The sequence below is a fragment of the Manis pentadactyla genome, chromosome 16, assembly GCF_030020395.1.
Source record: "Manis pentadactyla isolate mManPen7 chromosome 16, mManPen7.hap1, whole genome shotgun sequence".
NCBI classification, from domain to species: Eukaryota; Metazoa; Chordata; class Mammalia; order Pholidota; family Manidae; genus Manis; species Manis pentadactyla.
The window spans coordinates 42511679-42572626 of record NC_080034.1 but is presented as its reverse complement, the minus strand read 5'-3'; the positions used below and the strand labels follow the sequence as shown (position 1 = coordinate 42572626).

The 60948-nt window shown below is 45.5% G+C and overlaps 2 protein-coding genes across 10 annotated transcripts; both read left to right on the top strand.

Annotated features, from left to right (window-relative positions):
- The first annotated feature begins 236 nt into the window (after positions 1-236).
- GTF2H4 (general transcription factor IIH subunit 4) lies at positions 237-5824 on the top strand. 5 transcript variants are annotated; one of them, XR_005022739.2, is made up of 14 exons: positions 237-455; positions 1026-1168; positions 1426-1530; positions 1867-1998; positions 2265-2361; positions 2452-2540; positions 2758-2869; positions 3019-3087; positions 3294-3377; positions 3628-3760; positions 3964-4094; positions 4780-4827; positions 4973-5054; positions 5529-5614. XR_005022739.2 is itself a non-coding variant. In XM_057493687.1 (14 exons), the coding sequence occupies exons 2-14, from the start codon at positions 1029-1031 to the stop codon at positions 5699-5701; spliced, it is 1392 nt and encodes a 463-aa protein (XP_057349670.1). In that variant the 5' UTR covers positions 239-426; positions 1026-1028; the 3' UTR covers positions 5702-5824. The 5 variants fall into 5 exon arrangements, 3 of the variants coding, with proteins under 3 accessions (XP_036731368.1, XP_057349670.1, XP_036731367.1); XR_005022738.2 differs by having other exon boundaries at positions 4780-4894; positions 4976-5054; positions 5529-5586; XM_057493687.1 differs by having other exon boundaries at positions 239-426; positions 4976-5054; positions 5529-5824.
- A 125-nt stretch (positions 5825-5949) lies between these two features.
- VARS2 (valyl-tRNA synthetase 2, mitochondrial) lies at positions 5950-17290 on the top strand. 5 transcript variants are annotated; one of them, XM_036875466.2, is made up of 30 exons: positions 5950-6047; positions 6467-6694; positions 6823-6904; positions 7007-7107; positions 7389-7510; positions 7608-7674; positions 7771-7868; positions 8479-8560; positions 8700-8819; positions 9257-9368; positions 10037-10125; positions 10616-10706; positions 10942-11069; positions 11190-11293; positions 11523-11604; positions 11893-11969; positions 12045-12120; positions 12373-12478; positions 12707-12777; positions 12884-13009; positions 13231-13335; positions 13496-13564; positions 13684-13762; positions 13866-13993; positions 14121-14273; positions 15065-15271; positions 16123-16234; positions 16390-16565; positions 16719-16847; positions 16953-17290. In XM_036875466.2, the coding sequence occupies exons 2-30, from the start codon at positions 6494-6496 to the stop codon at positions 17046-17048; spliced, it is 3189 nt and encodes a 1062-aa protein (XP_036731361.2). In that variant the 5' UTR covers positions 5950-6047; positions 6467-6493; the 3' UTR covers positions 17049-17290. The 5 variants fall into 5 exon arrangements, with proteins under 5 accessions (XP_036731361.2, XP_057349666.1, XP_057349667.1 ...); XM_057493683.1 differs by lacking the exon at positions 5950-6047 and adding an exon at positions 6054-6334; XM_057493686.1 differs by lacking the exon at positions 5950-6047 and having other exon boundaries at positions 6473-6694; positions 6991-7107.
- Positions 17291-60948: the final 43658 nt, after the last annotated feature.

Below are 60948 nucleotides of genomic sequence, written 5' to 3'. Positions count from 1 at the left end.
GGCTCAATGTGCCGTTGCTGCGCGGGTGGAGAGTGGCGCGGAACCAAGTGGCCTGGCCTCTTGTGTCCCGGGGTTTCTGCATTCGAGGTCAGCCACGCCCTCGCGTATTTAACCTCCTCCCCCCCCGCTCCGCGGTGCCTTTTGGGAGTTGAAGTCAGACGTGCGTCAGCCTTCTCCGGGGCGGGCAAGGAGAAGACTACGATTCCCATATGCCCCGCGGCGGATGAGTGCATCTCCTATTCTTATCCTCCCTGTTTCTCCACGCTTTCCATCCGGATTCATGTCTGTGAAATCTTTGGTCGCTGTCCCTATCTGTTTCTTTTTCATCATCCTTACCTCTATTCCCGGGAGCCAATGCGAGACATTAGCTCCGATTAAGCGACGGCTTGAGACTCAGGGTGCACGAGGCGAGATCAACACAGAGTGGTAAAGGGGCCAGAAAGAAAGTGGCAAAGGTAGAGAGAGTTGAGTGAGAGGCGTGGAGTGGGAGGAATGTAGGGGAGAAGTCAGGAGACCGGACGGTGTGGATCAGGGTGACTGGAGGGAAGTGGTCTTGAGGGGGAAGAGGAAAGAGGTAGAATTAGATTTGGGAGACACAGAGGCAAAGATAGTTTATTGCCATGCCCAGCAGGAGAAGTAGAGCCAAGAAATAGATGGGAAAGAGAGCTATCGGCTGATCTGATCAGGAGAGGTGGGAGGGAGAGAGGTTTGGGCTGAAATAAGTTTCTTTGTCACTGCTTAAGTAAAGATGAGGCAAGTCACTGAAGTACAAAATGGGACAACGTACAATTCTGTCATTTGGTAATTGAGAGAAGACTGGAGCTGAGGTCAGAAGTCCGGTGAGAAGGCAGGAAAGAATGGGTGGTTGGTCAGGTTTGGAAGAAACAGAAAGAGAGGTGAGTGACATGAAAAAGGAAACCACAGAAAAAAATGGGTTGCAGAAGCCAGTGGATCTGGAATGAAAAGGTGAGGGGTGGCACTGTTATGGATTTTGGGGGGGCGTTTCTAACACTTACGTCTTTTAGGTGATGGAGAGCACCACCTCAAAGGGTGGACTGAACCGAGTCCACCTACAATGCAGGAATCTGCAGGAATTTCTAGGGGGCCTGAGCCCTGGAGTATTGGACCGATTATATGGACACCCTGCCACCTGTCTGGCTGTCTTCAGGTGAGGACCCCCTTCCGGGGAAGGACCATGGTGAGGAAATGTAATGCAGCCTGCAGACTGGGATAAGTTATGGGTAGAAACTTAGCCCTGGGGGCTTGGAGATTAAAGTGTGTCAGGCCAAAACAGATGGAGTTTGTTGGGGAGAAAGACTGTTCAGGGTGTACAGGGTGGAATGAGATGTTTGAGAGGTTGTTGAGGGCAGAGTTGCAGATCTAAGGCAGTTTTTGACATTAATATTTACCTCTCCCCGCTTACAGGGAGCTCCCATCTTTGGCTAAGAACTGGGTGATGCGGATGCTCTTTCTGGAGCAGCCTTTGCCACAAGCTGCTGTAGCCCTGTGGGTAAAGAAGGAATTCAGCAAGTGAGTCTCTGCTGCATTTTCCAGATACAAATTTCTCAACAGCTAGATTTCTCAAACCCTTCCAGGAAATATTAATGGGTACACCACAAAACTGGTAATTAAGTAAGTCTGGGAAACTGTGCATATTGTATTTCCCCGTGTGGAGAGTTGTGATGTCTATAACAAGTCTCTGGTAGGCATTGCAGTAAGGGAATGCGCCTTAAGAAGACACCGATTTCACTCTGTGAAACAGCTGTTTCAAGGATCACCAGTTCAGAAAAGGCAAAAATGGAGGGTGGTATGGGCCTCCTCCTTTTGTTTCTCCAGATATCCCCTTCACCTCTGCTTCTATTTCAGAACTCAGGAGGAGAGTACAGGGCTGCTGAGTGGCCTTCGTATCTGGCACAGCCAGCTGCTCCCTGGTGGTCTCCAGGGCCTCATCCTTAACCCCATCTTCCGCCAGAACCTCCGCATTGCCCTTTTGGGTGGGTATGTCACTTCCATTTCTTCCTAAATTAGGCCGGGGGAGCTAGTAATTCAACTATTAGTTGGGGGGGAGTAATTAAACTATTAGTAATTCAACCTTGCAGGATGCGCCTTTAGGAGCTCCATTAGGAATAAGTTGAATCAGATGTAGCTGCATGGTGTAGGGGTATCTCCCACTCATGGCCCATGGGAATAAGGGTGGAAAGAGGGAAGAAGGGTGGGCAGGGGACACAGGCAGGGTTCCTTACTCTTGGCCCATCCTGGCACAGGGGCAAGGCCTGGTCTGATGACACAAGTCAGCTGGGACCAGACAAGCATGCCCGGGATGTTCCCTCACTTGACAAGTACGCCGAGGAGCGATGGGAGGTGAGGACTTGGGACTCTGTGAGTCTCTGCTCCTGCTCCTCTTTCTCCTGGTCCTTAGAGGAATGTTTCTCTGTCTCTTCCTTTCCTCAGGTGGTCCTGCACTTCATGGTGGGCTCTCCTAGTGCAGCCGTCAGCCAGGACTTGGCTCAGCTCCTTAGCCAGGCTGGGCTCATGAAGAGGTGAGGAAGGCAGAGAGGTACAGCAGCTTCCTGCTTTGCCATCTCCATGGGTCCCTGTTAAGCTGAGTGTCCAGGACAAGTCAGGATTAGGAAGTGTTGACTGAAGAGGAGAGCTGAGAGGAGAATGGCCAGAGAGAAACCAAGAAGATGTGAGAGGAGAAGCGGGGATGGTTGCCTTTTCTGCGTACCTCTACCATTGTCCTCTCTACCCTCTAAGTACTGAACCTGGAGAGCCACCCTGCATTACCTCTGCTGGCTTCCAGTTCCTGTTGCTGGACACCCCTGCCCAGCTCTGGTACTTCATGTTGCAGTATCTGCAGACAGCCCAGGTGAGGAGCCTGGGACTGCTTGCCGGCAAGCTGTGCCCTTCTCAGGGCCCACTGAGAGGCTACCCCTGCAGACTCTGTTCCCTGATGTTCTCTCCTCTCACTTTCTCCCTCCCATTCCTCCCCCTTTGTTTCTGCCCATTCCTCCCTAGAGTCGGGGCATGGACCTTGTGGAGATTCTCTCCTTCCTCTTCCAGCTCAGCTTCTCTACTCTGGGCAAGGTAAGCAGGGGTTGGACCTGGGGCCTTGGGTGGGAAAGCTGAAGGGTAGAGAGATGGGAAGGAGAAACAGGTTATGGGGCAGTAGAGGGAAAGGTAAGAATGAGCAAAGCACAAGCAGTGGTGGGAGAAGGGGGAATGAGTGTGTGGGGTTGGGAAGGGGGAGTGGGACGTGTTTTGGATCCCAGCTGGCCACCTTTCTTCCCCAGGATTACTCTGTAGAAGGTATGAGTGATTCTCTGTTGAACTTCCTGCAACATCTGCGTGAGTTTGGGCTTGTTTTCCAGAGGAAGGTATGAGCACCCGGATCCCTGGCTTCCAGGGAAGAGACAGGGTGGTCTGTTGCCTTGGCCTTTGAAAAGAATGAGGTCTTGGGAGGCAGTAGCAGGAAGCAGTTGCTAGGACTGAATGCTTGGGTCCCTCTGGAGAGAGAGGTCGAGAGTTGAGCTCTGGGCACTGTGAGGCATCCGGTGTCTCAGGTGGGAAGATGTTGGCATTGACACCTGAGAGAGAGCCCTCTGCCTTTCCTTTTGTCTTTTCCAGAGGAAATCTCGGCGTTACTACCCCACGCGCCTAGCCATTAATCTCTCGTCAGGCGTTTCTGGGGCTGGGGGCACTGTGCATCAGCCAGGCTTCATTGTCGTGGAAACCAATTACCGACTGTATGCCTACACAGGTGAGTCCAGACAGAGCCTGGGGAAAGCAGGTCGGGGATGGGAGGGGGGCAGGGGAGGAAACAGGAGGGAATGCCAGTGTATGTTCACACTTACCTGGCAGTTTAGAGGGCTCTCTGACATTTCTCATCACACATGAAGGAAGGTCTTGAGGGAGTCTGAGTATGGGGGTAACCTCCTCAACTTGTCCTTGTCCCTGAGTTAGAATCGGAGCTGCAGATCGCCCTCATTGCTCTCTTCTCCGAGATGCTCTATCGCTTCCCTAACATGGTGGTGGCACAGGTGACCCGGGAGAGCGTGCAGCAGGCCATCGCCAGTGGCATCACAGCCCAGCAGGTATCCCCACTTGGGAGAGGTGGGAGCTGGAAGACAGGCTGCACGTGGGCTGTGGGATACAGAGAGTGGTCACCTTACAGAAGTCTAGCTCCAGGTCTGTTACAACAGGTGGTAGTGAGTTTTCTGTGAGCACAGACCAGGCACATGAAAGTCAAGGCTCCAGGTGGGAATAGGCAGGCACTTGAGGGGAGGAAACATGGAGGGAGGAGGGATAGCTTTGTTTTTGTGTCCTGATGCCACCACTTCTGAGCTGCAAAAACAGCCTAATTGTTTCACTCCTCTGAGCCTTAGTTTCCTTGTCGTAAAAATGGAAATAATGACAGTTTTGCCTCACAGGGTCGTTGGGAGGATTCAATGAGAGAGGTAAAGCATTTAGGTTAGAGCCTGAAGGGCAGTTAACAGCTCAAAAAATAATAGCTGTTGTTGTTTTAAAGAAAGAAAAACAAAACAAGACTGCAAAGGGCAGTTTGTAGAAAGGATATGTTCCAGAGAAGGAATAGCAGACATGACCAGTGGGAACAGTAATGTGGGACAACAGCTGAACAGGGATGGGTTGAGTTGACAGGCATGAGGCTATGAATTTTTAAATAGTAAGCTGATGTTCCAGTGACATTAGGTGACAGCTCAGGTAACTTTCCTGACTTCTTACTGGAGTGCTTGAGCACATTCTTGTCTGTTTTCCTAGATCATCCATTTCCTAAGGACAAGAGCCCACCCAGTGATGCTCAAACAGGTACCAAACTGCTGGAGGCTGACAGCTCCTGGCACCTGGTGATGAAGTGATGGAAAAGAGAAAAGGGGTACCCAAATCTAGGAAATGAGTGGAGGGCTGGGGCTGTCTCAGGCAGTATTCCTGAATCTTACAGTCCCTTGCCTAGTAGATGCCTGTGCTGCCGCCTGCCATTACCGACCAGATTCGGCTGTGGGAGCTGGAAAGGGACAGACTCCGGTTCACTGAGGGTGAGTGGCTTCTGGTGGTTGCTTCTTGGTTTTTGGGCAGAGGAAGGACAATTTAGTCTTGATGAACTAAAAAGGCTTATTCATGAGTTTTGTTTTTTTGCTTACTGCATGGGCTGGCAGAGGAAAGCTGTAAAGACTATTTTGGGGTGAATCAGTAATAGTAAATAAACTGTCTCAACTCAGTGAAATTCAGATTTAGCTAGAAGAGGGAAATTGGGAGGGTAATTCACAGTAATTTATCTGGTTTTGGTGAGCATTAATGGGTTTTCTTACTGTGTTATATTACCTTCCTAAATATGGCTGGATCACACTAGTGTTATGATGAGCCCTGGAACAGACACAAACGTAGAGGGTTCGTTTTTAAACTGTGGTGGGTGACAAGCCCAGACCACTGCCCTGCAGCTGCCACCGAGGGACCCTGTCTCACGTTCTCGCCTTTCTCTCCCCTCCTTGCTCTTGCCTGTGGATCCCCAGGCGTCCTGTATAACCAGTTCCTGTCGCAAGTGGACTTTGAGCTGCTGCTGGCCCACGCGCGGGAGCTGGGCGTGCTGGTGTTCGAGAACTCGGCCAAGCGGCTCATGGTGGTGACCCCGGCCGGGCACAGCGACGTCAAGCGCTTCTGGAAGCGGCAGAAGCACAGCTCCTGAGAGTGCGAGACCGGGACCGGTCCCGGGGAGGCGGGCGCGGCCTCAGAACTCACGGGTGCTTTATTTACACGTCTGGACTCTACTTGTTAATAAAGCTGTGGAAATGAGCCCCGCGGCCCCCGGCACGCCCCTCCGCGGTGACACATTCCTTTGGCGTCGGTGGCTATTGGATCTGGAGGGGCGGGAAGGCCGAGCTAGCTGCCGCGCATGCGCACAGGCGGTCCCCCGCCTACTTGAACTGCGCAGATCGCGGGTCTAGTTCCGGGGTCGAGTTCGCGGGTGGCTCCATCCTGTGCTGCCGCCCTTCCCGCTGCGGGGCGCCCTGGGATCGCGGCGGGCTGTCCCGGCGGCGCCGCAAGGTAGGACGGGAGGAAGGCGTGCTGAGTGGGGCTGGGACGGCCGAGATCACAGTGACCCAAGCGGTACTCCTTGACGGCTGTGGCGCCCTGATGTCCATCATCTCCTGGAATTCCAGAGTTCTTTACGTTCCCGTGTGTCAGAGAGCACCCCACGTTGCAGATGCGTATGTAGAGGGCCAGAGACTCCAACCCTGGCCCAGATGATCCCTGGTGTCCTCAACTCCAAGATTTTGTCACTATCGACACCACGCACTCTAGCCCTACGGAGAAAGGGGTATGTGGGAGGGGATAACAGAAAAACAGACCAGTGCTAGTAGAAGGTAGGGAATGAGGAATAGGGTGTGACATCAGAGGGTGTGACCTTTCCCTATCCTCATATTCCCCTAATGTGCTCTATCTGGAACAGATCTTGGCCTCTTTCCAAGCACTCCTGATGCCTCATTTGCCTCTGGCCTCTTTTCGACCACCACTTTGCGGGCTGAGGCCCTCACGGGGCTTCCCCAGGTCCCATACCCTTTCTACCCAGTCAGAGCCTCATGGATCCTCCATTTCCCGGAGGAACAGTGAAGCCAAACAGAAGCGCCTGCGAGAGAAGCAGGCGGCGCTGGAGGCTGGAATAGCCCGGAAGAGCAAGGTTAGGGGCTAGACAGCTTGTCCTTGGTTCTTTGAGAAGACGTGGGAGGCGGCTGGAGAAGAGACTGGCTCGATTTCAGATGCCTGGGGTTTACTGGGAATTGCATCTCCTGTTCCTTGCACTTCCAGCCATTTGCAGAATCAATTAAGGCCTGGACTCCTAAGGAGATAGTGTTGTATGAAATCCCCACAGAATACGGTGAAAAGAAAGGTAACTAGGACACTTGAAGGCCTTTTCTCCCATTTTTGTTGTCCATTTGGTCTGCTGAAATGCAGCATAGGAACAAAGTTCAGGAGTTCTCTGCTTCCACAGATGTCTCCCAGCCCCTGCCTCCTGCTTATAGCCCCTGGTATGTTGAGGCTGCCTGGTACCCTTGGTGGGTGCAAGAGGGCTTCTTCAAACCCGAATATCAGGTTAGTACCAGGCAGGGAGGGGTACTAAATGGTCCCATAGGGTCCTTGAGGTTAGTGGGCACAACTGGGCCTCAGAGTCTGGAGCTCATATTGTAGAACCTGCCAAAACACCAGGGAGAGCTTGTCTTCTGTCCGGCATCTCCAAAGTGTTCTCTTGTCAGGTTCTCCCTTCCTTGGTATTTGCCAGATTTCTTCCTAAAGTTCTTTCTGCCTTGGAGACACCAGAGGGTGCTACTCCTCTGAGTAACATCTAATCCTCTCTTGCCCTTGGACTCTCCTAGACCAGGCTGCCCCAGGCCACAGGGGAGGCCTTCTCCATGTGCATCCCACCTCCCAATGTCACTGGCTCCCTGCACATTGGGCATGCACTGACGGTGGCCATACAGGATGCCCTTGTGCGCTGGTAAGAGGGGCTTGAGTTCTAGGCTGGGGAGTAGGAACTGTGGGAAGAAATGAGGATAAACATGTAAGCTCAGGAATTCAGGGTATTTCTTTCATAGGCACCGGATGCGTGGGGATCAGGTGCTGTGGGTCCCTGGCTCTGATCATGCAGGAATTGCTACACAAGTATGTCTTTTGCCACTTTTTCCTTTTCTTGGGTGAAAGAAAGTTCTCCCAAAGTGATCCGATTCTCTGTTCATTTCCCTTCTAATTTTTCCATAGGCTGTGGTGGAGAAACAACTGTGGAAGGATCGAAGAGTGAGGAGACACGAACTGAGCCGAGAAGCCTTCCTCAGGGAGGTGTGGAAGTGGAAGGAAGAGTGAGTGTGCCAGGCAGGGGGTTGGGGGCAGGTTGGGACTTGGGGTGTGTGGCCAAGAGGGCAGGTTCCCAGCCACTGTCTCCTACCTGTGGTCGAGCCTCTTTCCATCCAGTCTGACTTCGCTCAGACATGTAAACTCTCTTGGACTCCTTTAGCATTTGGTGGGGTCTCCAAGCTGTGTGTGTGTGTGTACTTTAAAAGACATATATTTGTGTGTATATGTGCATATATATGTATATTTCCCCCTTCTTTTTATACCATCTTTCCTTGTCTAGATTTCATCATCTCTTCTCCTTACCCATTCCCACCTCCCGCCTGCCCTCACTGAAATTGCCCTCATTCTTTCAGGTCTGTTACCACGTATCATCTATAAAACTTCTTTGGGTTTCCTCCAAATTAGCTCCAAACCCCTCCTTGGTTACTAAAGAACTCTTTGCTTCTTTTAATGTCATGGAAGGCCCAATACTGGGTTTTATGTCTACCTTCATTAGTTTCTAGAGTCTAGATCAAAGCTGTACTCTATTGCCCAGCATTGCAGGGAACATCACTGCACCTTGTACATAGTTGGTGCTCAGAACCTGTTGGCTGACAAAAATCTCTCTGGGCACAGGAAAGGTGGAGAGATCTGTGAGCAGCTCCGGGCTCTGGGGGCCTCGTTGGACTGGGACCGAGAGTGTTTCACTATGGATGCAGTGAGTGTCCCATGCCTTGGTCCCTGTGGTGTGAGGGAGGTGGGTTGTGTGTTGGGAGGTAGGAGGGCGGGAGTGCACAGTCCCTGAGTGGGATGATGGGCTGAGGAGCCATTGGATGTGGACACTCAGGTCATTCTAGGGCTTCTCAGTGGCTGTGACTGAAGCTTTCGTGCGACTATACAAGGCTGGGTTATTGTACCGAAACCGGCAGCTTGTCAACTGGTCATGCACTTTAAGATCAGCCATCTCAGATATTGAGGTGAGGCAGAGAAAGAGAAGCAGGTCTATGAGAGCTCCAGGGCAGGTGAAAACTTGGACTCTGGAGCCAGACTGGCTGCCTGGATTCACATCTGAGTCCTGCCACCTACCATCTGTGTGACTCCTGGCCAGCCATTAGCCTCCGTCAGCCTCAGTTTCTTCAATCTGTAAATTGGGGTGATGGAAATGCCTGGTCAGGGGGTGTTGTGAGTTTTCAATGAGAACTGGAAGATGCTCAGCATGATACCTGAATGTGGTTTATGTGCTCTGTGAGTGTTCTCTGTAGGTGTGACTGCGCAAGAATTTGTTGAGGGCAGAGGGAGGTGGCTTCTAAATCTCTTTTAGAGGGGCTGTCCGGAGGATGAACAGAGGAGGGAAGCCTGGGTGTGAGCCTTGTGGAAAGGCTGCTCTCCGACCCTGCTTCTTTGCCGCCTCCAGGTGGAGAGCCGGCCCCTACCTGGCCGCATGGAGCTTCGACTGCCGGGCTGCCCCACCCCTGTGTCTTTCGGCCTCCTTGTTTCTGTGGCCTTCCCTGTGGATGGAGAGCCTGGTGAGGATAGTCCTCAGAAGGGCCACCCACTTCTTTCTGCTTCTGTTTCTCAAGCCCACCTCGAGCTAAAGGGAGGGAACCCACCAGCCTGTTTGCCACATAACTTGGTGGGAAGAGTGGTGTTTGCATTCTTGGGGACACTTACCAGGCTGTCTGGGCTGTGTAAGAAAAGAGCACAACATCATTTCCCTTTGGAGTTCACTATGATTCTGTAAGAGGCTGCTACTCTAGAAAGAGACTGAAGAGCAGTTCTAAAGTGTGGTTTGAGCAGTGAGTGTTCTGAAGTGTTCAGGGAAGGGGAGGACCAAGGAGCTGGCACTAGCTCTGAAGAATGCATAGCATTTGTGATAGGATGCCAAGAACTCCCAGTGTCCTCTGGGCACGATGCAAGGAATTTGGTTTCTTTTATTAATGCTGTACTCATTTCTTCCTTGCATATTGTCAAGGAATTCCTTGGCACCAGACACCTCGTGGCCTTTTGGTCATTAGCTTCCACAGAAACCCCAGGCTCTTACAGACACTGGTCCTCACTTTCTCTAGTTCCTCCTGGGGGCCTGCTCATCCTTGACCACACCCTGCCCCCACCCTCTCTAGTTCTCCTGGTTTCAGTTGTGTTGGAAGTGAGGGGCTGGGGTGATCAGCTTTAAGTTCTTGAATTTTGTCTTTAGACACAGAGGTTGTGGTAGGAACCACGAGGCCAGAGACATTGCCTGGAGACGTGGCTGTGGCTGTTCATCCCCACGATTCCCGATACACAGTAATATAATGCATGCTCCCTGCCTTTCTGCCCCCACATTCTCTTCCCCTACCTTTGGGATGGTGGCTCCTGCCCTCCTGCTTCTACTTCCTTTTGCTAAGATGTCTCTCATCTCAGCTTGCCAATGGCTCTGATTCTATTTCCTTCTCTTCTTGTTGTTATGCTTTTTCTCTGGCTAATGGGTTGACATGCTATGGCCTGTGGGCTAGAGCCACCCCACTGTCTGTGTTTGTATGAGCTGTACTCATGGTCTTATGTATTACCTATGACCTATTACTTAATTCCGGTACAGTGGCTGAGTGCAGAGGCTGAATTTGCTCTTGGCCCACAAAGCCTAATACAGTTACACTCTGGCCCCTTAAGAAAAAGTTCACTGACCCCTGCTCTTTACCTTTTGGTTTTCATGCTCTTGTTCCCAGGGTTGTTTCCCCAGCCCAGACCTTGCCATGCCACACATGTGCCTGTCCTTGATCCCTCTCCTTCCTTTCAGCATCTACATGGGCGAAAACTTCGTCACCCCTTGACGGGGCAGCTACTCCCTCTTATCACAGACTCCACTGTTCAGCCACAGGTGGGCACAGGTGAGTGGAGGTCGGGGAGGAGAGAAAGGGGGTTTGGGAACTGAGGGGAGGAAACCAGGAGAGGAAGAAAGTGGAGGAGAGAAAGCCTCATATAGGTAGTCTTGATGGGTAGTGGGAAACAGAAGGAAGACAGACAGCAGGGGAGGGAGGCACAGGGAAGGGTTGGCCATGACGATACCTCTGGAAAAGCGGAAGCCAAGGTCAGGGTTCAGTGCTCATGGCGGTTCTCCCCCAGGGGCAGTGAAGGTGACTCCAGCTCACAGCCCTGCTGATGCTGAGCTGGGGGCCCGACACGGCTTGAGACCCCTGAGCGTCATTGCGGAGGATGGGACCATGACTTCCCTCTGTGGGGACTGGCTGCAGGTGGTACTGGCCTCAGGGTTAGCCTGTCCTCTGGGAGCCCCCTCTGCCCTGCTCTCCTCCTCCCCTGCCACTCTATCTTTCTAATGGCCTTTAACCTTTACCGTTGCACTTTGTCCCCAGGGTCTTCACCGATTTGTGGCCCGGGAGAAGATTATGTCTGCACTGAGGGAGCGGGGCCTGTTCCGGGGCCTCCAGAACCACCCCATGGTGCTGCCCATTTGCAGGTAACCCTGTTTGAACCCCTTTACTTTGGGCCACTCCTGGAAGGGGACAGATGAAACTTCAGAGTGACAACAGGATGAACTGTGCACCCCTTACACAAGAGTACAAGCTCTGTGCCAGTCCCTTGCTGCTGCACCCTCAGTCCTGAGGGCTAGCATGTAGCAGGGCCCCATGTCCCTGGGGGAAGGGCACTGGGCTGGAGGAGTAGCGTCTCACTCTGTCTCCCCTCAGCCGTTCCGGGGACGTGGTAGAATACCTACTGAAGAGCCAGTGGTTTGTCCGCTGCCAGGAGATGGGGCACCGAGCTGCCCAGGTGAGGCTGCAGGGCTAGGAAAGGCAGGGCCTGGGGGCGGGGCTCCCTGAGAACTGGAGGAAGGAAGGGCGGGGGCCACAGGCACCACAGACCTGTCTAGCTGCGTAACTGAGAGGAGAGCTGTGGGGATGGAGGCAGGGGGGCCCAGAAAGGGCTGAATCATGTCCTCACTCAAGCACAGACTTCTCCAGGTTTCTGAGTTTTAGAACCATCTCAGAGGCCACTTGTTGCATCCGGGACGGGTGCAGACGCAGTAAGGGAGCACCATCTAAGGGTCCTTTCTTCCAGGCTGTAGAGTTGGGGACCCTGGAGCTCAGTCCATCCTTCCATCAGAAGAACTGGCAGCACTGGTTTGCCCACATTGGGTAAGGGGAAGGGAGCTCGTGGAGGTGGGGGGAGCCCACTGGCTATGCTGAGAAACCACTCATGTCCCTTGGCAGGGACTGGTGTGTCTCTCGGCAGCTGTGGTGGGGCCATCGGATTCCGGCCTACCTGGTCGTGGAGGAGCACGCAGAGGTTGGCAGGAGGAAGCAGATGGGAGGGCTGGGCATGGGGGAGCCTTAGTGCAGGAGTCAAAGGACTTCATTGCCCATTCCAGTTCCCTGCCTTTGCTGTGTGTGATCAGAGCTCCCAAACCTGAGCTTGCCTGTCTTCATGTCTGCGTCGGAGGGGTCTGGCCATTACAGACCCCATGAGAACGTAGCTCAATGATGTTCACACCTTTCAAAGGGCCATTCTTCATCATCTCCCCTCTTCTTATTTCTGCAGGGCGACAGGGAGGACTTTTGGGTGGTCGGGCGGACAGAGGCTGAAGCCAGAGAAGTAGCTGCAGATTTGACAGGGAGACCAGGGGCAGAGCTGACCCTGGAGAGGGGTGAGTGCCTGAGCTGCAGAGGGCAGGGGTGCAGTCGGGGCATTTGGGTCTCTGAGGGAGCAGATGCTGAGGGGGAGAAGGCAGGGTCAGGATACTGGGAATGGAGCAAAGGGCCCACCCCCTGGTCTTGCCAGGGTTGGGGTGGCTGGGCTGGAGGGGGGACAGCAACAGACTAAGGTCCTGCAAGTTGAAGCTCCAGTTGTCCCCTTTCCCCATTCTGTTTCCCAGACCCTGATGTCCTGGACACATGGTTCTCTTCGGCTCTTTTCCCTTTTGCTGCCCTGGGCTGGCCCCAAGAGGTGAGGCAGGTTGAGAGGAAGAGACTGAAGGTAGGGATGATGAAGTAGACACCTGGGCTCCCCACAGAGGGCTTGGGTCTCTTACTGCTTATCTCTTTCCTCCTAGACTCCAGACCTTGCTCGTTTCTACCCGCTGTCCCTTCTGGAAACAGGCAGTGACCTCCTGCTGTTCTGGGTGGGCCGCATGGTCATGTTGGGGACCCAGCTTACAGGGCAGCTTCCCTTTAGCAAGGTAACCACCCTTCAGTGCCCTGCCCTTCTCTGTGACTCCCCACTTTCCCCCAAACTTTGTCCCCCCATCTAGCCCCTAATGTGGTTTCCATGCTCGCGATTCCTTTTTTCTGATTTACTTCCCAGCCTAACACCTAGAGCATGGAGGCCAGCGATCCTAGGGGACCCTCCAGGGACAGGCTCTCCTAGCCCCCTCTGCTTACCCTCCTTCCCTGCCCCCAGGTGCTTCTTCACTCCATGGTTCGGGACAGGCAGGGCCGGAAGATGAGCAAGTCCCTGGGGAATGTGCTGGACCCTCGGGACATCATCCATGGGGTGGAGCTACAGGTCAGGAGGAAGAGGATGGCAAGGAATGAGGTTTGGGGAGAGAGGAAGGGAACCTGAGGAGAGGCACCAGCAGCAGGGCTGGGACAGTGAGGGAGAGAGGTGGGACCCTTGTTGGGGCAGGGTCTGTGACTGAGGCCAGTGAATTACTCTCCTATCCCAGGTGCTTCAGAAAAAGCTGCAGAATGGGAACTTGGCCTGCGAGGAGCTGGCGATCGCGGCCACAGCTCAGGTGGGTTGCCAGTGTCTGCCCTGTCCTGCCTCTAGTGCCTCTGCTTTCCTCTGAACCTCAGGCTTCTGGCCCTGCAGCCTCATAGACATCTGCCACCCCTCTTCTCCCTCTGGTTGCAGAGTGAGGACTTCCCTCATGGGATTCCCGAGTGTGGGACAGATGCCCTGAGATTCGCCCTGTGCTCCCATGGGGCCCTGGGTAAGCCTGGGCGAGGAAGGGAGGTGCAGAGGGGCAGTGTGGGGCTGAGGGCCCCCTGTGCTGCCACCACCCAAGGGCCCACTCTCCCCTTTCTCCATTCCAGCAGGTGACGTGCACCTGTCTGTCTCTGAGGTCCTGAGCTCCCGGCATTTCTGTAACAAGATCTGGAATGCCCTGCGCTTTATCTTCAATGTTCTAGGGGATAACTTCATGCCCCAGCCTGCAGAGGAGGTAAGAGAAGAGATGCTTGGGAGCGAGGGTAGTCAGATTCTGAGGGTTGAAGGTGGCATCTGGAAGGAAAGGAGGTAGGGGAGTGGGATTTGAGCCGTGACACCCTGAAACCCCCTCCTGCCCTCAGCTGGCCCCTTTATCCCCCATGGACGCCTGGATCCTGAGCCGCCTTGCCAGTACCGCCCGGGAGTGTGAGCGAGGCTTCCTCGCCCGAGAGCTCCCGCTCGTCACGCACACCCTGCACCACTTCTGGCTCCATAGCCTCTGTGATGTCTACTTGGTGAGTGAGGCTCAAGGTGTGGCATTCCACTCCAGAACTGCTGCTTGTTGCCCTGGAGATCTGCTTCCCTGGCGGAGAGCCCTGAACTCGGTTCCTAATTGTTCCCTTGGCTGGGAAGAGACAGGCCAGGGATGTCCCTGTTCCTTTCTCCCTGGGATTGGGCTCAGCAGCACAGCCTGGGCACTGTTCCCTGCCTGTCACCTGGAGGAAGGAGGAGGATGGGGAGACGTCTAGAAAGCTGAGTCTGACAGAGCGGGGTCAGGAGGCAGATGGAGATTCTTTTTCAGTCCCTGTATGCTGAGTTTGGGCCCTGGGCTGCCGGGGGCTGTAGCAGACAGCAGTGCTCGTAGACCAGGGTTCTCATACTTGATCGCATGTGAGAATCACTGGGAGGTCTGGCCAGCCTCAGAGGGTGGCTCATTGAGCAGGTTGGCGGCAGTGTGGTGAGAGTTCCCACATCCCAGGTGCTGCTTCTGGCTCAGGGCCATTGCCCTAAATTGCTGTTTCTCAACCTTTTAAAAATTACTGTCTCTTTTTGATAAGCAAAAAACTTACTGCTTTTCTTTCTAAGCTACACACATCTCCCTGACAAATTATTCCCCACCCACCCCTGAGAATCTCTGCCCTGGATTCCTGCTTCCTGCGTGCTGCAGAGCAGCTCCTGGGACAATCTGTGGTGTTGGAGATGCTGAGCGTACCTACCCGGTACTCACAGCATGCCCGGCTGGTAGGGGGCGGATGTGTGGGGGAAGGACATGGCTGTGGCCCTGACCAGTTGGCTTCCTCCCTAGGAGGCTGTGAAGCCGGTGCTGCGGCGCTCGCCCCGCCCCCTAGGGCCCCCTCAGGTCCTGTTCTCCTGTGCCGATGTGGGTCTCCGCCTTCTGGCCCCGCTGATGCCCTTCATGGCTGAGGAGCTCTGGCAGAGGCTGCCCCCGAGGCCTGGCAGCCCCCTTCCCCCCAGCATCTCTGTGGCCCCCTACCCTAGTGCCCGGAGCTTGGTGAGTCACATGTGCATGGCGTCTTGGGAGTGAGCCTGCTGGTAAGGGGGACAGTCTTCTGAAAGGTTAACTGTTACGGGTCATCAGCAGCAGGGGTTTACACTTTCCAATGGAGACTTTGGGAGGATGGGTCATTTCTGCACAGCTGTCTTAGGGGCACAGTGCACAAGAGCAGGACTCTGTTACCAGACTGATTTATTAGCTGTGACTGCCCCAAGGTCCTCCCATCTTTACACAGGGATAATAATAATACACATCATGGTTGTGAGGAGGATTAGATGTTAGTAATAGGTTATCACCAAAATCTCTTCCTTCTGAAGTTAGAGCTTAGAACTACAGACTTATCTAAAATGCTACAGACTTACCAAAAAAATTCTTCTAAAGTTCAGCTATTTAAATTTTTTTATACTTATTTGATTTAGTGAGTTTTGAATAACACCTTTTTAAAATTAAATTTTTAAATTGAGTTATAGTTGCTATATAATATGATACCAGTTCGAAGTATACAACATAGTAATTCAGTAATTATATACAAGATGCTCACCATAGTAACTATGTTGCCATCTGTCTCAAAAAAATTAGTATACATTTTAAAATCTAATTTATTTTTGGTTGTTTGCCATCTTCAATCAGATTGAATCAACAGACGTCAACCACAGATCATCTAAGACCTTGTTAGATGACTCCCCAATTTTTGCTGTTTTTCCTTCCTTGAGATGGCGAATTTTGTGTGTGGTGGTGAAGAAAGACCCTATAAGGAGGTGGGGGTGGGCAGGTGGAGGATAAAGCCAGGAGAATTGAGACTGAATCTCCCAGGAGCCCTCTTGTCAACTCTGGGTCCCCATCTCCAGGAGACCTGGTACCAGCCTGAACTGGAACAGAGTTTCTCCCTGGTCCAGGAGGCAGTGCAGGCACTGAGAGCTCTTCGAGCCACATATCAGCTCGGCAAGGCGCGGCCCCAAGGTGAGGTGGGTCCTGGGCTCCTGAGTCCCTTCAGAAAGGAGCTGGTGGGGGAAGACGGGAGAGCCTGGAGGGCAAAGCCCAGACTTAGGAGGTGCAGGCTGGGAAGAATGTAGGGTCTCATGCCCTGACCCCAGCAATTGCCCTTTCCTCCCCAGTGTTGCTGCAGAGCTCAGATCCCAGAGAGCAGGGCCTCTTTGAGGTGTTCCTGGAGCCCCTGGGCACCCTGGGCCACTGCGGGGCTGTGAGCTTCTTGCCCCCGGGTGCAGCGGCTCCCTCCGGCTGGGTCCACGTCCCACTCAGTGACACCATTCAGGTCTACATGGAGCTGCAGGTGCCCAGAGGAGATTGGACCGCAGGGGAGGGGTCAAAAAGGATGGGAGGAGGGGAAGGGGTGGGTTCTTATAAAGTGAGGAGGGGTCCTTAGAAGGGGGAGGTGGTGCTAGGTGGGCTGCCAATGTCTAAGCTTCTCTCTGTTCTTGTGCAGGGCCTGGTGGACCCCCAGACTCATCTACCTCTGCTAGTTGCCCGAAGGCACAAGTTACAGAAGCAACTTGATGGCCTCGTAGTCCGGGCCCCATCAGAGGGAGAGGCAGAGACACAGAGGCAGCAGAGGGTGAGGCTGGTGCGGGCTACTTGGGAAGCCTGACTGCCAGACGGGGTGCAGCTGGAGGAGTTGGGCCTCATATCTGGATCCTCCCCTGCTTCCCTCCTCTTCTAGCTTTCATCTCTCCAGTTGGAATTGTCAAAACTGGACAGGGCGGCCTTTCACCTCCGACAGCTGATGGATGCCTCTCCCTGCCCTGGGGAGCTGTGAGCTCTCACTCACCATCCCTGGTGGGTTTGTTCCCTCCCAGACCTGCCTTTAAGGACAAACAGATCTGGCAGCTCTCAGGGCCACAGAGGCCACGTGGCCACCTCCCTCATTCTGTGCATGAAAAGGCAGACAGGCCTGGTCAGCTTGACTGCGTTCGTGCTCCTGCCCCAGCCTCCTTCCTGTGTGGTCCTGCCTGGAAGTTTAGGGGTGAGAAAACTCACATAAACTTTTAAAATCCCAAACATGTCTGCTTGTGCACCTTTTATCCCTCTTTCCCTTAGGGGTGACTTTGCCTCCCACTGTTGCCCAGGCCTTTGGTCTGGGAAAAGAAGAAGGCTGCCTCTTTGCCTCAGGCTCTGGGCCACAGTGGGAGTATGGATGCTGGGCAGCGCCTGCCATGTTAGAGGAAAGAGGAGCCTTCTCAAGTAGGACCTGGGTGCAGTGACTGGCATCCCACCTACTTCCCAGAGTTATTGCCAGTGTCCTGACTTCTACATGCCCTTCCTCCTCCTCAGCCTGTGGAAGCTTCCCTGCTCCTTGGCCCTGTCCCCAGGGGTGCTGAGAAGAGCAGGACTTCCAGGCCTGAGGGGCTGCACTGTGTGCTCGGGGCTAGTGCCCTCCTCTCATTCTGTGCACGCAAGACCAGAGTGCCAAGGACACACTGCCCAGCCCGACAGAGGTATGTATTCACAGACGTCCACCTCCACCACACACCTTGTCTCATCTCAAGGGGCCTGGTGCTTCCATGCCCAGTTTTCTTCTGTTCAGCAGTTCTGGGTAGCTATTTTATGGCAGGCCTATCATGGGCTCCATGGTGCCATTTAATCCACCTGAGAACCCGTGAAGTGGGTGTTTGCTCCATTGGGAGATGAAGACATGTGCTCAGAGAATAAAAACTTTGGTCCAAAATATCGACTGGGTTCTTTCTGGCTGCTGTAACCAAGTGTTAAATGTAATGGTGGCTTAGGTGAGGGACATTTCTTTTGCTGGGCAGAAGCAGTACAGGGCTCTGCAATAAGCTTGTGGTGGTGGTGGGACACACCCCTTTAAATCTCATTTTCCTGCCACTCAGATACATACACTCTTTCCAACCCTGGGTCTAAGATCTGTTCCAGCTCCCGCCACCATATCCACATTCCACCCAGAAGGAAGGGGAAAAGGAGAGAGTGGGCAGCTTTTTCTCTTCCCACATTCAACAAGTATTCCTTGAGCACCTACTATGTGCTGTGCCCTATTCTGGACCTTTGGATTCCTCAGTGAATGAAACAGATCTCTGCTCCTGTGCATTCATTCTAGCAGGGAGTGTCAGAAAAGCACACGTAAATGAGTGTAATGGTGTGTCTGGAGGTCATAATGCTATGGGGAACAAAGGGTAGAATAAGGTAAGGGAATCGTGTGTGTGTGTGTGGTGGTGGGTTGTATTATTAAATAGGGGGTCACAGTAGAACACTGTAAAAGTGAGATTAAACAAAGACTTCCAGGGATTACAGGAATTAGCTGGTGGATGCCTGGGAGAAGAGTGTTCCAGGAAGAGGGAAGAGCCAGAGCAAAACTAAGATGGGAACATGCCCCAAGAGCTCTAAGGGTAACAAGGAGGCTGGTGGGGGCAGGGACATGGCAGTGATGGAAGCCAGGGAGAGTGGGAGGGGAAGGCTGGCGTGAGTGGTGGGGCAGTGGGTAGGGAGGGCTCAAGATGGATCATCTGGGACTACTGTCCAAAATGGTACCACTTGACTAAAGTTAATAAAAGTTAAAACCAAACATTCAATTCACTAGCCACATTTCAAGTGTTTGATAGTCACATGTAGCTAGTGGCTACCACAGTGATGAGCTCACGTTCTAAAACATTTGTCGTCATGGAAAATTGTTGGAAAGCATTGGTCTAGGACCTTGTTGCTGGAAGGACTTTTCTTCCCTCTGAGATGGAAGCTCCTTTCCTTCAAGGGTATCACCAGGAAGAGGCAACTTCCTTTCTGCTTGTGTCCTGATGGACAGAACCTCACCACACAGCCATTCCTTGCTGCAAGGGAGGCTGGAATGGTAATGACCATATGTTCAGCTAAAATTTACACAACTATCTAAAAGGAGGAGGAGGCTACTAGGGATCATTGGCAGTTTCTGCCACTAGGTCTTGTGGACCCCAAGGTGTTTTTACTGTACTATTGTTTTGAGTCTGGGAAGAATATTCTTTGAGAAAAGAATCTGAAATCACAGAACGGTGATCTCAGGCCCTTAGATCTAGGAATCAGGTCAAGGAGCAGGTAGCTGTTTGGGGCCTACACACCTGACCCATGAGTGTCACCTGCCCACAGGTGCAGCCCAGGGACAAGTCCTGAAATACCAAGCCCTTGGGCTCCTAGCTACCTTGCCTCTAGGCCAATTGTTCCAGGACAGTTGTAAAGGAAACCAGAGGAATTTTGTAAGTTTTCTTTTTCATTGGCCTACTTCCTGTGCCCCTGCATCTTCAGGGATGATCCATATGGAAACGTGGCCTTCGCCTCCCTCCATCTCCCCTACCATCTGATCTGTGCGGGTCTCTGGGTCAGGGACATGTCCAGGGACTGTTCTGTCCACATCCCTGTCTGGGGTTCTCCAAGCCCTCAGCCCCAAAGCTTCAGCAAAGGGAGAGGAAATTGAAAGCTTGCTTAAAGCCCAGGCATTTGTCTTTTTTGTGTGTGTGAGGGCATCTCTCATATTTATTGATCAAATGGTTGTTAGCAACAATAAAATTCTGTATAGGGGAGTCAATGCTCAATGCACAATCATTAATCCACCCAAGCCTGATTTTCGTCAGTCTCCAATCTTCTGAGGCATAACACAAGTTCTTACATGGAGAACAAATTCTTACATAGTGAATAAGTTCTTACATGGTGAACAGTACAAGGGCAGCCATCACAGAAACCTTCAGTTTTGCTCATGCATTATGAACTATAAACAGTTCAAATATGAATACTCATTTGATTTTTATACTTGATTTATATGTGGATACCACATTTATCTCTTTATTATTATTTTTAATAAAATGCTGAAGTGGTAGGTAGATACAAGATAAAGGTAGAAAACATAGTTTAGTGTTGTAAGAGAGCAAATGTACATGATCAGGTGTGTGCCTGTAGACTATGTGTTAATCCAAGCTAGACAAGGGCAATAAAACATCCACGTATGCAGAAGATTTCTCTCAGAACAAGGGGGGTGAGATTCTAAGCCTCACCTCTGTTGATCCCCAATTTCTCACCTGATGACCCCCCTGTGACTGTGCCTATCTTAGGTTGTTCCTCCCTTGAGGAATCTTACCCGTCTCTGGCTAACCAGTCATCTTCCGGGGCCATACAGGTAAATGTAAAGTTGGCAAGTGAGAGAGAAGCCTTATTGTTTGAAATGGTTAGCTTTTCATTTCTTTGCATATTTACGCCCTGTAGCTTCTATGCCCAGCATTTGTCTTGAGGAATCTTTACCACTTGGAAGAATTATGATACTCGGTAAATTTGATATGAGGCACGAATTCTATTTAAGGGTTGTAATTAGGAAGGAAGGAGAAAAGCTATAGAAGTAGCAGGCGGAAGAAAACATGGGGAGATTGATTATTTCTTTGACATATCTTCTTGTAGAGTAAGTTCAGCATGTATAGGTTTTAAGCTACTACTTAAATTGCACACACACATTAACATAATAGGAGTATAGTTACATAACCAAAGCATACCTGTAATTACCAGCCATCTCCAGTGAAACCAAGAAAACCAGTTAGGCACCTTAGGCATTTGTGAAAACTTATCTATGATATGGTGGATATTGTCCAACTGAACTTGAACAGTCTGAGAGAAATCAGACAAATTAAAACAACCCATTCCTGGGGAATGTTCACATCCCTTATGTTCCTTTAACAGTAAATAGTCTGTAGTTGTAAGATTTTGGAGCGCTACAATTTGCACTTCTCCTAATTCTTGATTGAGTTCCAACAGTATAGATCCAGTCAAATTTGTTGTTTTACTGTATGCACAGGCCAGCTTAGATATCTCCTTCTTCATTCCCATGGCAAGTCCAGGAACTGGTGGGATGAGTGCATCTAAACCTGTAGCAGTGCGTGGATCTTTGTTGGGGTTTTTTGATGATCATCTTCTGGCATGAGTCTTCCCGAGAGTGCTGATGTTGGAAGTTCTTTTTCATATCGTATCTTAGTTCATTTTCGGGGTAGCCCAATTAGGCTTTGATCCTCTGTATAAACACAAACAGACCCTTTGCCTACACTTTTATATGCCCTTTATACTCTTGTGTAGAATTCATTGGAGGTTACCACACAGGAACTGCCTTTTTTGTTTTTTTTTGGTATCACTAATCTACACTAACATGACAAATATTATGTTTACTAGGCTCTCCCCTATACCAGGTCCCCGTTATAAACCCCTTTACAGTCACTGTCCATCAGCATAGCAAAATGTTGTAGAATCACTACTTGCCTTCTCTGTGTTGTACAGCCCTCCCTTTTCTCCTACCCCCCCATGAATGCTAATCTTAATACCCCCCTACTTCTCCCCCCCCTTATCCCTCCCTACCCACCCATCCTCCCCAGTCCCTTTCTCTTTGGTACCTGTTAGTCCATTCTTGAGTTCAGTGATTCTGCTGTTGTTTTGTTCCTTCAGTTTTTCCTTTGTTCTTATATTCCACAGATAAGAGAAATCATTTGGTATTTCTCTCTCTCCGCTTGGCTTGTTTCACTGAGCATAATACCCTCCAGCTCCATCCATGTTGCTGCAAATGGTAGGATTTGCCCTTTTCTTATGGCTGAGTAGTATTCCATTGTGTATATGTACCACATCTTCTTTATCCATTCATCTATCGATGGACATTTAGGTTGCTTCCAATTCTTGGCTATTGTAAATAGTGCTGCGATAAACATAGGGGTGCACTGATCTTTCTCATACTTGATTGCTGCATTCTTAGGGTAAATTCCTAGGAGTGCAATTCCTGGGTCAAATGGTAGGTCTGTTTTGAGCATTTTGATGTACCTCCATACTGCTTTCCACAATGGTTGAACTAACTTACATTCACACCAGCAGTGTAGGAGGGTTCCCCTTTCTCCACAGCCTCGCCAACATATGTTGTTGTTTGTCTTTTGGATAGCAGCCATCCTTACTGGTGTGAGGTGATACCTCATTGTAGTTTTAATTTGCATTTCTCTGATAATTAGCGATGTGGAGCATCTTTTTATGTCTGTTGGCCATCTGTATTTCTTTTTTGGAGAACTGTCTGTTCAGTTCCTCTGCCCAATTTTTAATTGGGTTATTTGTTTTTTGTTTGTTGAGGCGTGTGAGCTCTTTATATATTCTGGACGTCAAGCCTTTATCGGATGTGTCATTTTCAAATATATTCTCCCATACTGTAGGGATCCTTCTTGTTCTATTGATGGTGTCTTTTGCTGTACAGAAGCTTTTCAGCTTAATATAGTCCCACTTACTCATTTTTGCTGTTGTTTTCCTTGCCCGGGGAGATATGTTCAAGAAGAGGTCACTCATATTTATGTCTAAGAGGATTTTGCCTATGTTTTCTTCCAAGAGTTTAATGGTTTCATGACTTACATTCAGGTCTTTGATCCATTTTGAGTTTACTTTTGTATATGGGGTTAGACAATGGTCCAGTTTCATTCTCCTACATGTAGCTGTCCAGTTTTGCCAGCACCATCTGTTGAAGAGACTGTCATTTCGCCATTGTATGTCCATGGCTCCTTTATCAAATATTAATTGACCATATATGTCTGGGTTAATGTCTGGATTCTCTAGTCTGTTCCATTGCTCTGTGGCTCTGCTCTTGTGCCAGTACCAAATTGTCTTGATTACTATGGCTTTATAGTAGAGCTTGAAGTTGGGGAGTGAGATCCCCCCTACTTTATTCTTCTTTCTCAGGATTGCTTTGGCTATTCGGGGTCTTTGGTGTTTCCATATGAATTTTTGAATTATTTGTTCCAGTTCATTGAAGAATGTTGCTGGTAGTTTCATAGGGATTGCATCAAATCTGTATATTGCTTTGGGCAGGATGGCCATTTTGACGATATTAATTTTTCCTAGCCACGAGCATGGGATGAGTTTCCATCTGTTAGTGTCCCCTTTAATTTCACTTAAGAGTGACTTGTAGTTTTCAGAGTATAAGTCTTTCACTTCCTTGGTTAGGTTTATTCCTAGGTATTTTATTTTTTTTGATGCAATTGTGAATGGAGTTGTTTTCCTGATTTCTCTTTCTGTTGGTTCATTGTTAGTGTATAGGAAAGCCACAGATTTCTGTGTGTTGATTTTGTATCCTGCAACTTTGCTGTATTCCGATATCAGTTCTAGTAGTTTTGGAGTGGAGTCTTTAGGGTTTTTTATGTACAGTATCATGTCATCTGCAAATAGTGACAGTTTAACTTCTTCCTTACCAATCTGGATTCCTTGTATTTCTTTGTTTTGTCTGATTGCCGTGGCTAGGACCTCCAATACTATGTTAAATAACAGTGGAGAGAGTGGGCATCCCTGTCTAGTTCCCGATCTCAGAGGAAATGCTTTCAGCTTCTCGCTGTTCAATATAATGTTGGCTGTGGGTTTATCATAGATGGCCTTTATTATGTTGAGGTACTTGCCCTCTATTCCCATTTTGCTGAGAGTTTTTATCATGAATGGATGTTGAACTTTGTCAAATGCTTTTTCAGCATCTATGGAGATGATCATGTGCTTTCTGTCTTTCTTTTTGTTGATGTGGTGGATGATGTTGATGGACTTTCGAATGTTGTACCATCCTTGCATCCCTGGGATGAATCCCACTTGGTCATGGTGTATGATCCTTTTGATGTATTTTTGAATTCGGTTTGCTAATGTTTTGTTGAGTATTTTTGCATCTATATTTATCAGGATATTGGTCTGTAGTTTTCTTTTTTGGTGCGGTCTTTGCCTGGTTTTGGTATTAGGGTGATGTTAGCTTCATAGAATGAGTTTGGGAGTATCCCCTCCTCCTCTATTTTTTGGAAAACTTTAAGGAGAATGGGTATTATGTCTTCCCTGTATGTCTGATAAAATTCCGAGGTAAATCCATCTGGCCCGGGGGTTTTGTTCTTTGGTAGGTTTTTTGATTACCGCTTCAATTTCGTTGCTGGTAATTGGTCTGTTTAGATTTTCTGTTTCTTTCTGGGTCAATCTTGGAAGGTTGTATTTTTCTAGGAAGTTGTCCATTTCTCCTAGGTTTCCCAGCTTGTTAGCATATAGGTTTTCATAGTATTCTCTAATAATTCTTTGTATTTCTGTGGGGTCCGTTATGATTTTTCCTTTCTCGTTTCTGATACTGTTGATTTGTGTTGACTCTCTTTTCGTCTTAATAAGTCTGGCTAGAGGCTTATCTATTTTGTTTATTTTCTCAAAGAACCAGCTCTTGGTTTCATTGATTTTTTTGCTATTGTTTTATTCTTCTCAATTTTATTTATTTCTTCTCTGATCTTTATTATGTCCCTCCTTCTGCTGACCTTAGGCCTCATTTGTTCTTCTTTTTCCAATTTCAATAATTGTGACATTAGACCATTCATTTGGGATTGCTCTTCCTTTTTTAAATATGCTTGGATTGCTGTATACTTTCCTCTTAAGACTGCTTTTGCTGTGTCCCACAGAAGTTGGGGCTTAGTGTTGTTGTTGTCATTTGTTTCCATATATCACTGGATCTCCATTTTGATTTGGTCATTGATCCATTGATTATTTAGGAGCATGTTGTTAAGCCTCCATGTGTTTGTGAGCCTCTTTGCTTTCTTTGTACAGTTTATTTCTAGTTTTATGCCTTTGTGGTCTGAAAAGTTGGTTGGTAGGATTTCAATCTTTTGGAATTTTCTGAGGCTCTTTTTGTGGCCTAGTATGTGGTCTATTCTGGAGAATGTTCCATGTGCACTTGAGAAGAATGTATATCCCGCTGCTTTTGGATGTAGAGTTCTATAGATGTCTATTAGGTCCATCTGCTCTACTGTGTTGTTCAGTGCTTCTGTGTCCTTACTTATTTTCTGCCCAGTGGATCTATCCTTTGGGGTGAGTGGTGTGTTGAAGTCTCCTAGAATGAATGCATTGCAGCCTATTTCCCCCTTTAGTTCTGTTAGTGTTTGTTTCACATATGCTGGTGCTCCTGTGTTGGGTGCATATATATTTAGAATGGTTATATCCTCTTGTTGGACTGAGCCCTTTATCATTATGTAGTGTCCTTCTTTATCTCTTGTTACTTTCTTTGTTTTGAAGTCTATTTTGTCTGATATTAGTACTGCAACCCCTGCTTTCTTCTCGCTGTTGTTTGCTTGAAATATGTTTTTCCATCCCTTGACTTTTAGTCTGTACATGTCTTTGGGTTTGAGGTGAGTTTCTTGTAAGCAGCATATAGATGGGTCTTGCTTTTTTATCCATTCTATTACTCTATGTCTTTTGATTGGTGCATTCAGCCCATTAACATTTAGGGTGACTATTGAAATATATGTACTTTTTGCCATTGCAGGCTTTAAATTTGTGGTTACCAAAGTTTCAAGGTTAGCCTCTTTAGTATCTTACTGCCTAACTTAGCTCACTTATTGAGCTGTTATATACACTGTCTGGAGATTCTTTTCTTCTCTCCCTTCTTGTTCCTCTTCCTCGATTCTTCATATGTTGGGATTTTTGTGCTGTGCTCTTTCTAGGAGTGCTCCCATCTAGAGCAGTCCCTGTAAGATGTTCTGTAGAGGTGGTTTGTGGAAAGCAAATTCCCTCAGCTTTTGTTTGTCTGGGAATTGTTTAATCCCACCGTCACATTTGAATGATAGTCGTGCTGGATACAGTATCCTTGGTTCAAGGCCCTTCTGTTTCATTGTATTAAATATATCATGCCGTTCTCTTCTGGCCTGTAGGGTTTCTGTCAAGAAGTCTGATGTTAGCCTGATGGGTTTTCCTTTATAGGGGACCTTTTTCCCTCTAGCTGCCTTTAAAACGCTTTCTTTGTCCTTGATCTTTGCCATTTTAATTATTATGTGTCTTGGTGTTGTCCTCCTTGGATCCTTTCTGTTGGGGGTTCTGTGTATTTCCGTGGTCTGTTTGATTATTTCCTCCCCCAGTTTGGGGAAGTTTTCAGCAATTATTTCTTCTAAGATACTTTCCATCTCTTTTCCTCTCTCTTCTTCTTCTGGAACCCCTATAATACGGATATTGTTCCTTTTGGATTGGTCACACAGTTCTCTTAACATTGTTTCATTCCTGGAGATCCTTTTATCTCTCTCTATGTCAGCTTCTATGCGTTCCTGTTCTCTGGTTTCAATTCCATCAATGGCCTCTTGCATCCTATCCATTCTGCTTATAAACCCTTCCAGAGTTTGTTTCATTTCTGCAATCTCCTTTCTGGCATCTGTGATCTCCCTCCGGACTTCATCCCATTTCTCTTCCGTATTTCTCTGCATCTCTGTCAGCATGTTTATGATTCTTATTTTGAATTCTTTGTCAGGAAGTCTGGTTAGGTCTGTCTCCTTCTCTGGTGTTGTCTCTGTGATCTTTGTCGGCCTGTAGCTTTGCCTTTTCATGGCAATAGAGATAGTTTGCAGAGCTGGGACGGAGTGACGGCTGGAAGAACTTCCCTTCTTGTTGGTTTGTGGCCCTCTTCTCCTGGGAGAACAGCGACCTCTAGTGGCTTGTGCTGGCAGCTGCGCGCAGACAGGGTTTCTGCTTCCTGCCCGGCTGCTATGGAGTTTATCTCCGCTGTTGCTGTGGGCGTGGCCTGGTTCGGGCCCCTGCTCCAAAGTGGTGGAGTCGCGTTGGAGGGGGAACAGCCTGGAGGCTATTTATCTCTGTAAGGGGCCTCCCTGCTCCCTGCAGCCCAGGGGTTAGGGTGCCCAGAGATCCCCGGATTCCCTACCTCTGGATTAAGTGTCCTGCCCTGCCCCTTTAAGACTTCCAAAAAGCACCTGCCAAAAGAAAACAACGACCACACACACACACAAAAAATTTTTAATTAAAAAAAAAAAAGGTGGCCGCTCGTTTTTCTTTATTCTCCGGCGCCAGCCTCAGGCATCTGCTCACCGGTCTTGCTGCCCTGTTTCCCTAATATTGGGGTCCCTATCCCTTTAAGACTTCCAAAAATCGCTCGCCAAAACAAAACAGCAAAAAAAAAAAAAAAAATGGTCGCTCGCTTTTCTTATGTCCTCCAGCGCCCGGCCTCCAGTGCCCGCTCACTGTTCTTGCTGCCCTGTTTTCCTAGTATCCAGGGCCCTGCACTCTGGTCCAGATGGCTGGGGCTGGGTGTTCAGCAGTCCTGTGCTCCATCTCCCTCCCGTCTGCCTATTCGTCTCCCGCCAGGAGTTTGGGGGATGGGTGCTCGGCTCCTGCCAGGCCGGGGCTTGTATCTTACCCCCTTCGCGAGGTGCTGGGTTCTCTCAGGTGCAGATGTGGTCTGGATATTGTCCTGTGTCCTCTGGTCTTTATTCTAGGAAGGGTTGTCTTTGTTATATTTTCATAGATATATGTGGTTTTGGGAGATTTCCGCTGCTCTACTCACACCGCCATCTTCCACCCATCTCTCCGGCATGTCTTTTATCTGACCTCTTCACTGCTAATGGATCTCAGATGAGTAACTTACCCTCTCTAAGCAGCAATTTCCTCATCCAGAAAGTTGGATAATGATGCCAATTATACTACACCCAAGATTGCTGCAAGTATTGAGAGTGGAAGGCATCACACCTGGAATAAGATGGAAATTCAATACCTTTCTCTTTCCCTTATTCTCAGGGGTTCTGGAGATCCCACCTTGATGTGTGTGTTTCCCCAAACAGTCAATTCCCCAGAGTCTCTCTAGTCCTTGACACTGGTGTTAAGAGACAGGAGGTCCATCCTAGAATCCCTCTATTTAACGAGGTGGAGAGACCTGGGCATTGGATTGCCTTTCTCCTCCCAAAGAAGTACCTTCTCAAGCAATTCCAGGAAGCTGGAATCAGGAGAAATTTGCCAGAAAGGAGTTTCTCAGCTTCAGCTGCAAAGTTGATCTTGGCCCTAGGGTTCCAGAAGTTCAGCTTAGGACCCTGCAATTGGAGATGCCAGCGACCCTCCCACCCCAGCCCAAGCTCCTCCCTGAAAAAGCCTTTTCAGACCTGGCTGCAGAGCTTCAACCCTGAACTCTCGGGAGCTCAGGACAGGGGTACCTCCATCTCTCACTCTCCTCTGGGCATCTTCCTGCCATGAGGGCCCAGGTGTCCTGTGCCCCAGCACCTCACCTGTCCCATGTGAGCTGCTGAGGAGGGTCAGGAAGAGAAAGAGGGGTAGCCAGGCCCTCATCATGGCTACCTTGCTTCTTGCCTCTCAGAAGACAGAAGAAATGCTGGAAGTCCCGGCTGGCCTCTGCTTGTGAGGTCTGCTTTTCTACACCCCAGCCAATCCTTAGCACAAGTGTTAGGGGGAAGTGGGAGGGGAAAGCTGGGTAACTGGACTTTCCAGTACTCCCAATACAGCTTTAAGGAACCCAAGGCCTCCACCACGAGTCTGCATTTGGAGGATCCTAACTCAGATACCAGTACTAAACTGTCTTAGCTGCTGCTCAACTTACAAGCTGGGGTTCTAGTGTTACCTTTGGAACTGATTTATTCCATGAAAGTACAAAATAATGCTATTATACTTTATAATATTAGTATTTTAATAAAAAATTGTGAACCTTTAGAAATCCTTGGTTCATAAGTTTTGTATGTGGGGTGGCGGTGGGTAGTGTCATGTCACAGATGACTAGAGAATCTGATGAAAATAATAGACTCACTTTCCAGAAAAATTTACACACTCAAAGTTTTGTCTGCCGCTTCAGGGGATTCAAAGAGCCTCAGAAACACAACACAACTATGAACCTCAGTTAAAAAGCCCTGTTTTAGATGAAGTAATCATTGTAATTCTTTCCAAATTGTAAAATCTACAAATGTTCATTCCACTCCCTCAATTGCCTAGAAGCAGATGTGCAATAAGAGTTAAACTTTGGCAGACTCATGCAATTTGAGAGCACCAGAGACCCTAGAGGGGACTCTGTGGTTACACTGAGGCACAGAGAAATTAAGCAAAAGAGCTGAAATGGGATTTTAGAAGTCAGGATTGGTCAAAATATAAATTTATTAAATGTATATTTAATAAATTCATTGAGATGGGATTTTACTACTAATGAATTTGTTTTGCCACCATATAATAATAATTATATCATTATTCAGCTAAATAATAATATTCAACCAAGCATGACAGACATCATTGTGCATGCACCATCTCTATTAAACTCCCCAACAGTCTGGAGTGGCTGTTAGCACCATTCCAGTTTATGGACATAGAATCCAAGGCTCAGAGCACCTTTACCCAATGATAAGATAGTTTATAAGTAGTAGACAATGGATTTAAACTCTGAATACCACTATTTCACCCACTTTCTTGTCTCAGGTCTCGGTGGCAGTTGTTGGGAATAACTCTATTGTTCTTTACTGTTAATGTCTGAGCTCTGTATGTGTGTGCATATGTGTGCACATGCATGTATGCACACACACACACACTTATTAATAAAAGTAGATGATTTACATTCCCTGCTTCACAACCTTCTACAGCTCATACAGTCTAGAATCCTTGCTCATCACACAACTGAAAGGCTAAATAGAGAGCCCTGAGGCTCAAAGGGTCCCTAATGGCAGAAACATCTGCAGAATTCTATTGCTATTCTCCTCTTATAGAATAAAACAAATAATGATATGAGGCAAGCTTGGGAAACCACCAGAAAATCAATGGTTTGAGTCTTCTAGCATCCCACCATCATTCTTTGACATTTGCTAAGCTTTTATTAAAGTCACAGAGCCCAGTCTCTCAGACAAAGGTAGCATGCATATATCAAATATTCTTTGTTGCTAATGGACTTTGTTTCATTTTTTAGAATAAGTCTTTTCTTCTTTTCCCATTCTTTTTTCCTTTTAAAAGTTTGCCATTAAATAAACACTCAAGCACAGTACTAAGGAATAATATTATTTTCTATAAGCATGCATCCAGGTAACTCAGATTCATTGCTAGTGGTTGAGTGGAGCACCCAATTAAAATGATTTTAGGCAAACATGACGCTGTGGTCAGGTAGGAGACAACCCTGCCTTAGGTGTGGAGGTGGATGTAGAAACACAACTATCCCTATTTTTCATTCCAGTGAGACTGAATTTTGCCAGGATGATCATTCACATATCCCCAGAGTAGCCTACTGGGATGTCACCATTTGGGGCCAAAATGTATATATCAAACATTTGCAAGGTTGTGGTGGTGACTCACAGTCCTGTTAGGCACCATTAGAGAAAACTGCTGTGTTATAACTAAGACCAAGTGAGTGATTTTTAGTCCAGATGAATTACTGGCTGCCAAAGCACACCTGTGAGAGGACCAGAATTCTGACTTAGACTTTATCCAAACACATTTTCTTGTCATGAGAAAAACACATTTCCTCATAAGATAGTAGATGGAGGTCTCCTTCATTCTTGCTACAAGCACTGAAGTGCTGTCTTAGTCCAACCAGGTTGATACAACAGAATACTGAAGGTTGGTGACTTAAACAGTGCTTATGCCTCCCTTACAGTTCTGGGGGCTGGCAAGTCCAAGACCAGGGCGTGGGCAGAATCAGCGTCTGGTGAAGGATTGCTTCCAAGCTCACAGATGCCATCTGTTCGCTGTCCTCACATGCACAAGAGAGCAGGAGAGCTCCCTGGGGTTCTGTTTAGCTGCGAACAGATTCCATTCGTGGGAGCTCCACCCTCGTGGCATAACCACCTCCCCACAGCCCCACTTTTTAATACGTCACTTTGGGAGTAGAATCTCAAAAGAGGAATTTTGAGGGGACACAAACATTCAGTCTATAACAAGTGCCTACAATCCCCAAATAATCCTAATAAAAGTTAGAAGATTGTACTCTGAGTCTCTTACATCTGTTGATATCATATAATTGGTTTCATTAAACTTTTCTCATGCAATTGGTCAAAGTTTGCTACTTTGATTTGCCAAAATATCTTGGGTATATTTGAAACATTAAAATCTATAGATTATTGTATGTGTGTGCATGTATAACAAAAGTAGGTGATTCACATTTCTTAGGCTGGTGAGGGTTTTACCTGGGACTTTGGCTTTCAACTTGCAAAGTAACCTTTTATTCCGGCATAATGACATCATTTAATAAGTATTCGTTGAATAGATCTATTTTTCTTCTAGAAGGAAAGACGTAATCCTTCATTAAAACTTCTCTTTTTTTCAAAACATGGCTGAAAGAAAATATCTTCTGACTTGTAATCTCCATCTTTGCTAAATTGGGTTATTATGACTAATACAAGCAGTCTTTGATCAGGTCCCACAGAGAATGGTGCATTCTTGAACTAAAAACCCAAATTCCCAGGTGGTTACCTTGGCACCATGTTCTACACAAAATTAGAGGTACCAGCAGGAATGTTTTAGATTTCATTAGTGACATGAACAAATGAACTGTATGACATCACTGAAAGATTCTGAAACTAGGTGTGGACAGGCTGATGCATAATAGACAGGAAATTCATGTTGTTTGATATGGAGGTAAAATCTGGATGTTGAGTCTATAAAACGGAATGTTTTGGAGACCTGTCCTAATTGTCAGATATAAGCATAGGTTTATATCTGTTTCAGATTTCTTATTTGCTCTGCTTCTTACTTGCAAGTCTGAAATTAGCTCTGTCATAGCCCTAACTACTATAAAATGTCTTTTCCATAGCTCAACCAGTTAAATGTTTTAGCTAGGGACCAACATGTTATTAACTTGGACTAAACGAAAGTTTGTATTAAGCATACCTCACAGGAACGGCTTGAGTCTTCTTCCATCAGGATCCTTGAAAATGCATCATTCTCCACGAACAACATGGAAAAAATTCCTTGGGCTCTTTTCTTGATTTATCTCTACACAAGCACACAAACCTCTCTGAATGTACACAAAATATTTGAAGTAGCAAACAATTGCAGTATTGCCCCATTTCTATAGCCCAGGAGTTTCATTCATCTAGGTAACGTTTTAACAAAGACTCACAGAGGTTAAGCACCGTCTTCACACAGGAACCAGTGGGAGGTGGGTTCTTCTGGTTGTAGTGCCTGAGCTGCTTCTCTTTGCAAACCTCTGCAGGCTTGGTGAAGTTCTTATTGCCAGAGTGGTGATTCCGGGTGACTATCACTGTGTTCTCTACCTACCCCCTTCCTGGGCTTCAGTTTATTGCATCCCTCATTGTTAAGGGAACCCACGGAAGCTGGGATCAGGCGGGAGTCCCAAGGTTCATAAGCCTATGTAACCTTTTCCTTCTGGCCCTCCTCTTGCCTCGCTTCTGTACTGCACCAATTTACACATAGGAGAGAAGCTCTTTTCCGCCTCTGAAAAGGCTCTTTCCTTGTTATGCACTTTCTATGGCCATTACTTAGGTTTAGGCCCACTGTACCCTTCCTTGCGAATGTGAAATGCCCTTTCTGCCCTATTTCAATTTTTCCACATTCCCTTCCTGCTAGGCAGAAAAACTAAATTGTTTTCACAAAAACAGAGATACAATAAATCATCCATTTGTCTACTGAATTAATTTCTAAGTCCCCAACCTGATACTCAAACCCTTCCCAAATTTGGTCCCCACCCATATTGTCAGTCAAACCATCTCTCACTGGTTCTTTCTTCACATATTGTAAGTTTCCTGGGGATCAGAGTCTGAACTCCTGCACTTTGTAACCTGTTTCTATTTTGAACACCCTCTGCTTTGTGCCTTATTGTCAAAGTCTTGCCATCTTGCAAGTACCTCCCTTAGATCACCTCACCCCTTTCTGAATCCTCTGTCCTGATTTTACATATCATCTGTAGTTTCTCTTAGATAAAACTTTTACCTTTCAGATAGCATCTGTGCCAAAACACAGTACTGTATTCATGACTGAGTGCTTATCACATGCCTTAGCAAAGCAGAGACAAAATATATAACATATTTTGCACTGAATTTTAAAGAGTTTGTAAACCAGAACTTTATCAAAAACTGTTTTGTCTGCATAACTAAAAAGGATTCAGAGTTTGCATCAGCCTACTTATCATTCTGAAGCAGGGAAAGCTCTGAAGATGGAATATTTTAGAAGACTGAGGGTAATCTGTTGCTATGGAAGAAGTGAGTGTACTTTAGAAATACTTAAATCATTTATAACATAAAAGGACTGTTGCCCTTATTTCAGAAGGATCATGTAACATAATTACAATTTGTTGGTAACACCAAATTTTCCTTTGACCCTTAGTATAATTTCAGAACATATCCACATACATTGAAATATGTGTTTGAAATGGAAAAAATCATGAATATTATTGTAGTAACAAACACGTATTGGTAGTTACGGCTATAGGAGTAAGCAGTAATATTTAGTATTTTAGTACTTTTAGTGATACTTACATAATTAGTATTTTAGTTTTCACATAATTAGTCTTAGAAGTTGGAAATAAATATTGCATCATTCTATTGCTATAGTAAATTAGAAGTGGCTCACCTTATCCTGAGAGTTTGGGGGATTTTTTTTTTCCAGCAGGCAGGCAGGCAGGCAGGCAAGCAAGCAAGCAAGCAAGCAAGCAAGCCCTCTTCCCTTTAACCTCTCAGGTTCAGACGCCCTCGCCCTCGGTTGCCCAGGTAACTACCCATTGACATGGAGATGAACTTCTCTCCACTCCTGAGGATATGCAAATGTACTAAAGCCAGGCTAGATACTCTGGAAATGTTACAGTTTTACCCACAGGCCACTTCTCCAGAAATCTCACCTTTCAATCTACTTGTTCCCTTTTTTCGGCAATGGCCCCTGGGCAAGAAAACTGGAGCATTGTGACCAGACTAATGGCATAACAATAGTAACAGCAATAAAATCAGGGCAATCCTCAAGCCGGAGGATTCAGCTAGTTCAAAGTCTTATGCAGATTAAGTCCATAGCTCGTCCATTCCCTCGGCAGGCAGTAGCTGAGGGTTCAGAGCAATCATCATGCGGCAGCTGCAGCCAGTGGGGGCACATTCAGGCCACAAGGACTGTGGGAGAAAATAACCTTAAGGGCGATAAGTTACATGTTTTAATGACACCAGCATAGGCAAATCTTGTCCATCAGGTAGGAGACATGCAAGAGAGTAGTCTTGTGATAAAACAGTGGCAGGGATGGGATCCCGTCCTGGTCTAGTATACCAGACTTTTATCCCCCTCCCTGTGGGAGTTACAGATGGGTCCATATATAGGGCTACGGGAGTTACATGCACTGGCCATAAAGTTAAAATTTCCCTGCAAGATGCTCTTACCTCCTGGATGTTTTGGGTACTCTAGTGTGACCTTTGGGGGCCATTTAGCTGTTAGTCCAGGAATACACAGGAGGCCAGCTTCCAGGTCTTTCCCCCAAGGTACCAGAAGGGCCAGCCATCGCTGGTCCATGTGTCGAAATGTCCAGGGCCAGGTCTATTCAACAGTGTCTCCAGGGCTTAAAGCAGTAGGGGCTGACAGCAGGATGTTGCTCTGCTGGCCATATCCTGGCTTCAACAGCGCTTCTTCAGTTTGGAAGTACAATTATTGTATAGGAGAGGCAGCAAGGTGTGTGAGCATATCCACAGGGCTCAAAGCTCATAATTTATGTGGCTTCTCATTCAAACGCCGTAGCATTGTCCATAGGCGAACTGACCAACCCTGTAGACTATTGGTGTCTGACTTCAGGCCAGATTTCAACAAATTGTTGTACCTCTCTATCATGCCTGCCCGGGTAGGATTATATGGTACATGAAATTTCCACTTTATTCCTAATTGCTGCACCCATTCTTGTAATGCATGTCCAGTAAAGTGGGTGCCATGATCGCTCTCAATCACCTGCAGCCGACCATAGGCAGCAAAGAGATGCTCCAGGCCCCTCTTGGTGGTTTGCTGATCTGCACGATGTGCAGGAAAAGCAACCAATAGTCTAGTTGCTGTGTCCACACAGTCATGGCATATCAATATCCTTCTTGATATGGGCAGAGGCCCAATATAGTCTATTTGCCACCTGACAAGGGGTAATGTCCCCTTACTATTGTCCCATGTTGCTGTGAGACTCGGTGTAAGTCCCTCTTAGAGCACACAGGGCACTCTCTGGGCTCTGCTGACTTCTTCAAAGGTCAATGGCAAGCCCCACCAATGGGCTATAGCCCACATTGTCTTTTGCCCCATGTGCAACAAATGCTGGTGTAGCCACTGGGCCATGTCAGAGGCAGGCTTTCCTTCTAGGCAGCATGCCTGGGCCAATGTGTCTGTTTCATCATTCCCTGGGGATGCCAAAGGCAAATGGCCAGTCACAGGATATACAGTAAGCGTCTTAGTCTGACCAGAGGCCCATAGTTCTTGCCACAACTCTTGCCCCCAAGGGGGCTGGTGACCAACCATCCAGTTGGCATGATACCATGTCGGTAAGCCACAGGGTCAAGCCCTGATAGATGGTCCAGCTCCCAGCGCAGACAACTATGGGGGAAGGCTCCTGGGTGATCACAAGCCATACTGCCCACAACTCAGCCCATTGACTGCTCTTCCCCTCTCCATCCTCCATCCATATTGTCTCAGTCTTTGGATGGAAAGCCACAGCCCTCCACTTTGGGGGCTGCCCATGACTAGAGCCATCTGTATACCAAGCATCTTCAGGTAGAGGGGCTTTTCCCTCCTGAAAAGGAGTCTTGGCTACCAATGGCTCAAAAGCAAGTTCTTCCTGCTTTCCACTGGTATAGGTCACTGGCCCCAATAAGCGCTGGAGTTCTCTACTTAAGGAACTAGTAGAGAGGGCGCTGCACTGCTGTAAATATGCGCCCCATTTGGCCAGTGTAGGTGTCTGTGCCATGCCACTCCATGGCCTTTGGGCCCAGTCTCACACCCACCCCATGATGGGATAGGTGGTTATTACCTTGGTCAGCGCTGTTCTGGCAATGGGCTCCATAGCCAGCAAGGCATGGTACACAGCAGTCAGTTGCTTCTCTATCATGGTGTACTGGACCTCTGCTCCTTTCCATAGTTGTGACCAGAATCCAATAGGTTGGCGTGTCCATTCAAGCCACTGCCAAAGGCCTCATCCATAACCATCTTTGGTAACATGAACATCTAGTGCACATGGCCTCAATGAGTCCATTACATTCAAGGCCTGTATGGCCTTGACTGTCCACTTGGCAGCAGTAAAAGCAGCTGCACATCTCATCCCAGTCCCACTTGATGCCCTTTCATACCAAACGGTATAAGGGCTTCAGAATTTGTGCTAAGTGTGGGATAAACAATCTCCAGTAGCCCAAAAGACCCTAAAATTCTTGTAATACTGCCTGAGTGGTAGGGGTGGGGAAAGCCTGGACCTTGTCTATAACTGCTTCAGGAACAACTTTAGTTTTACCCGACCAGAAAACCCCCAAGAATTTCACAGACAAGCCAGGTCCCTGAACCTTGGTGCTGTTCACAGCCCATCCTTTTTCCTGTAGATGTTGCAACAGTCTAGGAGCTGCCCCTTCTAAGTCTGAAAGAGAATCCCATGTGAGCATAATATCATCAATGTACTGATACAACTGCACTGTTTGTGGTTTCCTCCGTGTGGCCAAATCCTAGGCTACAAGCCCATGACAGATGGTGGCGCTGTGGAGGTATCCCTGTGGAAGGACAGTGAATGTCCACTGCCAGCCTTCCCATGTGAAGGCAAACTGTTCCTGGCTTTCCTGGGCTATGTCAATAGAGAAGAAAGCATTAGCAAGGTCTACTACATAAATGATACTTTCTCAGTTCATGGCTGAGGGTGTCCAGAATGTTTGGTATAGAGGGAACAGCAGCATGCAAAGGGAGTGTGACTTTATTCAATTCCCTGTAGTCCACAGTCATACACCAGGAGCTGTCTGGCTTTCTCACTGGCCACACTGGGGAATTAAAAGGACTATGAGTGGGCTTTATGATGCCCACCCTCTCCAACTCCTGTAGAGTTTCTCCAATTTCCTTGTTCCCCCCCAGGCAATTTATATTGCTTAGTATTTGTCACCCGCTGAGGTACAGGCAGAGCTACAGATGAGTGCTTAGCATGTCCCCTCATAACTGCCTTTACTAAATGTACCCTCAGTCTGAACTCACCTGCAGTGGTCTGTAACCACAGGCCCTGCAGGATATCTACCCCCAAAATATATTCAGGGATGGGAGAAATGTACATGGTATACTCCTTTGGGGGTAAACACCCTATTCCCAATGAGATCTGGGCTTTCTTCACTCTACTTGCCTTACCCCCATAGCCATCTATCACAGCAGGTGTTCTGGGAAAATGCTCACGGTTGCCACGAATCAGAGAACACTCAGCTCCTGTGTCCACAAGCACCAGGACACGTTGTACATTCACAGGGCACCAATGAATTGCTAATTGTACATGTGGCCTCTGGTCCACACCATGTCCCCCAAGATGGGGACTTTGACCCCACCTTCAGTCAAACCACGATGCCCAATCTTCCTCCAGTGGGGGTGAGGGTGCAGGCAAATCCTGAGTACTGTCTCCCATGAAGTTTTGCAGGGACACAGGCCGGGCATGAGGCCTTGACTCTGGTTTCCGTGTCCTGGACCTCAGTGGCTGGAACTGCTGCTCTGGCTTTAATTGGTGCCACAGTTCTAACAAGATTCTATTGGGCTGCCCATCGAGTTTTTCTTTCATTACCCCGGCCTTTATCAAATCAACCCACATCTGGGTCCTCAAGACCTTCACGGGGCCTTTTGCACTTCTCCTTTCAGTCATGGCCCATACTTCCCTCCTTGCCTTTATTGTTTCAACCTCCCCCAGATCTGCTAAAGTACGAGTAGCCTCCCTTATGGGTTGCCCTAGGTGGGGGGCAAGAGTATTCACTAGGGACCCAAAGAGAGAATGTGGGAGCTGTATGCAGCACCAGGTTTCTCATTCCTATGGTGAACAGTTCCTCATCGGGGCCCTGGGGGTCCATATTACAGATGATAGTTTTCATACCCAGTTCCTGCAGTACCTGTTGGAGCTCTGCATACATTTTCCAACTACTGGGAAAATATGGTAAATCACTCTGATTAGGCCAAACTATCCTGATGGCAGCTGTCAGCCATTCCAGGAGTGTCTGATTCCCTGAGGCATGATGAGCATTTTGCAATCGCTGCTGGAGGGAAGGGTGAATCATCAGGGAAGACCTTACTCATCTCAGTACCTGACACAACAATGTTTTCCACCCCCATATCCCAGAGACGTAAAAGCCATGTAGGCAGAGATTCTTATGGCCTCTGTTTATACCAGATGCTCATGTCCACCAGCACATCCCAGGTATAGGCGCGGGGCATGGAGTGCTGCACAACCTGGGGAGGGGCTGCTCCTCCTCCTGAGGAGCCCGCAGTTGCTTCGTTTTCATTTTCTTAATTACAGCTGGGTGGGCCTTTAAAACAGAAGATGGTACCTCCGGGGATGGCCTGGGTAGCAGATCCGCCAGTGGCCCCAGCTCCTCCTCTTCTCCCTCGGGCTCCTCCAACAACGGCTCCTCCCCCACCATTTCTGGAGATGAAGGCACTCCTCTGTCCTCCCCCTCCCCCACGGCCTCCTGCAATGGGGCTTTTCCTGCTCCCTCCCCCCTTGCCGCTAAGGAGTATTCTAGGAGCCTGACCTGCCTTTCAGTAACTGCCTCTCTTCTTTAACAGCATCCCATAGGCTCCTCCAAGGGATGTGTCTCTCTCCCACCTAAGCCCCTCTCCTTGCTAACCCTCTCAATAATCCTCTCTTTCTCTTGTATAACATTTTCCACTATCTGGATGAAAAGAAACCTTACAATGCCAGCTGCTACACGGCCGGCCCCCTAAGGTCTCCAAGCAGTATTCCATCTCAGGGAGGGCTAATTCTGCAGCTTCCAGTGTTTCCACCCTTCCCCAGTTCTGAGGAAGGCCCCACCCCTTTAAGAGGTACTTTACCCTAGAGCAATTCCCTACTAGGGGTTCCCAACTTGGAAGCCCCACAGCTGGGAGGATAACAGGTGAAGCGGCACTCTCCTCCCCTGCATTCACTGGGGCCTCCCCACCATCTGCAGGAGCAGCCCTCCCAAAGGTCACACCCATTATGACATAATTCGGGTTAAGAGGCACCCTGCCGACTGCCGCCAGATGTAAGTCCGGGGAGAGGATATCCTGGGGCAAAATACCTCTAAAAACTGAAATCAGTCAGAGGGAGAAATAAAGTTTAAAACCCATTTAGTGCTTACAAACTGCAGTCCAGCGCTGTCTCTACCTCCTGCTCTGGAAGGAAGCAAGCCAGCAAGCCAGCCAGCCCCTCACTTAAACTCTCAGGTTCAGACACGCCCTCGGTTGCCCAGGTAATTACCCATTGACATGGAGATGAACTTCTCTCCGCCCCTGAGGATATGCAAATGCACTAAAGCCAGGGGAGATGCTCTGGAAATGCTACAATTGTACCTACACCACCCTTCCCAGCATGCATCCCAGACACCCACACACAGTAAGGTTTGCCATAACATCTTGCCTCACCAAAATAAGGTATCACATCATTGTAGTTAGGTCAAGAGTGAGCTTCAAAGAGCAGGCACCACAATTTCACTTTTCTTTGCATTGTCAATATTGAGAAGACTTCAAGCACAAACTTCCCTTCTTATACAGGAATTAGAACTTTTTTCTACAGAACCCAGACTCTTTTTTAAAAAGGGAGAGAAAAGAGAACTCAGGTCTTACAATATTTGCATATCTCTGTTAGAAAAAATTCTTTATTGGATACAACAATCTGCCATCCTTAAGCTTCTCCATGTGTCTTGGTCCATACATTCATAATGCAAAATGTAAGACTGATTCTTCAGTGTTCTTACAGGAAAATGCAAAATCAGTTTTGAATAAGCTATGATACTAATGGTGTGGAGTGTCAATGTGATACTAAGTCTTTAAGGAGGTGCACAGTTCAGTTCACAAACAGCTGCAGAAATTACTACTAACTTTCTAATGGGGCAAAACAGGTATTTGTAAACTGACGATTGATGATATCATCTCCAGTGTATGTGCCAGATGTGGGGCAAGAAGAGGGAAGATTTGGTAGCTGAAACCTACTGCTTAGATTAATCCAAAGACTCTCCAGCTCATCTGATTCTAAACCTAAAAGCTTTAAGTTCTGTGTACTTTATACAAAACATTTACTTTTAATCTAGGACTGCAAAACAATTTTCAGAATGTTCCACTATTCTAAGTGGGACATAACTTTAGTTAGCAGGAAATTTTTCTTTCTAATGTTAACTACAAAGAAGTCTGCTTGGGCTTGGAAGAAAAGACCTATATTAAGAGCAAGATTTAGTAAACTTCCTTTTTTCTGTTGAAATTGAAGAAAGTTCAGTTTCTGTTTAGCTTACCTTAACATCTATGTTCAGCAATTCACTAATACTGCACTTGGCTTAAGATAGAAAACAGTAATAGCTCTGAGAGGTTTTATGAGTGACAGACATGTGGTCTTTGAAGATCTTAAAACTGAATGAAGAATGTAACATAAAAATTAAAGGAAATTCACATATGAAAGATACAAACCATAGGAAGATAGGACACTCACTTAATGTGTAAAAGTTTTATTCACTTAGTGAGTCCTTTCCTAGAAAAAAATTCATGTAAAATGAATTTTTAGGTGAATCATATTTTATACAATTTCCCATTTTATAATCAGATTCTCATTCTGATTATATATTAGCAAAACTTAAAAATTAAGCCATTTCAAGATTTAACAAGCCTTATAAAGTTTATTTCAAGGTAAATAATCAGTTACAAAGCTTCAAGAAAATAAAATTGCTCATAAATAAAATGTAACAGAATTTCTTCCAGAAAATCCTATATATAATATCTGGCTTTTATGGCTGAATCATAGATCTGTTTCCAATTTAAATGTTTTGCCAATAATATCAACACTAGCTTAATAGCTAATGCTAAAGCTTGCCAAAAACATAGTATGTACTCATTGACCTGAATTTAGCAACATGTTACTACATATCTGATTTCAATAATGCAAGGATTTAACAGGGTCAATTGGTAATTTAAATGAAAATATCTAATAGGTGTGTGAGGATTTAGTATTAACTAGATTTTTGAACCAATGTAAAGATCAGTGGGCTAATGTTGACACTTATTTAGACATAAACACACACACATACATATATGTGATTTAAGGTGCCTGTGTATCATATACACATGCATATATTATTTAAAGATGTAGTTGTATACAGAGGAGTAAAGAAAAATCTAGAATAAGATGGAATTACCTACCAATGGCTCATGAATGTATTGAAAATAAGATTTTTTAATAGCTTATTGCATCTTTTAAATATTTTTCTTTGTTTTTAAACAGGTTGTTTGGTATCAAATCAATAATTCAAATAGACTGTTCCAGCACTTGGAAGATCATAGCAAACCCGGACCTGTCATGGTTATCACCATGCCAATCCCATAGTCCCACTGGTGATGTACTACACACTGGCAACTTTGATCCGCATCTGGCTGCAGGAACTCCTAGTAAGGATGAAAGGTTGTCATCATCTTGTCTGCAAAGTAACCTGGAAACTCCATGTGAAATGGTTCATTCCTATCAGCTGCTGACTAATCTGTATTATATTCCAAAATAACTGTAGTATTCTGGGTATAGTGATTCAGTTCTGCAGAGAGTACCAAGTAGATACAAATTCTGTCAGACAATGGCTTTGAGAATATCATCACCTGCTGCTGAGAAGGGTAGATGGTGAGGAGAGTGGAAGGCTCATTTTATTGAGCAAGGGCAGTTCAAGGCTAGCTGAAAGGTGACGCCCTGGGGCTGTGATGGTAAGATGCTGCCCTCATCTTTTCAGGTGTTCTGTGCTTTAAAGAAGCAGAAAATGGGAAAGCAGCATGAAGTAGATCCTTCCAAAAGGCAACCTCACCATGAACTGGGTCTCCTTCACCCACTCATCTCAAGGACTCTAGGAGAGACCCAGAAATGCTCTTTCCATATCTGAGCAATGTGTGTTCCTCAGTGTGACAGAGAACCAAGCCTCGGGGGACTAAGGATTTAGGACTAGGACCTTGTGGTCTGCTACGCTAAGACAGGTTTTAAGCTTTACTAATAGGATCTCACCAAAAATTGGACCACACCTTGTTCTTGCACTCCCCCAAGTACATCTACACCTCTACATTGTGCTCACTTACAACCTAAATTTTATACTATTTTCTGAGTTACTTGTAAATAAGCATTTTCCACAATAATACAACATTACTGAAACTTTCAGAATCAAGTACAGTAACTGTTACAACCACCCCAGCCATGGTTGGGGGGATTTAAAAAGATACTTGGGTCTTACCATCTGCCAGTCTCGTGAGCTCTGGTCTACACCTGTGGTGATGTACTGACTCCACCAGACAGACTGACCAGCCCAGTCCTTTGACAGAGGCATGACCCAAGGTTGCAGAATATTATTCCCTAGCACAAGGTGGAAAGAAGAAAATGACTAATTTGATTAGAAATTGTGATTAGAATGAGCCTGACCCCATTTTGGGAACTGAGACTGGGCAGTTCAGACACTTGGAGTCTGTTTTCAGCTGTGACAGGGCGCAGGCTCTTATGTCTGTGGCCACACACTGCCTGGCTTGCTTCTCCAGGGTGATTGGCAAGCTTTATCCCTTCCCAGTGAAGCCCTGGGAAGAAGGCTGGCACTTACAGCAGCATTGTTTTGGCAAGAAAAATGTCATTCAGCCAGAGCTCAGTTACTTAATGTTCCCAGAAAATTAGGGAATTATATAGCTCAGCCTTAAGAGTAAATAAGGTCCAAGTGCTTCACACTAATTTTAATGAAACAGTGGATAAAAGAAAACTCGTCCCTCCAAGTCTCAATATATGATGTCTAAGTTGTCATCATAACGTGGAATTCTCACACCACCCATCCTCCAATTTTGGTACTCTTAGAACGCATCCACAACTGTTATTTTTCAGCGTCTCATTGCAATCTGAATGTTATAAGATATGCTTGAAGTAATGATGCAAAAAGAAAAAAAATTTTAATGCTCTTGGGTGTGTTTACTATCTTACAGATTTAAGAAACAAATGGCATCTGGTGATTGACCGCCTCACTGTGCTCTTCTTAAAATTTCTGGAGTATTTTCACAAGCTGCAGGTGTTCATGTGGTGGATTTTGGAGTTGCATATCATCAAAATTGTTCCATCCTACATTATCTGGGTTTCTGTGAAAGAGGCAAGTGAACACATGTTGTACTGTCAGGCTCAACAGAACCACACTGGGCCACTGTTTTCCTTTTCCAACTGTCCATGATTTTTTAAAAATGTAATTCTTATTACATCAGAACACCAAGGCTCTTAGATGGGCACACAGACTTGGCATACAGAAAACCAAAGGACAGATGTCCTGAGAGGAAGGAAAGGCAGTAAGCAGGGCAGAAAGAGCCTCTCGATTTCGCTCCTAACTAAGCTGGCCTCATCACAGAGGTTACTGATATGCATCCAGCCTTTTGCTGAAATGTGTGAGAACAGGCTGCTTTTCTGCACTCCAAGTGGAAATCTATCTCCATAAATTCTCTTTGAGGAAGACTATAACATTCCAGTTTATGTCACCAAGGAGTAAACTCAGGTTCCAAGATTTAATAAAATCTTTAGTAGAGCTCATTTTGTTTATTACTGGACTTTTTGAGACAAATAATAGTCTTTCTTTTTCTTTATTTTTTATTTTTATTTTTATTTTCATATCATTAATGTACAATTACATGAGCAACATTATGGTTACTAGACTCCCCCCAATATCAAGTTCCCACCACATACTCCATTACAGTTACTGTCCATCACTGTAGTAAGATGCTATAGAATCACTACTTGTCTTCTCTGTGCTATACTGCCTTCCCTGTGCCCCACACCTACATTATGTGTGCTAATTGTAATGCCCCCTTTTCCCCCTTGTCCCTTCCTTCCCACCCATCCTCCCCAGTCCCTTTCCCCTTGGTAACTGTTAATGCATTCTTGGGTTCTGTGACTCAGCTGTTGTTTTGTTCCTTCAGTTTTTTCTTTGTTCCTATACTCCACAGATGAGTGAGATCATTTGATACTTGTCTTTCTCCGCCTGGCTTATTTCACTGAGCATAATAGCCTCTAGCTCCATCCATGTTGTTGCAAATGGTAGGATTTGTTTTCTTCTTATGGCTGAATAATATTCCATTGTGTATATGTACCACCTCGTCTTTATCCATTCATCTACTGATGGACACTTAGGTTGCTTCCATTTCTTGGCTATTGTGAATAGTGCTGCAATAAACATACGGGTGCATATGTCTTTTTCAAACTGGGCTGCTGCATTCTTAGGGTAAATTCCTAGAACTGTAATTCCTGGGTCAAATGGTATTTCTAGTTTGAGTTTTTTGAGGAACCTCCATACTGCTTTCCACAATGGTTGAACTAATTTACATTCCCACCAGCAGTGTAGGAGGGTTACCCTTTCTCCACATCCTTGCCAACATTGGTTGTTGTTTGTCTTTTGGATGGTGGCAATCCTTACTGGTGTGAGGTGATGTCTCATTGTGGTTTTAATTTGCATTTCTCTGATGATTAGCAATGTGGAACATCTTTTCATGTGCCTGTTGGCCATCTGAATTTCTTCTTTGGAGAAGTGTCAGTTCAGATCCTCTGTCCATTTTTTAATTGGATTATTTGCTTTTTGTTTGTTGAGGTGAGTGACCTCTTTATGTATTTTGGACATCAACCCTTTATTGGAAATGTCATTTATGAATATATTCTCCCATACTGTAGGACGCCTTTTTGTTCTCTTGATTGTGTCCTTTGCTGTACAGAAGCTTTTCAGCTTGATATAGTCCCACTTGTTCCTTATTGCTTTTGTTCATGAAGAAGTTGCTCATGTTTATGTCCAAGAGTTTTTTTTGGTATCATTAATCTACAATTACATGAGGAACATTATGTTTACTAGACTTCCCCCATCACCAGGTTCTCCCCACATACCCCATTACAGTCACTATCCATCAGCGTAGTAAGATGTTCTAGAATAACTACATGTCTTCTCTGTGTTGTAGAACCCTCCCTGTGTGCCCCCCTGCGTTATACATGCCAATCATAATGACCCCTTTCTTTTCTGCCCCCCTCTTATCCCTCTCTTTCCACCCATCCTCCCCAGTCCTTTTCCCTTCGGTAACTGTTAGTCCATTCTTGGGTTCTGTGATTCTGCTGCTGCTTTGCTCCTTCAGTTTTTTCTTTGTTCTTATACTCCACATATGAGTGAAATCATTTGGTACTTGTCTTTCTCGGCCTGGCTTATTTCACTGAGCATAATATCCTCTAGCTCCATCCATGTTGTTGCAAATGGTAGGATTTGTTTTCTTCTTATGGCTGAATAATATTCCATTGTGTATATGTACCACCTCGTCTTTATCCATTCATCTACTGATGGACACTTAGGTTGCTTCCATTTCTTGGCTATTGTAAATAGTGCTGTGACAAACATAGGAGTGCATATGTCTTTTTCAAACTGGGCTTGCTGTATTCTTAGGGTAAATTCCTAGAAGTGGGATTCCTGGGTGAAATGGTATTTCTAGTTTGAGTTTTTTGAGGAACCTCCATACTGCTTTCCACAATGGTTGAACTAATTTACATTCCCACCAGCAGTGTAGGAGGGTTCCCCTTTCTCCACATCCTTGCCAACATTGGTTGTTGTTTGTCTTTTGGATCGTGGCAATCCTTACTGGTGTGAGGTGATATCTCATTTTGGTTTTAATTTTCATTTCTCTGATGACTAGTGATGTGGATTATCTTTTCATGTGTCTGTTGGCCATCTGAATTTCTTCTTGGAGAAGTGTCTGTTCAGCTCCTCTGACCATTTATTTATTTATTTATTTATTTATTTTTATTGAAGGGTAATTGACAACAGTATTACATTACATTAGTTTCAGGTGTACAACACAGTGATTCAACATTTATATACATGATAATTCTAGGTACCAGCTATCACCAAACCAAGTTGTTACAATATTTTGACTATATTCCTTATGCTATACATTACATCCCGGTTACTTATTTATTTTACAATTGGAAGTGTGTTTATATATATATATATATATATATATTTTGTGAGGGCATCTCTCATATTTATTGATCAAATAGTTGTTAACCACAATAAATTTCTGTATAGGGGAGTCAATACTCAATGCACAATCATTAATCCACCCCAAGCCTAATTTTCGTCAGTCTCCAATCTTCTGATGCATAATGAACAAATTCTTACATGGAGTACAAATTCTTACATAGTGAATAAGTTACATGGTGAGCAGTGCAAGGGCAGTCATCACAGAAGTTTTCGGTTTTGTTCATGCATTATGAACTATACACAGTCAGTTCAAATATGAATATTCATTTGATTTTTAAACTTGATTTATATGTGGATACCACATTTCTCTATTATTATTATTTTTAATAAAATGCTGAAGTGGTAGGTAGATACGAGATAAAGGTAGAAAACAGAGTTTAGTGTTGTAAGAGAGCAAATGTAGATGATCAGGTGTGTGCCTGTAGACTATGTGTTAATCCGAGCTAGACGAGGGCAATAAACATCCATGTATGCAGAAGATTTCTCTCAGAACATGAGGGGGGAGGTTCTAAGCCTCACCTCTGCTGCTCCCCATTTTCTCACCAGATGGCCCCCTGCGACTGTGCCTCTCAGGTTGTTCCTCCCTTGAGGAATCTTACCCGTCTCTGGCTAACCAGTCATCTTCCGGGGCCATACAGGGAAATGTTAAGTTGGTAAGTGAGAGAGAAGCCTTATTGTTTGAAATGGTTAGCTTTTTACTTCTTTGCATATTTATGCCCTGTGGCTTCTATGCCCAGCATTTGTCTTGAGGTGTCTTTACCACTTGGAAGAATTATGATACTCGGTAAATTCGACATGTGGCATGAGTTCTATTTAAAGGTTGTGATTAGGTAGGAAGAAGAAAAGCTATAGAAGTAGCAGGCAGAAGAAAACCTGGGAAGACTGATTATTTCTTTGACATATCTTCTTGTAGAGTAACTTCAGCATGGATAGGTTTTAAACTACTAATTAAATTGTGCACACACATTAACATGATAGGAATATAGTTACCTAACCAAAGCATACCTGTAATTACCAGCCATCTCCAGTGAAACCAAGAAAACCAGTTAGGCACCTTAGGCATTTTTGAAAACTTATCTATGATATGGTGGATATTGTCCGACTGAACTTAGACAGTCTGAGAGAATTCAGATAAACTAGAACAACCCATTCCTGGGGACTGTTCATATCCCATATGTTCTTTTAATGATAAATAGTCTGTGGTTGTAAGATTTTGGAGTGCTACAATTTGCACTTCTCCTAATTCTTGGTTGAGTTCCAACAGTATAGATCCAGTCCAATTTTTTGTTTTACTGTATGCACAGGCCAGCTTAGATATCTCCTTCATCCTTCCCATGGCAAGTCCAGGAACTGGTGGGATGAGTGCATCTACACCTGTGACAGTGCGTGGATCCTTGTTGGAGTTTTTTTTTTTTTTTTGCTTATCATCTTCTATCATGAGTCTTCCCGAGATTGCCGATGTTGGAAGTTCTTTTTCATATCGTATCTTAGTTCATTTTCGGGGTAGCCAAGTTAGGCTTTGATCCTCTGTATAAACACAAACAGACCCTTTGCCTACACTTTTATGTGCCCTTTATATCATTGTGTAGAACTCATTAGAGGTCACCACATAGGAACTGCTTTTTTTTTTTTTTAATCATTAATCTACACTTACATGACGAATACTTTGTTTACTAGGCTCTCCCCTATACCAGGTCCCCCCTATATACTCCTTTACAGTCACTGTCCATCAGCGTAGCAAACTGTTGTAGAATCACTACTTGTCTTCTCTGTGTTGTACAGCCCTCCCCTTTCTCCCACCACGCTATGGATGCTAATCTTAATACCCCCCTACTTCTCCCCCCCTTATCCCTCCCTACCCACCCATCCTCCCCAGTCCCTTTCCCTTTGGTACCTGTTAGTCCATTCTTGAGTTCTGTGATTCTGCTGCTGTTTTGTTCCTTCAGTTTTTCCTTTGTTCTTATATTCCACAGATGAGTGAAATCATTTGGTATTTCTCTTTCTCTGCTTGGCTTGTTTCACTGAGCAAAATACCCTCCAGCTCCATCCATGTTGCTGCAAATGGTTGGATTTGCCCTTTTCTTATGGCTGAGTAGTATTCCATTGTGTATATGTACCACATCTTCTTTAGCCATTCATCTATCGATGGACATTTAGGTTGCTTCCAATTCTTGGCTATTGTAAATAGTGCTGCGATAAACATAGGGGTGCACTGATCTTTCTCATACTTGATTGCTGCTTTCTTAGGGTAAATTCCTAGGAGTGTAATTCCTGGGTCAAATGGTAAGTCTGTTTTGAGCATTTTGATGTACCTCCATACTGCTTTCCACAATGGTTGAACAAGTTTACATTCCCACCAGCAGTGTAGGAGGGTTCCCCTTTCACCACAGCCTCGCCAACATTTGTTGTTGTTTGTCTTTTGGATGGCAGCCATCCTTACTGGTGTGAGGTGATACCTCATTGTAGTTTTCATTTGCATTTCTCTGATAATTAGCGATGTGGAGCATCTTTTCATGTGTCTGTTGGCCATCTGTATTTCTTTTTGGAGAACCGTCTGTTCAGTTCCTTTGCCCATTTTTTAATTGGGTTATTTGTTTTTTGTTTGTTTAGGCGTGTGAGCTCTTTATATATTCTGGACGTCAAGCCTTTATCGGATGTGTCATTTTCAAATATATTCTCCCATACTGTAGGGTTCCTTTTTGTTCTATTGATGGTGTCTTTTGCTGTACAGAAGCTTTTCAGCTTAATATAGTCCCACTTGTTCATTTTTGCTGTTGTTTTCCTTGCCCGGGGAGATATGTTCAAGAAGAGGTCACTCATGTTTATGTCTAAGAGGTTTTTGCCTATGTTTTCTTCCAAGAGTTTAATGGTTTCGTGACTTACATTCAGGTCTTTGATCCATTTTGAGTTTACTTTTGTATATGGGGTTAGACAATGGTCCAGATTCATTCTCGTACATGTAGCTGTCCAGTTTTGCCAGCACCATCTGTTGAAGAGACTGTCATTTTGCCATTGTATGTCCATGGCTCCTTTATCAAATATTAATTGACCATATATGTCTGGGTTAATGTCTGGATTCTCTAGTCTGTTCCATTGCTCTGTGGCTCTGCTCTTGTGCCAGTACCAAATTGTCTTGATTACTATGGCTTTATAGTAGAGCTTGAAGTTGGGGAGTGAGATCCCCCCTACTTTATTCTTCTTTCTCAGGATTGCTTTGGCTATTCGTGGTCTTTGGTGGTTCCATATGAATTTTTGAATTATTTGTTCCAGTTCATTGAAGAATGTTGCTGGTAGTTTCATAGGGATTGCATCAAATCTGTATATTGCTTTGGGCAGGATGGCCATTTTGACGATATTAATTCTTCCTAGCCATGAGCATGGGATGCATTTCCATCTGTTAGTGTCCCCTTTAATTTCTTTTAAGAGTGACTTGTAGTTTTCAGAATATAAGTCTTTTACTTCTTTGGTTAGGTTTATTCCTAGGTATTTTTTTTTTTTTTTGATGCAATTGTGAATGGAGTTGTTTTCCTGATTTCTCTTTCTGTTGGTTCTTGTTGGTATATAGGAAAGCCACAGATTTCTGTGTGTTGATTTTGTATCCTGCAACTTTGCTGTATTCCGATATCAGTTCTAGTAGTTCTGGGGTGGAGTCTTTAGGGTTTTTTATGTACAGTATCATGTCATCTGCAAATAGTGACAGTTTGACTTCTTCTTTGCCAATCTGGATTCCTTGTATTTTTTTGTTTTGTCTGATTGCCGTGGCTAGGACCTCCAATACTATGTTAAATAACAGTGGGGAGAGTGGGCATCCCTGTCTAGTTCCCGATCTCAGAGGAAATGCTTTCAGCTTCTCGCTATTCAATATAATGTTGGCTGTGGGTTTTTCATAGATGGCCTTTATTATGTTGAGGTACTTGCCCTCTATTCCCATTTTGCTGAGAGTTTTTATCATGAATGGATGTTGAACTTTGTCAATTGCTTTTTCAGCATCTATGGAGATGATCATGTGGTTTTTGTCTTTCTTTTTGTTGAAGTGGTGGATGATATTGATGGACTTTCGAATGTTGTGCCATCCTTGCATCCCTGGGATGAATCCCACTTGGTCATGGTGTATGATCCTTTTGATGTATTTTTGAATTCGGTTTGCTAAAATTTTGTTGAGTATTTTTGCGTCTACGTTCATCAGGGATATTGGTCTGTAGTTTTCTCTTTTGGTGGTGTCTTTGCCTCGTTTTGGTATTAGGGTGATGTTAGCTTCATAGAATGAGTTTGGGAGTATCCCCTCCTCTTCTGTTTCTTGGAAAACTCTAAGGAGAATGGGTATTATGTCTTCCCTGTATGTCTGATAAAATTCCGAGGTAAATCCATCTGGCCCGGGGGTTTTGTTCTTTGGTAGTTTTTGGATTACCGCTTCAATTTCGTTGCTGGTAATTGGTCTGTTTAGATTTTCTGTTTCTTCCTGGGTCAGTCTTGGAAGGTTATATTTTTCTAGGAAGTTGTCCATTTCTCCTAGGTTTCCCAGCTTGTTAGCATATAGGTTTTCATAGTATTCTCCAATAATTCTTTGCATTTCCGTGGGGTCCGTCGTGATTTTTCCTTTCTCGTTTCTGATACTGTTGATTTGTGTTGACTCTCTTTTCCTCTTAATAAGTCTGGCTAGAGGCTTATCTATTTTGTTTATTTTCTCGAAGAACCAGCTCTTGGTTTCATTGATTTTTGCTATTGTTTTATTCTTCTCAATTTTATTTATTTCTTCTCTGATCTTTATTATGTCCCTCCTTCTGCTGACCTTAGGCCTCACTTGTTCTTCTTTTTCCAATTTCGATAGTTGTGACATTAGACCGTTCATTTGGGATTGCTCTTCCTTTTTAAAATATGCTTGGATTGCTATATACTTTCCTCTTAAGACTGCTTTTGCTGTGTCCCACAGAAGTTGGGGCTTAGTGTTGTTGTTGTCATTTGTTTCCATATATTGCTGGATCTCCATTTTGATTTGGTCATTGATCCATTGATTATTTAGGAGCGTGTTGTTTAGCCTCCATGTGTTTGTGAGCCTTTTTGCTTTCTTTGAACAGTTTATTTCTAGTTTAATGCCTTTGTGGTCTGAAAAGTTGGTTGGTAGGGTTTCAATCTTTTGGAATTTACTGAGGCTCTTTTTGTGGCCTAGTATGTGGTCTATTCTGGAGAATGTTCCATGTGCACTTGAGAAGAATGTGTACCCTGTTGCTTTTGGGTGTAGAGTTCCTTAGATGTCTATTAGGTCCAGCTGTTCTAGTGTGTTGTTCAGTGCCTCTGTGTCCTTACTTATTTTCTTTCTGGTGGATCTCTCCTTTGGAGTGAATGGTGTGTTGAAGTCTCCTAAAATGAGTGCATTGCATTCTATTTCCTCCTTTAATTCAGTTAGTATTTGTTTCACATATGTTGGTGCTCCTGTATTGGGTGCATATATATTTATAATGGTTATGTCCTTTTGTTGGACTGACCCCTTTATCATTGTGCAATGTCCTTCTTTATCTCTTATTACTTTCTTTGTTTTGAAGTCTACTTTGTCTGATACTAGTACTGCAACACCTGCTTTTTTCTCCCTGTTGTTTGCATGAAATATCTTTTTCCGTCCCTTGACTTTTAGTCTGTGCATGTCTTTGGGTTTGAGGTGAGTCTCTTGTAAGCAGTATATAGATGGGTCTTGCTTTTTTATCCATTCTATTACTCTGTGTCATTTGATTGGGACATTAAATCCATTTACATTTAGGGTGATTATTGAAAGATATGTACTTATTACCATTGCAGGGTTTGGATTCGTGGTTACCAAAGGTTCAAGGTTAGCTTCTTTACTATCTTACCATCTAAGTTAACTCACTTATTTAGCTTTTATAAACACAGTCTGAAGATTCTTTATTTCTCTTCCTTCTTATTCCTCTTCCTCCATTCTTTATATGTTAGGTATTTTATTTTGTGCTCTTTTGTGTTTCCTTTGACTGCCTTTGTGGGTAGTTGATTTTATTTTTTGCCTTTAATTAGTATTTGATTGTAATGCTTTCTTTGCTGTGATTTTATTTTCTCTGGTGACATCTGTTTAGCCTTAGGAGTGCTTCCATCTAGAGCAGTCCCTCTAAAATACTCTGTAGAGGTGGTTTGTGGGAGGCAAATTCTCTCAGCTTTTGCTTGTCTGGGAATTGTTTAGCCCCTCCTTCATATTTAAATGATAATCGTGCTGGATAAAGTATTCTTGGTTCAAGGCCCTTCTGTTTCATTGCATTAAATATATTATGCCATTCTCTTCTGGCCTGTAAGGTTTCTGTTGAGAAGTCTGATGATAGCCTGATGGGTTTTCCTTTGTAGGTGACCTTTTTTCTCTCACTGGCTGTCTTTAATACTCTGTCCTTGTCCTTGATCTGTGTCAGCTTCTCTGCATTCCTGTTCTCTGATTTCTATTCCATTAATGGCCTCTTGCACCTCATCCATTCTGCTCTTAAGTCCTTCCAGAGATTGTTTTATTTCTGTAGTCTCCCTCCGTACTTGCTCCTTTAGCTCTTGCATGTTTCTCTGCAGGTCCATCAGCATGGTTATGACCTTTATTTTGAATTCTTTTTCAGGAAGATTGGTTAAGTCTATCTCCCCAGCTTCCCTCTCAGGGGATGTCTGTGTGATTCTGGTCTGGATCAAATTCTTCTGCCTTTTCATGGTGATAGAGGTAGTTGTGGGGATTGGCACATGTGTCAGCTGGGAGAACAAAGTCCCTTCCCGCTTGCTCATCGTCTTCCTCTCCTGCGAGAACGGAGACCCCTAGTGGCTTGTGCTGGGCAGGTGTGTGCCGATGGGGTCTCTGTGTCTGGCGCCGGCGGCTGCGGGGGAGGCTCTGCTGTGGGCGTTGCCACTCTCAGGCTGCTCCCCTGCTATGGCGGTGCTGCACCGGAGGGGGAATGGTCAGGAGGCTGTTTAAGGCTGTGAGGGGCCTCAGAGCTGTGTATTGAGATCCTGGTTACCAGCTTCTGAGACCTGCTTGGTTGTTGACAGTGCGCTAAGCTGGGCCTGGGTTTGGTGGCTCCGGGAGGGGGAATCAAGAAGGAATCAGCAGCAGCACAGGCCCAGCCTGAAGGCACTGCCCCCAGCACTGAGGAGGACAAGGATGAATAAGCCGGCGGGTTGTGCTAGGGCCTGGCTTTGCTTCTCACAAGGAAAGGGAAGATCCCGACGCATCGTCTGTGGACGTGGAACTTGTCAAGGTGGCACAGACTTCACTGCAGTCCTGGTTTTGAATGCAGGGGTTTAGGATGCCTGGAGTTCCCCGGAATTCCCAGCTGCTGGGCTGAGTGTGCCGGGATGCTTCCGTCCAGCTGTGAGTCTCCTGTCCCTTTAAGACTTTCAAAAAGCACTCGCTTTTCTTTTGTCCCAGGGGCACCAGCTGTGGGAACCTGCTCACAGGTTTTACTGTTCCATTTCCCTAGTATCCAGCACACCATGCACTGTGTATCTGCGCTCCCAGTGTGGATGACTAGGGCTGGGTATTTAGCAGTCCTGGTCTCCCACTCCCTCCCTGCTCTGACTCCTCTCCTGCCACTGGGGAGCTGGGATGGGGGGCACGCTCTGGTCCTGCCGGGCCTTGGCTTGTATCTTACCCTCTTCGTGAGGCACTGGGTTCTCGCAGGTGTAGATGTAGCCTGGCTGTTGTACTGTATCTTCTGGTCTCTCTTTTAGGGATAGTTGTATTTGTTGTATTTTCAAAAATATATATGGTTTTGGGAGATTTCCGCTGCCCTACTCATGCTGCCATCTTGGCTCCTCCCTCGACAGTACATTTTTGTGTTAATTCCTGCTGGTGTACTCACCATGGAAAGAAAACGCCACAGGTAGTGGGTATACAGAGTGATCTGGGGAACTGGTAACTAAAAATGAGTATTTATTAGCATTCAAAACCAGGACTGCAGTGAAGTCTGTGCCACCTTGACAAGTTCCACATCCACAGATGATGCGTCGGGATCTTCTCTTTCCTTGTGAGAAGCAAAGCCAGGCCCTAGCACAACCCACCGGTGTATTCATCCTCATCCTCCTCAGCGCTGGGGGCAGTGCCTTCAGGCTTGGCCTGTGCTGCTGCTGATTCCTTCTTGATTCCCCCTCCTGGAGCCACCAAACCCAGGCCCAGCTTAGCATACTGTCAACAACAAAGCTGGTCTCAGAGGCTGGTAACCAGGATCTCAATACACAATGTCTCAACAACAGTTACCTATAACAAACAGCTCCTAGTTCCTTACGTCATGAAAACCAATAGTACCATCTAGATAGGAAAACAACCATGACAAAACTCAATGCGACAGGAGCCTAACTAGCAAAAATATCAATTACACATCACATGTATGATCTGAGATAACTGGGACACCTGAATTAAGCAACACTTGTAGTACTGATGAATAAAGAGCTGTTGTATAAATTAAGAGTATAAGCTAGGGTCAAATTTTTAGCATATACAAATTTACAAAAGTCTATGTAAGAATTTGTCTAGAAAAAATATGATCCCTCCATATATATCATTATAAAAAAATTAAAGGTCTTAAACTGATCTAATACCATGATAAGCCTAAGGTCAAAAGTCAAATGGCTAAGTCAAATGAACAAGTGCTCACAAATCTACTGAAATGGGAAATGCAATAGAAGAGAAACCCGCAGTCACAGCTCACTTTCTGTGTAAAGCACCATGTGAGACCATTTTTTGTATATAAACTAATCCATTTTTTGCAACAGGCTGCCAAGGCAGGGACCAGATGCTCCATTTTTACAGAGGAGTTACCTGAGGCTCACAGACAATTAAGAACCCGTTAGTTGTCACAGTTAGTTGTTACAGAAGTAGGATTCCAACAACAAGTCCACTGCATTACAAAGGCCACTACACGATGGGCCTCTTTCAGACAGTGAGCCTAAGAGACACTTTATAAACTAAGCAACCTACAGAGGCCAACAGATGGAAGGAGAAGCTGAGAAACAGGGCAGATTTTTAAAAACACACATATGGTCAACACAGTTAGTCAACAAACCCATAAGGCTGACATTCAAACAATCCAAACCTAGAGTGAAGTTCAGTGCAAGTGCCAACATCCTTTTTGAGAAGTGGCCTGAGGTGAAAACTAGAGGGAGAAAGATCTCACAAGTCCAGGGAAGAAAAATAATCTCACTAGAAGCCTCTTCCTTTCAAGAGGAAAGAAGAAAGCTAACCAAAAGGCCACTTACATCATTGTCCATGTACTTGAAAAATGGTGAGCTGCAGACCTGACACTTGCTCTTGGTTTTGCTGGTCGTACCCTTTGAGGAGCCGTTCTAGGGCAGCACAGTCTTCAGCCCCACTGAACCCTGGAATGCTACAGCAAGCACAGGTCACATCTCTCCACCTCCTCCTCAATGGATGCTGCTCTGCCAAGGATATCTTTGCCCCTAGCAGATAACTGGCAATGTCTGGGGACACTCTTAATTGTCACATGTGGATAGAGGCCAGGGATGTGGCTACACATTCTACAATACACAGGACAGGCCCGACAACAAAGAATTACACAGAACAAATGTCAACGGTGCCCAGACTGAGACTGCCCGTTTTAGACATTTCTAACAAGAAGTGATCTTCCTGTAACATACACTCTGAGAACTTTATTTTTCTTCTTTTTTTAAGAAGACAAATACAACAGAATAACTCAGGTCTTTCACTCCCAGGGAAGCCCCCAGGAGAAAACACAGGAAAGAACACACAACTTGTAAAACCCTGCTGTAAGAGCTGAAACGATAGTCAAGTGTTCCTATCACTACTGAATTTTCTTTAAAAACAATAGTTTCGTGGCCAGGAACATCTTTCTAAGGAGTAATCTTAGATTAAGAAATAGAAATGTTAACATCACAAGTCAGGACAGCATGGTCACCATCTGACCTGCAGCTCCCTCTGACACATCTTTCTGCAGCCACGTAGTCATTTCTGTGCAGATGAACTAAGACTTGAGCAATTGTTTTCTACAACAAAAGAGGTGATTATGGTCCAGGTGTGTATCTATGTAATAAAGTCAATTTCCTGATATCTGGAATTTAACTTTCAGAGTCCTGATCTGTATACAGATTAATTTATAAATTCTGCAGTAACTTCCACACGACATCTGAGGGAAACTATCCCAAAACTGTGTATCTCTTATTCTAACATGCACACAAATCACCTGGGGGTCTTGTTAAAATGTAGACTGCTATTTATTTAGCCAGGGGCAAGCTTGAGATTCTGCTGTTTCTAACAAGCTCCTAGGTTCTCCCAATACCACCCATCTGAGGAAAACACTTTGAGTGACAAAGCCTTAGACTGTAACCCCATACATTTTGAAAAGATAATTTCTTTTAAATATCTGCATATGCTTAAACTTGAGAAGGAAATAGAAAAGAGGGGGCATCCATAATTCTACAATTACACTTTGGAATTTTTAAAGAGATATTACCAAAAAGATGAACAAATGAAAACTTTAGATTACAGAAACAATACTATTTATAAGCCAACAAAAGCATTAATAGTATCAAAGATATGATTGAGAGGATGTTATTGGCAAAATATCTCTTCCTAAAGTGTTTTCGATCTTTTTCATCTCTATTTTTTTGGTAACTTTTATTGATTCATCCTCAAGGTCACCGACTCTTCATCTCCATTATTAGATTAAGCCCATCTATTATTTTTAGACATTATTTTTTTAGTTCTAAAATTCTCATTTAGTTCATTTTTATAGTTTCTGTAAAAGAAAAAAAATCTGTCCTTCTGTCCATTCATTTCACCCGTGTCTACCTTTACCTCATGGAGCAGTTAAAACTGCTGCTTCAAAGTCCTGACCTGATGATTCCAACATCTGGGTCATCTCTGGGTTGGTGTGAATTGTCTTTTCTCTCAAAAATGGAGCATATTTTCTTGGTTCCATGTTGGGTAACTTGAGACTGTATCCTGGACACTGTGAATGTTCTGCTGTATAGATGCTCCTGTAATTCTCAGGAGAGCGTGGACATCTGCAGCAGGCAATCACCATAGCCAGGCTTCCACTGCATGTTCTGTCTGCTTTGCTGGGCAGTGGCTCTGCACACATGAGTCCAGCAGGGGTGCCCCCTGGATGGTGGTTTCATCTTACCTCAGTTCTCAAAGCCTGTGCTCTAACTCTGGGTCTGTCCCACACATGGCACAGCTGGAGAGTAAACCCAAGAGTGATGTGGGCACACACGCTCATGCACGTGCACACAGAGAGATACACACACACTCACACACTCTCTCTTTCTCTCTCACAGGCAAATGCTCTTTCCACCTCTCCTTTCTGGCGTTTTCTCCTTGCTCTCTTAGCTCATCTTCTAGTCCCTCTAGCCAAAGAGACTGAGTGTCTCTTGATGCTTTCTCTGCCCATGCCACCCTCAGAGCAAAGCCAAGAGAGAGAAAAGAAGGGAAAACAGTGGAGCCTCCTCTTTCCCCAGTTCCTCTGGTTAGAAGATGAGGAAGATGGGTTTGTGGGAGTGTTAGCTACTGGAGCCTCTATTGCCCAGCTCTAGGGCTGGGGGACATTCAAGGCAATGTTGGAAGAGAAAATAAGGGAAAATGCTGGAACCCACTCCTGTGCTGGTTGCTTCTCTAAGTGCTTAGCTCCTCCACAGTCCTTCTGCTTTTATGCACTTTTCAGAGTCTACAGGTAATTGCTTTTTGTATGTTGTCCTAAGGTTTTGTAATCAGCAGGGTAGTATACAGTGGGCCTATTTCGTATTGGCCAAAAACAGAGGCCCATAAAGTATTATTTTTTAAAAATGCACAAATACACAGATATCCATGGAATCTAGTCTCAGGTACACAGTTACACCAATATGAAAAACTACCTAATGTAAAGTCAAAAAATAAGCACTTTCAAAGCATACTTATAACATGTTGGGTAATTCTCTGTTTCCTTATAAACAGTTTTTTCTTTCTGAATAGAGAATGCCACCTCATTAAACCTAAAGACAAAACAAAGAACTGTAAAACAAGGCAGTTCTAAATGATCTATAGCAGAGGCCACTTCTGTACTATACTTGATATTACAGATTTCAGAGAATTAAAGAAGTTACCAGGCTACAAGAGCAACTGCTCCATAAGCCATGTTTCCATGAGCTCTGCTCATCTGGCTTGTCTTTTAGATGCTCAGTTTGCTCCCTTGGGCATCAAGAAGACAGGTGAAGCAGAACTTAACAATACAAACTTTCAGTTGGAGAGTTTTAAAGTCTTGTAAGAATCATCCATTAATGAGAATCAATCAAATTCAACAAACTGCTTTGTAAACGTTTGTAAAAAGTAGGAGAGACAATTTCTGATTTATTCACCCCAGATCTCCTTCCTTCCACAGAAAGGCCATCCAGACACCCTGAGAGCACTGCCTGCCTGCTGAAGACCCCCTTCTCCTGCTCCCTCCTGGCCATCTCACGCTCCAAGGCTGCCTTGGGGAGCCAAAAGCGCAGCAGTGATGAGGCTGGAAAAAGTCTTCCTGTCACCTCTGATCCTCCTCCCTCTTTTCCACATACTCTCATACATTTCCCTTTTCTCCATCCCACTCCCATGGCAGAGGTATGAGGAAAGGGATCACCAAAAATGTTCCCCCAAATCCTCTGAGGCCCTACTCCCTAACCCCCAATTCCACCACACCCTAAGCAGATCCTCCCCTGCCTGTGGAGCTGCAGGACACTCCTACCTCCAGGCTGCTTACTAGCATCTAACCTGTGACTAAATCAGTCCTCTCATCCCTCTAGCCAAAAGGGTGCACAAGGTTAGGATACAGAGGGAGAAAAGTGTTACTGTGATCCAAACTAAAGATATGAAAATGTTATACTGTATTTCTCTGTATGTTAACAATTATCTTTTAAAAATAACCACACACACACACACATACACACACACACAGTTGCTTGGTTTAAATCACGTATGAATTAAATTCAATTTTTGTGGTCTGTACCCTAATTTACTACCTCATAATTTAAGGCTCTTTGGAGAAATGCATTCTGAATTTCCAAAGGTCAACTTGCCAACTTTCGGGAACAAAGTCAGTTTTTAAGTTGGACGTGGTAGCAGAATTCTAAGATTATCCCCTCAAGATTCTCTCTCATACAAGGTTATACTCCTTGTACAATCTCCCCTTCAGTGTGGGAAAGGCCTCTGAATATGATGGGACTCAGTCATGTGAGCAGGATACTGATCACCTGACTCTGAGTGGACTCGGAGAAGGTTAGCAATTAGAAGTGAACAGAGATGTGCTCTTGCCAGCCTTGAAACAGCAGCAAACTCCACGTTGTAAACAACCTCAAGGGCACATGCCAAGGAAATGCAGGTGCCTCCACAGCTGAGAGGAGCCCGTGGCCAGTGGCCAAAAAGAAACACACGTGTACCCTGCAGCTGCAAGAAACAGAATCCCACCAACAGCTAGTGAGCCTCGAAGGAGATGGCAGCCCTACCAGACAGCACGGTTCCAGCCTGGTGAGACCCTGAGCAGAGGTCCCAGCTACACTCTGCCTGGACTGCCGACCTACAGAACTGTGAGACAATAAGTGAGTGTTGTTTTGAGCTGCTAGGATTATGGGCTTTTGCTATGCAGAAATAGAAAATTAACATGGGAGGATTACATGTACCTATATCATTTGTAATTGTGACCACAAGCTTATCACATATCCTGTTTTATAAAATAAGTTACATCAGTGAACATAATGTGAACATAATGTGGAATCATTTTAGTAGAAATCTTAGTATTTCAAGCTTTTCATATATTTAATGCTAAAGGCTGTATTCTTCACATATGAATTATTTATTTCCTTAACATAAAAATTGCATTTCCATGTGCTAATAGTTGCCTAGCAAAACAGCCATCCAGGAGAAATACTGTATATTTATATAGGTTTGTAATTTTAAAAATTGATAAACCTTGCTAAAAGTCCATGAAATTGGTATATAAAGCCGTCTATTCTCCAATATATTCATTATTTATCATAATGAAACACAGAGGTACTTAATACTTCTAACAAAGTAGAATGTATCCAGTTTTGCTGAAAAGATAATAAATTGATTTTATCTTCTGTAATTCAAAAATAAAACAAAATGTAAGCCCCAGACAAAAGATGTGCTTATGACAGGAAACTGTCATAGGACCTCGCTCAACCCAGCTCTCATTTCCTTCACAATGACTGAAACTCCTCCTCAGGCCCCAACAACCACCTGGACTCCAAAATATACTTTTATCTATCTATAAAGTTTCTCATCACATTGCCAACTAAGCTTATCATTGTCGCAGGACATCACAATGGATAGGACACAGTTATGCAAGACAAACCTAGTGATTATCCTCAACTAGCACCTACCCCACGTACACACACCCAGTCCTCCCTGTGTTTGGAATCTAGTGACTGTCTCAACTGACTGGTGAGAGTTCAAGAGAGACTGAGTCTCCAAAGTGGGGAACGGGGAAGAGGTGGGGCTGGTGAATTAACATAGACGCCAGGTTCTCCCCCTCACTGGGAACCTCGAACAAAGCTCTGAGAAGGTGTTCTGAATATGGGTCACTGATAGCCAGCAACATTGTGTCAGTCTGCTCAGCTGCCTCAGAACTTCTCTGGAAGGCACAGGAATCTATGTCTCACTGGTAAGTCAGATGAACTTGTTGGAAAGGCCTTTACAAGGACGGAACAAGGGCATTGATCTACCGCTGACTTATAGCCTCCCAGATGTGATCAGAATGAACTCCCTGACTCACTTCTGAATTATGGATCTCCAAAAATGAGGGAAGAATAGACTAATATCAATATATT

Bases quoted from the DNA above. Each gene is read 5' to 3' on its own strand.
- GTF2H4 (XM_057493687.1), top strand. From the start codon at position 1,029: ATGGAGAGCACCACCTCAAAGGGTGGACTGAACCGAGTCCACCTACAA. The intron at 3,761-3,963 runs GTGAGTCCAGAC...TCCCTGAGTTAG, and splicing joins CCGACTGTATGCCTACACAG to AATCGGAGCTGCAGATCGCC. The intron at 5,055-5,528 runs GTGAGTGGCTTC...GTGGATCCCCAG, and splicing joins CAGACTCCGGTTCACTGAGG to GCGTCCTGTATAACCAGTTC.
- VARS2 (XM_036875466.2), top strand. From the start codon at position 6,494: ATGCCTCATTTGCCTCTGGCCTCTTTTCGACCACCACTTTGCGGGCTG. The intron at 11,605-11,892 runs GTGAGGCTGCAG...CCTTTCTTCCAG, and splicing joins TGGGGCACCGAGCTGCCCAG to GCTGTAGAGTTGGGGACCCT. The intron at 13,994-14,120 runs GTAAGAGAAGAG...TCCTGCCCTCAG, and splicing joins TGCCCCAGCCTGCAGAGGAG to CTGGCCCCTTTATCCCCCAT.